Raw genomic sequence first — 72,089 nt, forward strand, 5'->3', positions numbered from 1 at the left:
CTGGGGATCGACTTCTTATTGACTAGCTCTGTCTTCCTATAAATCTGTGTATTTCCACCAGAGAATGCCTGGACCTGTTATTCCTTTGGTGACTACACGGCATCCCCTTGTAGCGCCTCTCTGCCTACCTTTCCCAGAATTTTCCTCATCTCCCAGTCCCACCTATTGTCCTGCTCCTATTGGCCACAGTGTTTTATTTATCAACCAATAAGAGAAAAATGTATACAAAGGGACATCCCTCATTAGGTCCCTTCAGTGAAGTCAGTGGAATGCTACTTTGGTTTGTCATTGGGGCATTATAAGAGGGCTCACCATTGTTTGTCTCCAGGGAGAAGGAAGTTTCACGCCAGAGGGCTTAGGGAAGAGAGCCAAAATGACCTTGAAAGTACTGTTTCTAAGAGTTCATAGGAAAACAAGTCCTTTTATTCCAAGTTACAGATCTTAGTCTAGTGTGATGACGCCTAGAACTTAGCACTTGGAAGACTGAACCAGGATTGCGGAATTTGAGATCAGCCTGGGCTACAAGTGAGAAAACAAATTTCTACTTTAAAATAATCTTTTATTTGCCCATCATATACATTTGAACATCTATTTTCATGAACAATACATTATCTTCGCAGTAACTGAATAATTTATAGTATAAATCACAAAGTTCAATTTCTGACTTCCAAGCATTTTTCCTAGTGTGATATAAACAAGAACAGTCTACCATTTGTGTTGTTGAATTTTGTGAGGAGACAGTCAGTCTTCTATTGATTAGAGTTAGGAAACTATTTTGAGGTCACATTCAAGAGGTAGGTGACAGTCAGAAAGTATACTTGATTGTACTGTCAGTGGGTAAAGGAGTATTAGAAAAACAACATGTAAAGTAGAACCTTTGGGTATCAATTACTGTTTCTTACAAATCAATTAGTACATCTTAAATAATCATAAAGATTGTTTTTTTTTTTATCAAAAATAGACAGAAAATAACCCACAGGCAATTTAGTTGCCTATTTTAAACATTGAAACAATATTTTTAAAAGTTCTAAAAGAAGTCTTTTTTGTGGGTTTATGATGTTTTATTTTGAAGACATAGATTCTTATTTTCTATTAATTTTTAAAGTGCTTTCTTTGTAAGATTATTAATGAATGTTGTACCATCCCTCAATCAAGGATCTGTTTAACTATCAGAACTCCCAGGCTCCATTAACTGACAGATTTCATAACAGAGTTGGTCATTTCAGTTCCAGTGAGATGGGACCTCTCAGGGCAGCTCCCAGGCCTGTGTCTGGTAAATAGATGATGCTGAAAACTCTCTCTGAAAGAAGTCTTCATGATGCTGCCTGGAGGATTAATCTGTCAAAGAACAAAAGAGCCATTTTTCATCCTTTTTAAATTCCAGTAGCCTTTCCTCCTGCCCATGTCCTTCTAGTCTCCCATCCTCTCCTCCATTTTCCCCCTAGCCTACCATCCCTTCTTTTTCTCCCTTCCTTTTTGCTGTTGGAGTCTCATGGCTTTTCTCCTTCCTGTACCTTCTATGTTTGGTCAAACATTTCCTTTTGTTTAGCTTTATTTTCCATTCAGAACTCCTTGTTAGTTTTTCTTGGTTCTTCTTGCACAGGAGTCATGGTGGGATGAGTAAGGGATGTATAGGGTCTCGTGTACTCTAAGCACATGCTGTACTACCAAGCCACATCTCCAACCTCAATAAAATAGCTTTGAGTCAGTCTATACAGTGATCCACAAATGGCAGATATCTGAGCATCTCTCAAATGTAGTGTCCATTGTTGATGTAAATATGCTGTCTTTGGTATAAACTGCTGGGTTCAAGGTGTAAGAGCAAATACTTGAATTTTGGGCATTGCTTGCCATCTCTCAATAAAAGATACTACCAATGAATAACATCAGTTGTGGGTGTGTCTATGAGAGTGCTTTCAGAAAAGTTCAACTGATCAGGAAAGACCTGCCTTAAATGTGAGGAGCATCATCCTATGGGTTGTGGGTGTTTCTATGAGAGTGCTTCCAGAAAGATTCAACTGAGCAAGAAAGACCTGCCTTGAATGTGGGGAGCATCATCCTATGTGCTGGGGTCCTAGATTGAATAAAAGGAGAAAGTGAGCAAAACACAAGCATTCCTCTCCCCTGACCCCTGCTTCCTGGCTGGGAACATAATATGAATATAATAGGACCAGCCAGCCACTGTTCCAACTGCCATGACTTCCCTACCGTTACTGTCTACCCCCCCCCGAAACTTTGAGCTGAAATAAACCCTCCCATCTTTCACTTGCTTTTGTCAATGACTTTCTCACAGCTATGAGAAAAGTAGCAATACATGGTATGTGTCTCATTACAAAAACTTTCTATTTTCCTCCTTGCGTTGGTGTACATGGTTCTTCTTCGGCTCAAGCTATGCTGTTAGTTAGGGTAGATTGTAACCCTGGAATGTGGACTGCAGTGAGGCTGTTTCCAACTCCCTGTGACTTACCCAGTATCTTGGGAGTCACATGGCTCTCCTGAGCAGGGCATGAGGTTGGCATGATTACTATTGATTGTCCACCTGCCATGTGCCTGTCACTCTTCCAGATATGCCTCACACTGTGGCAGCCCTGTGCAGTGCATGCTATTTTTGTGTCACTTCTCAGATGAAACCTGTGTGCTATATATGCCTACAGTCATACAGCACACAACAAGTATGAGGTATTGACAACTATACTTTATTACCGCCTCGATGTACTGGTTGGTTTTTGCCAACTTGACACAAATGTAGACATATCTGGGAAGAAGGGATCTCATCAAATCATCCTGTGGACATGGCTGTAGGGCATTTTCTTGATTAATGATTGGTGTAAGAGGTCTCAGCCCACTTTGGGTGGTGCCACTGCTAGGAAGTGGTCCTGGGGTGTTTAAGAAAGCAGGCAGAACAAGCCATGGAGAGCAAGCAATTAATCAGTGTCCCTCCATGACCTCTGTTTCAGTTTCTGCTTCCAGGTTCCTGCCTTGACTTCCTTTTATGAAGGCAAGGACCATAAGCTGTAAGATGAAACAAACCCTTTCCTCCCAGGTTGCTTTTGGTCATGGAGTTTATCATGGCAGAGAAAAGCAAACTAGCATCCCCGGTAAGTCAACTTTCAGTGCATTCAAAGGTTTGGTCCACACTGCCTGAGCCTTTGCTCTACCTCTTCCAGCCACTTACACATCCACACCTTGAACTTGTCTTTCAGAACTGCTCCATCACTCAGGCCTTCATGCTGTCTACTGGCTCCAAAGCTCCTGCTTTCACTACTGTGGAGCTGAGCCCTCTTGGCTCCCTGCATTGTCCTCGTCCCTTCTTCCACCCTGGGAGGTCACACCATTGCTTACACTCACTTTGCCTTCTTCTGCCTTCTGACTTCACCCATCCTTTCCTACCTGCCATCCTGCCCCCTTTTTTAGAACCTGTTCAAAAGCTAGCTTTAATGTTTTACTTCCCCCACAGTGCTGGAGATCAAACCCAGAGCCCGAGTATGCTAAGCAAGCACTCCACAGTTGAGCCTCACCAGCCCCTGGTTCTTTGACACAGTGTTACTTCTTACAGGTCCTCCTGCATCTGCTCTCCCAGTCTCCCAGCCCTTGGCCCTGTGCTCCCCCTGCTCATCTCAAAGCAGTCTTTCTCAGCTCAGCATTCCCAGCACTCACAGTACAGTGTTTGGATTTTCTGTGCCTCCTCGTATACTCACAACTGAGAAGACCCAGCCCAATGCCGTGTGTAAACTATGACATGAAACATGATGTGACATAAAGGCTGTTCTAATTTGATTCTTACTCTGACTGGAGAAGACAATGGCAATTTTTTTTTAAGATTATTTATTATGTATACAATGTTCAGCCTGCATGTATGCCCGTATGCCAGAAGAGGGCACCATAACTCATATGGTTGCTAAGACTTGAACTCAGGACCTCTGGAAGAGGAGCCAGTGCTCTTCTGAGCCATCTCTCCAGCTCACTGATGCCTGTTTTAAGAGGCAAGCTACACTGATTGTATGAAACAAAATGTGTTCTTTCCTCTTTGAGTGTACATTACCTATAAAACTATGGGGGGTGCTGTGCTGCATAGTACTAGGGCTATTATACAGTGTTGTCTCCTTTTACACATATGTGCTTGATCTTGTATGTGCATGCGCCAGAGGTTTTCCTCAAGAGACGTCGCCTTGTTTTGAGACTGGATGGTTCATTGGTTGCAGCCTGCTGATTTGGTTAGGCTGGGTGGGCAGTTAGTCCTAGAGTTCTGACTGTCTTCATCTCTCTAGCACTGGAATTGCAAGCAGGCTCCACCAAGCCTGCCTTTTTATGTGGGTGCTGGGGATTAACTCAGTTCTCAGACCTATGTGGCATTTTGCTAACTGGGTCATACTTTCAAGAAATAGAATATGTACTGGGAGGAACAACTATTTGTAAGGAGTAAGGTTTTTCCTCCCTCTGCTGGTCTTGTCCCGCTGCCGCACCAGCCCTAAATAATACATCGAGACTCTGTATTTGATATAATGCTGTTGGCCAGGTACTAGTTTCTTATTGGCTAGTTCTATCTTAAGTATTAATCCATTTGTGTTAATCTATGTATTTCCACGTGGTTTCACCTTATAATAACACATATAATAACTATGAAGGGGTAGTTACTGGTGAAATAAATAAGTATAAATGCAGGAGCCAAGAAAATGGCCACTTCCATAGCATGTGGTCCTTTAGGTCAAATGTAGACAGGAAGAAGCTTTAACGCAGCTAAGAGACCTTCTGCCTGGTTGTGGAAAGGGCAAATCTGACTCCTGCCACAAAATCTGATGTCAGGCTCCATCTTGCCCACTGCTTTAGTGATTCTCTTGCCCAGTTTCATTGCTGCTTCTCCTTGGGTGCTCAGAATTTCTTTCTGAAACAGGGTCTGCTTTCCGTAGCAGACTGTCACGTCCCCCCTTCTCAGGAGTCTTTGGACTTTGAGGATGCCTCTCACTAGTTGTCTTACGTACTTATTTTATGTCTCAGTATTTTCATCTAATCTCTTTTGCGTGATCCCCTGTAAGTCAGGTTTCCTGGAATTAGGTGAAAAGGTGAACACCACAGGATACATGGCTAGATGCCCACCAGCCCGACAAGGTGCTTACCTGGACATGGCAGGTCCGCTCTAATCACAGTGCATCAGGAATAACTTCCAGTTGGGTGGTGTTAGAGGGAGTTTTATCTGAAAATGATTCCAAAACCTGCAAGTGACAAAGCAGAGAGAGACAAGCTTCAAATGTCGATGCCTCTTGCTTGGCTATGATTTCTTTGGTGCTGGGTCTCGGTGTCGCTCTGCAGTCTCAGTTGCTGGTGCATCTGAGAGTTCTCAGAGTCCCTTAAAACATGATGGCCATCGGTCTTTCTGCGGTATGCCTCCCTTTAAGGATTTCTCATTAATGAAAGTTACATTCATACAAGATACACAAAAGCACATCAGGGTGGACATTGGTGAAGGTGGCCACATCCCTTTGGATATAGGATGGTGAACCTGCTTCCTGAAGAATGAATGGTCTGGCTGGCTGGCTGGCAAACTGGAGTCACTAACAGCAAACCCAAGAGTTCACCTAAGGAAAGCACAGAGACGATGCCAGAGATGCAGAAATGATTCATCCAAACACTGTTTCAAATGGTGAAAAGTTAGGAAGGGCTCAGTGGCTAAAGACTGTTAAATGAGGTCTGGATCCTGGTGTGGCATCAGCTAGGCAGGCATTAAAATGACCAGTGAGAAACTATAGAGTGATGTGGGAAACAACAAATGGCCATGCAGTTACAAGAATGAGGCCAGCATCATCCACATTGGAAAAAAATCACAGTGTGATTGGAAACACAAAAAGAATGGTTAACTAGATACCAAGGACAAATTGTTCCATCGGAGTGAGGAGTACTTCTTGTATTAATTTTTTTTTGTATTTTAAACTATCTTTTTCAAATTTTCAATAGATAGTATGTATTATTTTCATGATAAAAATAATTACCAGACCCTGTTTTAAGAGCAACAATTTAAATGGCTTCTCAAAACTCATGAGAGCATCCTTTACACTCACGACTTTTGTTCTTAAAACACACTATAGGCCAGACATGGCAAAAGGTCATGCCTGTAATCCTGGCACTTGAGAGGCAAGAGGGCCACCAATTCAAGGTTATTATCAGCTACATAGTGAGTTTGAATCCAGCCTAGGCTGTGATATTCTGTCTCAATTCCTACAAAATAAAACCAAAACAATAAAACCAACTGAACAATAGTGCTGACAAGATAGGGTCAGCCTCCAATATCTGACTCCAAGATGAATTATTTTTCTACAGAAGTGACATTTCCCAGAAGTTGCCACACCCTCTCTTTTTCCCCCCAGAGTAAGAAGCCGGGTGTAGACACAGCAGGCACTTGGCAGCTGGTTTTGCTCAAGAACACTGACCTCCTCTCACTTGGGCCTCAAGGTGACTAAAGCAGCATGTGAGGCTGGCACCACTGCCTTCACTCTGTGTCTGCCTCCTTCACTACAGCTCAGGCTCCAGCTTGGCTCTGCACAGCCATGTTAATGGCTAAGGTCTATCTACCTGACCAGTTCACCCTACTTCAAGGCTGAAGACACAAAGATAACTCACTGCCCTGAACTGTGGTCACTTTGGATTCCAGAAAGAGCAAAGCCCTTCAGAACACACCTCCATACCTCACCGTGAAGGCAACAGTCCTTTTAGGAGGTGAGGCTGTCCCTGGAACAGAAGTGACTGTCCTGAAGGAACTGGTTCATTCTCTGAAGTGATGGCAGTAATAAAGACTTATGCCAACCATGCCACAGAACAGAAGCAGAGCTGAGGTAAGGTCCCAGGCAGACCATTGTGCGGCCTGGGCTGCCTGACCATGCACACGTTCACCCTACTAATCCTCCCCCTATTAAAAGCTAAAACTCCTGACAGTATCCTGAACATGGATTCGAGTCACTGTCCCCTTCAACTGCTTTTCTTTATGCAGTTACTCTAAGTGTTCATTGACCTCCACATGCACACCACACACACACACACACACACACACACACACACACACACACACGCGTGTTCACAAAGGACATTCTGACTCCTTGCCATTAATGAGCATATTGAGACGGCGGTTTGGGGGTACAAGGGTGGAAGGGATGTGGGGCAGCACTGGTTACATGGGTTCTGGTGAAAATGAACAAAACTCAGATATCCCAACTGCAAAAGAAAGAAGATAGGGAAAAAACAAAAAACAAAAAACAAACAAACAAAAACAAAAAAAACACTTCTGGGTTGTAGCTGGAATATTCTAGATGAAGTTGCAGAACATCTATATAGGTGTGACACTGAAATACTGTGGCAACATCCTCCCAACAATGTGTGACATGTTCTTGAAGACAAATGTGTCTACAGAATTGTGGGTACGCACAGAAATAGACCAGGAAGACACAAGCCCTTTTATCAACAGTCACCCAGAGAGAGGGTGGAGGGAAGGGCAGGAAATGGGTTTCTTAGAAGGGACTAGTGAAACATAACGGTTATAACAGACACATGTTTTAAGACATTAACGAGGGAGGGGGGCTCAGCGTGTGGGAAGCTGAGCCAGGAGGATCATGATAAGTTTAGGACAGCTTAGGCTGTGCAGTGAGTAGTGGGTTGATCTGGGCTCTAGAGTGAGGACCTATCTCAACCAACGAAACCAAGAAAACCAAAATTATAAAGAAAATAAGTAAAAAATAAATTTAATGACTATAATTGTGACCCATCAGTTAGAGGGCTTTCCTTACACATTCTAATGTTTAAATTCTGTTCTAATTAGTTTATTGTGGGGGTGTCTTAATGTGTGTGAATGCTTGCATGCGTGCATGTGGTGGTCAGAGAACAACTTTTACTCATCATCTCTCTCCTTTCCATGTTTGGGTCCCCCGGGATAGAACTCAGGTCAGCAGGCTCAACAAAAGGAACCTTTACCACTGAACCATAGCTGCCTCCCAGGTGGTTTAAATAATAGAACTTTAAAAATTAAATGTGTGCATCTTATCAGAGGATCAGTGGTGATGATAAGACTTTCTCTTTACTGATCTTGTACATCTAAAGGCAGAAAATTGTTCTTTCTGAGTTTCCAAATATGACCTTAAATATATACACAGTTTATAAGTATAAGCAAACACAAACATAGGGCCGTTCCTATAAACTACCTACTCCCTGAAACACTGAGCTCAAGTTTCTTGTTACAGTGTAGAGTTAGACATGGCAGCACATTCCTGTAATCGCAGCCTATGGGAGAGGGTGAAGTGGAGAGTTCAGCCTGGGCTACAGAATGACACCTTGTCTTGAAAACACAGGGGGAAAGGATGGAGCCTCTCTTATCTGTGCAAACCAGGAACACAGAGAGCCACTGACTCCACTTCCTCTACTCCTGCCCCTCCCCACCCCTCACCACCAAGCCGCATGCCCTTCCCCCTGCCATGGCCCCCAATGCCCTCATGCTTCCCAACCCCCATGGCTCCAGGGCATCAAAGAACTGGCAGGCTTACAGATGGTGGTATATGTCAGGATCCCGCTGCAACCGGGTCTGGAAGCCAATGTATAGGTCATCCCACAGCAGGCCGTGCTTCACCACGTACCTGATGACGTCCACACGGCTACGGATCTGAAATGGTAACACAGACACTCTCAGGATGGTCCTGGTGTATACCAGCTCATCCTCTCATGCCCTTAGGAGAAGTAGCTACCAGTGCTGGCAGAGGGAAATGAAGGAGAAAAGCCTGGATGCCATCACAGGTTGACGACAGGAGGGAGCAGGGAGCATAGGAATGGAGGGGAGGAAGGCAGGGCACACACAGAAGGTGGAGCACGGGGATGGAGGGGAGAGAGGAAGGGGGCACATAGATCAGAAGATGGGCCAGCTGGAATCCAGAGTCTAGCTATAAGACTGAGTAATAAAATGAAGGTTAAAAGGTGACCTTTCCCGTAGGAATCTGATGAGAAACAAGTGCATCTATGTTTCTTAAAACATAAACTTAAAATGAGATGATTATACAGCAAGAGCTCAATAAATGATACTGTGACCACCATTCCAAAAGCAGCGTGTGTGCCTCCTCCTGAAACTCAGAGGCTGGCCAGTGTGGTGAGATTTGTTTATGATCTAACCAATAAAGCTTGCCTGAAGATCAGAGTGCAAAGCTAGCCATGCTAGTTAGCCATAGAGACCAGGCAGTGGTGGCCACACCTTTAATGTCAGCACTCAGGAGACTGAGGAAGATAGATCTCTTATAGTTCAAGGCCACCTTGAACTACACAAAATTGATCCAGTCTAAAAGAGAAACAGAGCCCGCACAAAAGTGATCTCAGCACTTGGGATCCCATACCTTTAATTCGAGCACTAGAGAGGAATATAAGGCTGGAGGAGACAGAAGTCTGAGGTTTGGTGGAGACAGACGCAGTCTGGAGATGTAGGACAGGATGCCCCTTTGGTCTGAGCATTGGTAGGGAACTCATGCTACAGGCCAGAGACTCAGAGCTCATGACAGCATGTGTGTGTCCAGGCACCAATGAGCAAGACTGCCTTAAATCAGGTGGTTGAAGGTTAAGGAATCCCTACACGGATACTGGAGTTGGTGGACAATAGGACACAGGGCTAGAGGCAAGCAAAAATGGCTTTGGTCTCAGTTTTGTGTTGACTGGCTCTGTGATCTGAAATTTTCTAGGCATCCCCACCCACTCTGTCTGTCTGTCCGTCTGTCAGTCTAATTCTCTCTCTCTCTCTCTCTCTCTCTCTCTCTCTCTCTCCCTCTCCCTCTCTGGGTGTGTGTGTGTCTGTGTGTCTCTGTGTGTTTCCTCTTTTTTGTTGTTTACCTGCCAGGGCCTCACTATGTAGGCCAGGATTGCTTCAAATCCATCACCCCCATGCTTTAGTCTGCAGCTAGATTTATAGGTGTGTGCCACCAGGGTGTTCTCTATTACTCAGGATTGGTGATGAGAGTGGGGGACACAAAAAGGGATTTATATAAACACAAAGTGCATGATGTTGGCATGATTTCAAGCCCAGCTTTTTAAACTGTAAGCTAGGACTCCTTACATAACTGGGTGTAGGTGTTGTGAAAAACTTGACAACACTAAAATGTTTCTGAGTGTGCAATGAACAAAACTTAAGTAAAAATCAAATACAACCAATCTAAGGCATTTCTGCCTGCACTTGCCTGAGCTCCATTATGTGACTTCATTGTAGCCTTGGTTCTGAACACATTGCATGTGAACCTTGCAAAAAGCATGCTACCACCACACAAAGCCCACAAGCACTTCTGTTCAGATTGGAGACTAAGGTGTATTTTGGTTCGATGACATTGCAACATAGAATGGAACAAGCCATGACATCTGTGTAGTGAGATATCCACCGCATCCACACCTGTTGCACTGACCATGCCCACTGGGGCGTCGGCACAAGTGTGGACATGATAGGAGAAGCTAGGTCAGGGGTCCCGGACCCCAGCTTGCTTTTGGTCATAATATTTGCAAAATGTTTGCAACTGTACTTGGTACAGAACAACTTACTGGAATTTGAAGCCGGAGGATAGCTTGAGCTCAAGATTTTGAGATAAGTTTGAATAAGTATGGGAATAAAGAAAGGGGTGATTACAAGGTCACATGTGAAAACTTAGTTTTCTAAAATTCACAAATTGGACAGTGTAAGTTTTGCTGAAGTTGTAACATAACATAAAATTCAACTCAGCTCACTAAAAGGCAGCTTGTTAGCACATGCCTTTAATCCCAATACTGGGTAGGAAGAGGCAGGCGGATCTCTGAGGTCATCCTGGTCTAGATAGAGAATTCCCAGCGACTATGATACAGTGAGACCCTATGACAAAGAGAAACAGAGAGACCTAGACAGACACAGAGAGAGACAGAAAGAGCAGAGAGAGAGAGAGAGAGAGAGAGAGAGATAGGCAGAAAGACAGAGACAGATGGGGGTGGTGGTGGGGAACAGGATAGAACCACAGAGAGGTGTCACAGAGAGGTGCCATCGTGTCTAGGACATGGAGGTCTTGCTTCACTCTCCAATTAGGCACTTACACACTTCAGTGGCACCAGCGGTAATCTCAAAGGCAGGAAGAAGACCCTGGAACTATGGTGTGTGTAATCTGTGGAGTCAAAGTTGCAATGCATGCTCGCATGTATCATCGCCTATGCCCAACCCAGCAGTCTGGTAGGCTGGGATAAATCCTACACAAGGACAGGGATCAAGGTTCAGACAGGTCAAACAACTCAATTGAAGTTTCACAGTAACCATTTGTGTCCAACAGTGATGGAGACCAGTTTTAATCTTGACCTGTCTCCAAAGCCAAGGATCTTCCCTGGACATCGTATGACCATGTCAAGGGATTTGCTGGTAACTCGAGCCTAGTAAAGCATGCCATGTCCATATTGACTCAACTCCCTTCCCAGAGACACCCACTGAGCCCCCTGAGAATCTGACTTGAACCTCTGCTGTTGTAGGCTAAACTTCCTCCTCACTGGGAATCCAATGCCCAGGGAAGGGGAAGGCTGAAGCCCTGGTGTCTTGGAGGGATTTGCCTTGCGCAGACTCCATACAGTTCTGACAGCTGAAGTGAACATGCACACATTCTTGCTTGGTCTCATGGTCTATATAATAAAACGGTGCTACTGCTAAGAAAAGGCGCTCATTGGCTCATTTTCTGTCAATTTGTTTTCTAATTCTTTTTATGGTGCTAAGGGTTAAATGAATCTAGGTCAATGGGCAACAACTTTGGAGAAGCCAACCAGAAGGCAAATGTGTAGTGCATTGACCCCCTGGCAAGAGGGAGGTGGCTTCCCAGCAGAGAGCTTGCCTCATTCTCTGACCTTTGGGTGCCAGTTGCCTGTGAACACATATTGATGAGCTGATAGAGAAAAAGGGGTTTTGGATTCTGACCTTGCTTGTCAAGAATGTTCCATTTGTTGGGTTTTATGGTATATGGTATTCCTGAGGCACTTTCAGTGTTTGGTCCTAGTTTTGTTTTGTATTCTTGTTATTGATTTGAAAAAGAAAAGGGGGAGGGGGACATTTCAAAGAACTTACTTTGAAGGGGCTCTGTTGAGTCATTTGCATTGGTTGTGTGGTTGTGGGGCTCAAACTGTTTGGCAATGCTAGCTGTTTGCTTTTGTGTGCAGCCTGGTTTGACAGTTACCTTTAGACTCTGGCTTACTCCTTAGCTCCGTATTTGAAGTGTATAAACTATTTGGGCTCATCTCGAGTCCCAGGGCTGTGCCATGCGATGGGATGAATTATGTCTGCCGCCTAAGGCTTAAGTAGCTCCCGGAGTGAACCTGGAGTGAACCTTTGCTGTGGAATAAAGATCAAGATTCCTAGAAACACATCTGCTCTCACTGGAACTTAAGTAAACTTTGCAGGCCTGAGAAATGGCCATTCTTCATTATTTTGGAGGCCCCCTAGGGAGAATCCCTGCTGACTAGTCCTTTTGGGCTTCCACAGTACACTCTGGATTAATAGAACCTTTAATGTGTCATTTTGTATATTAGTCTGTGTTTCTGAAAATTGGCTTGGAGGGGTCATTGAAAATGTCCTGCTGTAGCAAAAGTCTCATTACAGATAATCTATTTGAGGTTCTGCTGGACATTGAAGATACCCTGAAGGACTCAGGGAGAAAAAAAGCCCCCTCAGTATAAGAGCTGTAAAAGGCTGATTGACTGAATAAAACTCCATGATGATGACCTTGGGCTGTCTTCAGCTCCTTTAATAGCCACCATTGCCCATCTTTGTGCCTGAGTCAACATTCTTTTGTCTATCAGACAAAACCTTTGGAAGGCATTAACTTAAGACGGTGAGTTTCCATTAACCCAAAATCTAAGAATGTCATCAGATAGTCCCTGAAGTCTATAGCAGAGCAGTCCATGCTTTGCTGTGACTTGCCTGCCTGATGCTCCCTTTGGGAAACCCCTTGAGTTAAGACTTTAATTTATTCTGAAATTAAACACTTCATAAATCATCTCTACATTGTAGTGTGTCATTTGTAACAATCGGTATTCGTGTTCCCAGGCCATGGTGACTCATGTTTGGCTCAAGGATAAATCATGCCTTACAAGTTTTGAGCAATGCTTCTGAGTCAACAGATGGGGAGGAGGGGAGGAGGGAAGAACAAGTGATAATGACAGGAGAAGAGGGGAGGAGAAGGAGAGCGGGAAGATGCCAAGGAAGAGGAAGACAAAGGAAGAGGAAGGGACGCCTCCAGGGGAGCTGCTCACTTCTTCATAGGGATGCTCCCTGCTTGGTCTTTCTTTTGGAAAAGACAAATCTAGAAAGTCCACCAGATAGTCGTACCCTCCAGGAAAAGGGTTGAAGTCTTCATCCGTTTCAATCATCTGTACAAATAACAAGCAGGTAAACAGAAGAGAATTCATCAGTTCTTAAGAAATTCTAAAAATGTGGAAGTCTTAAACACTCCCCCTCTTTCCCTCCCTCCTTCCACTATTTCAGTCTCCCTCTCAAAGTGGTAGCATTACACTCTTCATCTTCTATGTCAGCAAAACCACTTCCTCTCACTATTCTAATTCCAGTGGCATAGACCATTATCAGCACTGCAAGCTTCCAGATGGGGACCATACAATGTGGACACTATACCTCATACCACACAGCAGCTAAACAGAAATGCATTCACTGGGCCAGCGAGGCAACACAGCAGGTAAAGGTGCCTGCCACCAAGGCTGACCACATGAGTCCAATGGCTACAACCCACACGGTGAAGGAGGGGACTTATTCCCACAAATAAGTTACCCTCTGACCTCCACACACTCAATACAACACACACACACACACACACACACACACAATAAATAAATATATAAATGTAATTTTAAAATTTAAAGTAACAAATTTGTTAAAAGTTCTAAAATTTTCATTTCCAAGTTTATTACCCAAGTAAAAGATGATTCAGTTTCCCCAGAGCTTTGGGTTTCAAAGATGATTTCCTCAAAAATAGCTGAGAGCTAATGTAAATACATTTTATAATATTTTTAAAAAATGGTCTTAGACCCGTTATTCTTTTATGTCATTGAAAGAAGAATGTTTTAATGTCCCAAATATAGTTACCTAATCTTGAAATAATTCATCCTGAGAGGGGCTCAGAGCCACTGTCTTTCATCAACATACATGCTTACAATATGTTTAGTTCACAGTTAAACAGGGGAAAAAATTGCCACAGACTGGCACAAAAAAAAAAAATCATGGTTCTGGAGAACCATGATTTTGAGTACAGCAAGTATGACCTGGTATTGATGTTCATGGCTGGACCGTAAGCTGGGGAGTGGTCCTCTCCAGAGAGCAGCCAGAACCTGTTGGTGATTTGAGTGCTGCCCTGCATCCTAGTGTCATCCGAGACTGCTCCTTGTACAAACCCAGGCATTTAATGTAAGGCAGGTGTGGCTAGTGACCCACTACCCTGACCTCTGGCTCACCCCAGGCCTCTTCTTCCTATTGCACCCCCTATCTGCTAGGTTAGATTTTTGTAATTCCAGGAACTGAAGTCAGGGTCTCCAGCATCCAAGGCATGCACTGTACCACAGAGCTGCCTCTCCAGCCAACTCTGCTCTGAGCACACCTCCTGCAGTGGTGAGCAGCTTCTGGATTGTTGTTCTATGTATGCATGCTGGGCCTGTTCCTGTTTAGCACCACACCTGTCCCTGCTTTGTGCCCTTTGGTCCACAGCACCGTTACCAATAACTGGTTCTGTCTCACACTAATGGAGGTGGGTGGATTCCACCTTCTAGCCTCACAGTTAAGCATTCCTGGCGTGCCAGACAAAGTAAAATACAGTCACAGGGGAGTGGGGTGGAGAGGGTAATAAAGCACATGTGAGGGGGACCCCCAAGGGCAGAAAAGTACAGAGGACAGGCTTCCAGGAGATGGAGGGCACCTAAGCAAACCAAAGTGTAGATGAAAAGGTTACAAGGACACTTATTGCTTTTTTATATAATGGTTTAAGCTTTTCGTCCTTCCTTCCTTCCTTCCTTCCTTCCTTCCTTCCTTCTTTTCTTTCATTCATGAGACAAGAGAGAAAAATACTGCAAAAGTCAAACTGAGCCAGACTTAATGGCCCCTTCAGTTTCAAAGGGGAGTTGCTCATCACAAAGTTCCTCCATTCCAAATGCTGACTAGAAACCAAACTGGAAACTAGGGGACTTCAAAGATCTCCTGATTACAAGAGGGCAGAGGAGCAGAGGCAGAGACTATTTAGGCATACCCTGACCACCAGGTTGTAACTCTTAAATCCAGCCCAAGTGAAGTACTCTTTTATCCAGGATGAGTGAAGGAAGATTTCATCTCCTACAGCAGAGTGCAAGGTACTCAGGTATGGGCCGAAGTCCCAGGAATCCTTGTAAATTTTTGTCCCTTCTGGAGGCTCCACAATGCCCTGGCTTAAAGACACAAAGAGAAGGAGGGTCAGAGAAGTGGCTAAGGAAGGTAAGGAAGGCAAAACTGATGCTTTGAGAAAAATTACACCAGAGGAGTAGTTTCAAGATGTGTGACTGACTCATAGGGCCCAACCTAGCCCAAGCCATACCATTTCCCATTCACTACTTAATGGGCAGGGTTCCCATGTCAGATTTCATTGACAAATCTTGTGTATGTCTGTAGATACAAAGCTGCAAGATCCCTGATCTGAACTCTTGCTCCAGATGACTAAGTGATGGATGTGTTGAGTGTGACCTGTTTGTATTGGCTTTGTGGTGTGGTCATAGCTGCCTCTTCATCCCTACCACAATAGGCATCTGGTGACAGCAGCACAGGGAATTGAATTGTTTCCTGATGGAAGTGGAGGCTCCTAAAACTCATGAAGCTAACAAAACTCAAAGGCTAAACAAGACTCCTTCCCCAAGCTATGTAAGGCATCTTAGCAGCTGGGGAGAGGACACACTCCTGTGGAGCTGCCCACAGGTTGGTCTAGGAGTTCCAGGGCTGCAGCTCTCATGAGTGGAACTGTAACAGGTTGGGACTTCCTCCAATGAGCTACTGACATGTCTATAAGTGACCCCCATGAACTCCTAGCTCACCAAGTTACACTTGGGTGGAACAGACTCTTTGGTCTGTTAATGGTGTCATTCTGGGTTGAATAAATCTTTGTTCATATCTCCAGGAAAAGTCTGGCTATGTGGTACCCAGTAAATATTTGAGCATATAAACTTCAGCCTATAGGATTTTGTGCCTCTGATCTACCAAGCTCTATCTGTTAATCAAACTCCGGTTTTCAGACGGATGTGTAATTTTTTCTTTAAAAACCCTGTTAGTAGTATACACACTCCTAAAGCCCTGCTTATCCTGGGGCAGTAGATCACTGCATGGAAAATGGAACTCTTGGATTGAGAAAGTAATAGGATGGGAACTTAACAAGGAAAAGATCCAAGGAGGCAAATATTCCATCTAGCAAATGTTTGGAGGCAATAGTGTCTTCTCAAAGCCTCACTTTGAAGTCCATCAAAAGTATATCACTTCTGAAATACATCCCCAGTCTTGTCTATCTCCTTGCCTGGTATCAGTTTATGTCTCACCGATCTTTTCCTGAGAAGCCATAACTTCCCCTTTCCCAGCCTCCTTGACTCCAGGGTTCTAGCTCTAGCTTCCCTGGGAGAGCATTCCCGTCTACACAGCAGAACTGGGTTTCTGAAAGCACAGTTCAGTAAGATCCTTCTCTTGCTTTGTCCTTTTCTATGGCTCTCCTTATTCAGAGGACAGGTTCCTTGCCCGGTATAGGAGGCCATGCAGACTCGGGCCTCCACATGGCATTCTTGGGTCTTTCTTTCCTTGGGCTTTCACTCAGCAGCTTTCAATTCAGGGCTTGGGGGGGGGGGTGTTCAAAAAGGACCAAGGTTTCTTCCTGGCTGTATCCTCTGGACCTCTGCTTCCCAATATCAGAATGTTTTAATGAATACTTTGTGAATCAATGGCATATGTGTACGCGCTTCTCCTTTAGTCTCCAAACCCAGGGTTCTATGCCCAGTCCTTTTCCAGCTAGGCTGTTGTATCTGACTATAAATTTTTAGTCTCTTTTTTTTTCTCCCCTCCTTTCTCCTATCTTCTATTTGCTTCCCTCCTTTTTCTTTCTTTTCTGTACTTGCTACTATCTCCTCATTCCTAAGACATGGCAAAATGCTGACTATTTGGGCCTGAGCTTCTGTGACCACAGTCCTGGGTTCCCTGTCCCCTCTTCCTTTACAAGGCAGTTAAGAGTAATGTCCTTACTATATGTTACCACAAAAATGCAACCATCCTGACTCGTTTCCCAGAAGGCTTTGGTGTGATCCTGCCTCAGATCTACTGCATCCTGAGTATCTCTGAGGGGAGCCCAGATGTACATTTATCAAGGGTGCTGGTGACTCTGATGTCTGTGACAGCAAAGACACTTGCTCTAGGACACATTGAGAGGGAGTCCTGCACAAGGATGATTCTGGAGACCTTAGGAAGATGTCAAAAGAGGAAGGCAGGCTCTTGAAGGATGGGTAGTAACTGAAATAATCAAGAAACATTTTCATTCTCCAGCTAGGCATATGTCCTTTTCCATACTCATCAAGTGGGAACGCTCAGGGAATTTTAAGTTTCACAATTTAGAGAGATTGGCTTGTTAGCAACAAAGAGAGGGGTTTCCAATATTTTGCCTGTAATTCCTGTAAGAACTATTTTGTGTGGAGGTGGGTTGGGGACGCAAGATCTCACTCTGTAACCCTGAAACAAACCAGGCTGACCTTGAACTCATGACAATCCTCCTGCTTCCTCACATGCTGGGATTACAGGCCATCACTCCCACCCAAGAACTGTCTCCATCAGGTTGCAAAGTTATTCCAGAAACAAAACCTTTACTATGGGCAAATGCAGAGGTTTTATTCCTACTGGTGAACTTCGCTTTTTAATGAAAATATTGGTTACAACCAATGGCCTTGGTTTGATGGGCAGAGAGTAGATTGTGACCTGCATGTTGAAAAGCACTAGCACGGGGGAAGGATTGTAAGGAGGGCCATAAGCACAAACCAGGGGACTACACGCCCCTGAGTGAGTAGTGGAGCTGAGAGCAGGGAAGGGAAGGCTGAGCCGGGGAGCAATTGTGAAAGTCTGTGAAGGAGAGCTGAGCAGGCTCTAGTCACATTTGGGAAGTCAGCAAAGGGCAACACCAGCTTCTCTGCTGCTCACTTCCTACAGTATGTGTTTCTACATTTGGGTGGGAACTCTATGACACGTGGCTCAGGACATGTACTTATGAAACTACAGGCCTCTGGAGCCCATGTTAACTCTTTGGAATTGGATTTCTGATATTTTGAATGTGCTGCTAATTTTATAGGCCATGCTGGCACTGGCATGAAAGCTAACTTTTTGAGTCTGTTGGCAGTTGAGCTGCGGACCTCTGTAGTAGCAGCCTGTGCGTTTAACGGCTGAGCCATCTCTCCAGCCTCTTACCCTTTACTCTCTAGTAAGACCCTGAGGTGATGAAAGTGCTTGAGCCAGGCTGAGATGCTTCAGAACCTTGTCTGATTTGAGTGATAATTGCCAGTCTATTTTATGTACATAGTGAAAGTCATGTTTATTTTTCTCCAGTCAGGGTCTCAAATAGTGCAGTCTGGCCTAATCCTCCAAAGTGCTGGGATTGCAGGTGTGTGGCACTCTACCTGGCTCTAGTATTTCTACTTTTTAAAGTGAGACGCAGATCTTAAGGTAAGCTTGGCACATTAATTGACAAAAGTTAACGTCACTTCAGAATAGGCACCCACTGAGAGTTGGGAGCTTTTTATCACAATATTAAAAACATTATATAAGGTATTTTTTTTTTAATCCCCAAACCTGTCTGTTGGGTCCTTCAGCATCCTGCCTAGGTCAAGGGTTGCTCCAGGTCGTGGGGTCCATGTCACCACATCACAGTTTTTCTTGATGAGATTGTTGAGTTGATTCGGGTCATTTTTGACATTTGTTTCCTTAATGTACCTAAGAAATAAGAACATTCCCGAACAAGAGAGTTGATTCTCCAGGAGTGTGGCATGGACAGTGAACATTTTGGTTTACTCTTTATTCCTACTTCCCAATCCCCTTCCACACACAACTAGGAAAAATAAAGGCCACATTAGGGCTAATATCCCTAGCCAGTCAAGGAAGTTGTTCTTTGTGTGTGTGTGGTGATCAGAATTAAGTTAGCAGAACCATGAGTGACTATTATAGATAGGTAGCAACTGCACACTCATACTGAATGTCAACTGAAATGAAGACTGATCGGCTATTATTTGGCAGGCATTATGCTAAGTGCTGGACACGAGATAGTCCACTTTGTCTTGCGGTGTCTCACAAAATTGCTGCTATCACTGTTTTCATTTCCTAGAGATGGAATCAAAGGCTGCACATCACATGGCCTGCATGGGCTCGGACTGCAGACGGGTTCCAGGGCCTCTCTCTAGCTTTCAGAATAAAATCTGGAAAGACTCTACATTCAAAACCATTAAACTGTACCTGTTATCCTCAGGGCTGGCTGGCCAGTCCAGCAATGACAGATCCTGTCTCAAAAACACACTCACGGTTGACCTCTCACATTCACAGTCATGTGCAGGCACATGCAGCGTCACACATGTGTGCACACACAGAAAGAAGAGGGGGCGGGAGAAAAGGGGAAACAAGAAACTGTTTGAAAATCTACTCTTTACAAAAGAGCACATATCCTCGGTCATACTCCTTCCTCAGGTCTGCTTCCTCTTTCTTTTCTTTTCTCGTGCATGAATGGTAAAGCTCTACCACTGTGCTACGTCCTCAGCTCAAGTTCTAGAATAGAATTTAATTATGTTATTAATTAAAGCTGGGCATCATCCAAATCAAATTCCACACTACCACCTTTCTAAAAAAAAACTGTAGCTTGTCAATTTCCATATCATACTGACATTGGCAGTTGGGACAGAAAATGGGACAGAGAAAATGGATTTGTCATTGTGATTTACCTGACAGTTATTTACACAGACATTACTACTAAAGAGAATTTGACAACTTTGAACTTCAGGTTGGTTCTCTAGACCTGATGTTTACTCAGATAATTAATTAGAACATGAACAAATATCTGTGTTTCTTTCCTGAAAACACTGTCAGTGCCCTTAAAAGGGGTCCATGGCTTTGTCCTTGTTTCCATACCAACATCTTCCTTAAGCTTCCATTCCTGTGGGGGTATGCACATGTGTATGCCTGTGAGCCTGAGCCTGTACTTGTAAGCATGTGTGCACCTCTGATTGTATGCCCATGTGCACCTATGTGTATATGCATGTATGTGCAACTGTGAGTGTATGCATGTGTGCACCTGTGACTCTATGTATGTGTGCACTTGTGAATGTATTCATGTATGTGCTTGTGAGTGTATGCATGTGTGCACCTGTAAGTGTATGCATATGTGTACCTGTGTGTATGCATGTATATGCACCTGTGAGTGTATGCATGTGTGCACCTGTGAATGTATGCATGTATGCACCTGTGAGTATATGCATGTATGTGCACCTGTGAGTGTATGCATGTGTGCACCTGTGAGTGTATGCATGTATGTGCACCTATGATGTATGTCCGTGTGCACCTACGTGTATACGCATGTATGTGCACCTGTGAGTGTATGAATATGTGCACCTATGTGTATATGCATGCATGTGCACCTGTGAGTGTATGAATGTGTGCACCTGTGAATGTATGCATGTGTGCACCTGTGATTGTATGCCCATATGCAACTATGTGTATATGCATGAATATGCACCTGTGAGTGTATGCATGTATGTGCATCTGTGAGTGTATGCATTTGTGCACCTGTGAGTGTATGCATGTGTAAACCTGTGAGCATGTGTGCTTGTGGAGGCCAGATGTTGACATTTGTGTCTTCTTCAATCACTCAACCTTTTTTTTTTTTTTTTTTTTTTTTTTGAGAAAACGTCTTTCACTGATCTGGAGCTCACTGATTTGCTAGGCTGGCTGGCCAGTCAGCCCCAGCAAGCCATCTACATCTGACTCCTAATACAGGAAATACAGGTGTACATGGCCAAGCCCAGACTCTACACAGCTGCCAGATACTGGTTTAGATCCTGGTTCTTTCGTGGCAAGCACATGACTCCTGAGCCACCTCCCCAGATCTTCAGTTCCTAATTTAAAGCAGTATCATCACTGTCTCTCTTCCAAGAGTGGCTCACCCTGTAGCGAGGCCCTGCCTCCTGAGCCAGGATACTGTTCATCACTCTCCCCAAAGCACAACATTCACAAACTCCCATAGCTATATGGTATATCTTTAACTCTTTATCTACAATAATAATGAAATCAATATTTCCACACCATTCTCTCAAGTGCCATGGGCACTGAGGACATTTTCTGACTGCTTACACATAGAATTGTGGCTTTTGATTACTTTTTCAGACAGTGTTGTGTTTAGAGGTCAAATACTCCCCAAGTAAACATACATCTTCTCCAGCTCTTCTCTGAGGCCCTGTGCTTTCAGCTACTTAATATTTCATTTGTCTGAATTCTCTTCTCACTGCTATTTACTAGTCCTTCCTGGGTAATGTAATAAACTGTAATAGTTTCAAATTGGTCTCCAGTGTTTTGTCTTTTTTTTTTTTTTTTTTTTTTTTTTTTTTGCCTTTCCCACCACACAGACACATAACCTGTCATCTAATAATGTCCCTCTTCCTTATTACACTCCTTTCACTGGGTTTCCCAAACCTTCATAAAAGACCCCAAGCTGTGGATTATGGCAGACCTTGTGGTTCCAGTCTGGGTCCCTAACTCTTCCCTGCTTTTGTCATAATGTCCCCTGCCCCAAACATTGGGCTGAGCTGCAGACTCTCTCCCTAAAATCCTTCTTACATAGGGTGTCCTAGTGTAGCTCAGGAGGGCCTGGAACTTTCCATGTAGACCTGGTCTTGAATGCTCAGCCATTTTCCTGTCTCTGCCTACTGAGTGCTGGGGTTACAGGTGTGTGCTACCAGGTCCCATCATAAAGTACCAGTCCCTCAGCTCAGCACCTTTTAACCTTTTCTGGTCAGGCCCCACTTAATCTGTAAATGTAGCTTCAGTAAGCCATAAGTCATCCTTTTATCACCTGCCTTGATCTTCAATCTACGGCACCAGCTACCCTGGATTATAATTGTTTTTTCTTCCTACAAACTAGAACTCTAGGAACAATCGTTTTACTTTTAGCCCCCCCCTCCCCCATCACTGTACTGCTTCATAAATAATACACCACAAAAAAAAAAAAAAAAAAAGCAGAACCGGCACTGGCCACAAGAAGCTATTTTTTAACCTTGGGTCATTCTTACTTAAGGAAGTGTCAGTCATAGGTCACAACGGGCGATTCCAAATGCAAGGCTACATGGTGGAAGATAAAGATGTCAGCAAACTGAGCCACCACACCTTAATCATGAGGCAAAGGAAATCATGTAAGTGTGGGATAGCTGGTGACAGCAAATGGTGGTAGAACCGAAGCTTAAATCCCACACCACTGTCTCTTTTCTTGTGTGGCCATCACCACTCAACAGGAAGTCAAGGGCCATCCTCGAGTGATGATTGCCATGAAAATGTATCTAAAAAGTGCCTTTTTTATTATTCGGTGAAATCAGAAAAAATACAGACACGACCACACCCATCTGAAGCTGATAACTTTGCTGTTTGAGTGAGGCAGTGTCTGTCCTCTACCCCCATGTCCCAAAAAGTTTGCAGCAACTATGTCCTAAAATTGATCTTTACAAGCAGAGGGAACTTGCTCATAAAGTCCCAGCTGGAGTTTAGTCATTGTATTGGACAGCTGTCAAGCACACCGGACATGTAACAAATAAAAAATTTATAAGAGCAAATTTTAAACATCTGTAAATTTTTGTTTAGCATTTAAAATGATAAGAGTTAAGCTTGGCATTGTGATGAATGGCTGTAATCTTGGCACTCAGGAGTTTGAAGCTGGGAGAGCACAAGTTTGAGGCCCATGTGGCCTGCATAGCAAAATTCTACCAAAAAAAAAAAAAAAAAAAAAAAAAAAAAAAAAAAGAAAGAAAGAAAAAGGTGAATGAAAACTAAAATAAAATGTAGTTCCAAATATTATAAAGTGGATATTTATTTTCTCAAGAGATTATGAACTCTATAAAAATGTGCATTATAGCACAATTTGCTTGTGTCATAAATATGACTTACTTAAATGCTCTCTTTTGGTTCTGGGGGCGTCTTCAGAATCATCATGCTCTAAAATTGTATATGTACATATGGCATGGGAGCAAGAAAATTGTCTAGGGTAACTAATGAGAGGGGGAGAAAGGGACGGTGGGAGCACAGGGGTAATTATGCAACTGTGCTATGTACTTGTACAAAAGCTTTAAAAATTAGATAAATCTTCAAAGGGACAGAAAAAGGTTGCTGAGGCAGCTCAGCAGGTGAAAGCACTTGCCACCAAACTGGACAACCTGATTTGATCCCTGAAAGAGAATTGCCTGTTGCAGAAACTTCTCCCAAATATACAAATTAAGTTTCCGTGAAAGGGTAATTATGTTTTTCTAAAGGCAGAAGGATGATTCTCTGAATGGGCAGCAATGAGTGGGCAATATCAGGTGTATATGAGCCAAAACCAACAGTCTACATGAATGAAATGCCATATGCTGTGTCATATATTAATTTAAAAATCAACAAGTTTGCCCTTTCCTGTTTAACTTTCCAAATATACTTAGACTCGATTGGTTGTGTCTCTATGGCATACAGCCCCATGGGCTTTAGCCATGTGCAGATTTATGTAAGCCTCAGTCAGAATATAGGTTCACCACTCCCCAAACTTGCTTGTATTATGCTTTGCTGTCTCCCAACCCCTCACCTCTGACAAAAACTGATCTGAGCTTCATTCCCATTGCTTTTGTTTTGTTTTGTTTTCTGAATTGCCATATAAACAGCATCATAAGGTTTGTAACCTTTTGAAGCTGACGTCTGTCACTCCACAATAACTTTGAGATGCAATCATGTCCTAAGCAGCAATAGTTCTCATTGTGGAACAACAGTTCTCATTGTGCTGTTTAGGGGCTCAGTTACTACTGGGTATGCTTTGGAGCAGCTAAACTGTACAGTTCATTAATAGAGTTCTATAAAGCAAAATTTAAATATCTATAAAATTGTAGTTAACATTTAAAGTGATAAAACTATATCAGGCAAGGTGATAGATACCTGTGGCTCTGGCACTCATGAAGCTGAGCAAAGAGCATCATAAATCTCAAATTATGGTCTCATGGCTTGCTTTTCCTTTTTCATGGCATATGGGTTGACTTGGTAATCATGAACAAGGCTATTATTTATATTTGCATATAGATTTATGTAAATAAAGGTTTGAATTTCAACAGAACAAATGCCCAAGAGGGGAAATGCTAGACCACAAAGTAAGATTAGGTTTAAAGCAGCCACCAAACTGCCTCCAGGGTGCTTGAGCTATTCTAGGTCACTATCAACAATATGAAAGGATGCTGCTCACCCTGAAAGCCATGCTGCTGGGGTGTGACTCTTCCATTGCAGCTCCTGCAACTATTTTATCGTAATTTATTTGCTGTCTACATGCCTTCCTGGTACACCAAGAAAACAAAACCCAATTAAAAAGAGGACTATGGATCCGAACAGAGAGTTCACAGAAGAAATAAAAATGCTAAGAAATATTTCTAAAATGTCTTAGCCACTAGGGAAATGCAAATTAAAACTACTTTGAGATTTCATCTCACCTCAGTCAGAATAGCTAAGAGTAAGATGACAGATGCTGGCAAAGATGTGGGGAGCATGGTACCCTCATCCACTGCTGGTGGAGTGCAAACTGGTACAGTCACTATGGGAATCAATATGGAGGTTTCTAAAAAAAAACCTAGATAGGTCTACCACATGATCCAGCTACCCTGCATTCTCATTAGTTGATGGACATCTGGGCTGTTTCCATGTCCTAGTTATTATGCATAAAGAAGCTACAAACAAGGATGAGGATGTGTCTATAGTAGCAAAGAAAGCCTTTTGGCAATGAACAATGTGAGGAGAAAAAGAGCACCAGGAAAGGTGATGTTGGAGTCAATTCCTAGGCTCAAGAAGATAAAGGAAAGCCGGATACTAAATGGAATAAAGGGAGTGGTAACCTCAGGGCAAGACCCCACCCATAAGCTTCCAACTTGTATAAAGGAGTTAAAGAAAAGCTTAAGCAGTGAGGAAAATATCAACAACAGAAAACTGACCCATAGCTACATGGTTTTAGCTTTAGAGTCAAGGGTAAATGAAAGGGGTTGTGGAACCCTCCCTGTGGCTAAGGGAAGCACCGGAGGCCAAGCTTGTATCAGGGTCTTTGCATGGAGGCCCAGAGAGGCCATTGCATGAAGCTGTAAAGATGAAGCCTAATTTGCCTTGGAGCTCCAAGATGTTGGAGTTGCCAGAGTCTTGGGATACCTGCCAAGGAAAGTGGCAAACCAGTTGTGGAACCAGCCCAAGAGGGAGAGAGAAAGATAAGTATGTTTCAGTCAACAATGCTGAAAGGAATTGGAGATCTGAAAAGTGCTTTGACATCAGACATGGAGATGTGGAGACTGGAGTTTGCCCTGCTGGTCTTAGGTCTTACTTTGGTCTGACATTTTCTCACTATGTTCCCCTTCCTCTCTTTTGAAATGGTAATGAATATCCTGTGTCACTGTATGCTGGAAGTATGTGATTTGCTCTTTGATTTTAATTTTATAGTAGGTTATAGTTACTCTCTCTCTCTGCCTGCCTGCCTGCCTGCCTGCCTGCTTGCCTGCCTGCCTGCCTGCCTGCCTGCCTGCCTGCCTACCCGCCTGCCTGCCCGCCTGCCTAAAGATTGGGATATAGCTTTTGGCTGCCTCTCCAGCATCAGGCATGAAGCCACACTCCCAACCAAGATGATAATGGACTAACTTCTGAAACTGTAAGTAAGCCCCTCACTGCATGCTTTCTTTCAAAAGAGTTGTCTTGGTCTTGGTGTCTCTTCACAACAGTAGAACAGTGACTAAACAGGGACCATTAAGGAAGAGGGACATAAAGATAATAACCAGAGGTTGGAGAGAACCAGAGTACAAGTGTCTTTTCGAAATGACTGGACCACTGCACCCATAAATTTATGGCAGCTATGGTTCCCTGCATAATCCCATCATCATTTCAGCATGGAGTGAGAAGGGGTTTATGAGGAGTGAGAGTTATTAACAGTTGATTGCTTTGTGGGGAGGGAAAATCAGTTTCTTTAAGGGTCTACCATGATCCCAAGCGTGGCCCCACACTCATGAATATGTGGACAGCACAGATTGGTCTTAGCTAGTAAACAAACAAACAAACAAAAAACCATGACATTGGTTGGGGGTGAGAACAGGCGATTCTGGAAGAGTTTAGGGGTAGGAGGAATAGGGATGAATAAGATTACAATACATTGTAGAACACATGAACTTCTCCAAGAATACAATTTTTTAGATTAATTGCTTGCTTTGGCCAATGAGATGGCTCAGCACATAAGTGTGTCATACAAGCCTGATGGCCCGAGAATACCTGTGATGATTCAATGATGCACATTTGTAACCCCAGTACTCCTATAGCAAGTTGGGAAGCAGAAATAAGAGAATCATCTCAATGCTCAAGTATGCAGTATAGGAGAAAAAAAACAAACCCTCAAACAATATGGAAGTAGAGGATAAACTCCCCAAAGTTTTTCTCTGACCTCCACTTCCAGGCCATGGCATGCATGTGCCTACACACACACACACACACTCACACTCACAACTAAGTAATAATAAAGTTTTTCTAATTTGTATTTTGTTAATTTTTGAAATTATTATCTTACATAGTAGAGGATGACCATATGAATGCCTGTTTCTGCCTCTGTCTCTTAAGTGCTGGCATAACAGGGAAGCATCCCCATGCTTGGCTAAAGTGATTATTTGAAAGTTTTGCCTGATTGATGAGTTTTGAGAATTTGTCACGCATTGCAGGCACTGTTTCTCAAGTGTGCTTTCAGTGTATGTCCCTAAACTGCATTTAATCTTTACATTCCATTACAGCTTTCCTTGATAGAACAAAATTTCTTAATTTTGATAAAGTATAATTCATCAATTATTTTCTTTCTGGACCATGCTTTTTATTGTTACTATGTATAATGCACATATTAATACAGTTCATTCATGGCATTTCACTAAGAGTTTCTCACTTTATCAAGAGCTTCTTTTGACTTGATTTTGTATACTTAATCATGAGCAGATACTGAGTTACAGCAAGTATCATTTGATTTTTTTCCCTGATCAGACTTGGTTCCAGCCACTCGCTTTTCATCTTGTTTGTGTGTCATGATCTTTACCTCTTCTCTGACTGCCATTGTCCTCAGGGTCTCCTGAGCTATTCTTTTCTTTCTTCTCCTTAGGTTTGAGGGCTTCTCTTGCTCTATATTCAAGTTTACTTCCTCTTGCCTTTCTCAATCTCATCAGCCACTTGAAGTCCTCCTATGTGTTTGCTGTGGTGGACTGTATAGTTCACCTGTAGATTTCCATTTGGGTTCTCTCTCTCTCTCTCTCTCTCTCTCTCTCTGTGTGTGTGTGTGTGTGTGTGTGTGTGTGTGTGTGTCTGTCTGTCTGTCTGTCTGTCTCTCTGTCTCTCTTTGTGTGTGCCTTTCTGTCTTTACAGTCAAGAACTTTTGCCATTACCTGTTGAAACATGGCTTTTATAGAAAACAAAAATTTTTTTTCTGACAATTCTATCATCTGTATCACTTGGGTTCTGTTATCTGTTGTCTTTCCCCTCATGTCCTGGTAAGGTTTTCCTGTTTTTCCTGATATTAGGTGGTTTTGGATCATATCCTGTTCCTCTGAAAATCATTCTATGAATATCCTGTTTTTTCCTGATATTAAGTAGTTTTGGATCATATCCTGTTCCTTTGAAAATTATTCTGTGGAAATTATTCTGTGGAAATTTGTTTTTATCGGTTTAAACAGGATATTTTCATGTTCACACTATGAATTCAAAAGCTCTGTCTTCAGGCTATGGTTTCAATTTCAGTTCTTTCAAAACTTTCAGCTTTGTTCAATATATGTGCCACCAAGTCACTAGCTTGAGACCACATGTGTGCCACCAAACTACCAATGTGGGGCCTGAGCAGTTCTGTATTTTGCACTGAAGTCACATAGGCTTGGTCTCCTGCTCACACAGCCCAGCCAGGGACTGAGCTCCAGTGTCTAATACATCTTCTGGCTTATTTTATTTAATAAGTATTCTTCCTGCAACACTGATTCCTTCTGCCTCCCAATTGTCCTGTTCTTTGTCATTGTCAAATAACTCTTGAGTAGAAGATAATCTACTGAAAAGCCAGGGAAGTTGTTTCCCTGGCTGGGTGAGTACTTTCCCAGAATTCTATCTACTTTCTGGAGCCAAGTATGTTAGTGAAAGAAAAACAGCAACAGATCAAGACCCAGGGGCTCCTTCTTGTAATCCAAGTCCCTGGGAACCTGAGGCAAGTGATGGGAGATGTCATCCTGTATATGTTTCTCATACTGGTTAATAAATAAAGCACTGTTGGTCAATAGGAAAGGAAGATAGGAGGGACTAGGAGACAAGGAGGAAATAGGAAGTAGTAAGGAGTAGTCAAGATGGAGAGTCTAGAGAGAGCTGTATGCGGCAGCCGGCTCCCAGTAAGAAGACCACATGGAAATACATAGATTAACACAAATGGGTTAATACTTAAGACAGAGCTAGCCGATAAGAAACTAGTACCTGGCCAACAGTATAATATCAAATACAGAGTCTCTGTGTATTATTTGGGGCTGGCGGCATGGTGGCGGGACAAGACCAGCGGCGGCGGGCGGAAAAACCATACACCTTACAGGCAAGTATTACTGAAAGCTCAGGGCCAGACTGGAACTCTGCATCAGACCCAGTCTCCAAAAAATCAGTCAGAGAAGAGAGGTGAGAAAATAAGGGGTGACAGGATTCTCTCTCTGCTCTTGAAATGAAAATCATTATGACCCTAGAGAAGGCTTCGTTCCCCAGGGCCTCAGGCAGAGCTCAGCTTGCCTTCGTGAACACAGGACTTGTGTTTCCCTTTTGAGGCTGAACAGGTGACCCTTGGGAATGTGGCTTAATGCCTTCTGCTTCTCCTTGTCCCTGTCAAAGTAACAACAGGCACAGCTACAATCCCACTACTGAGTCATTTCCCTGGTCTTAGAATTATTTTTCCAGAAAATTTGCTCTCAACACTTTCTCCTAAACCATGGTAAAGAGCCAAGAAAGAAAAGAAAAAGAAATTTCCTGGGAACCTTCCATATTCCTGGTACTATGTAAGGTCCAGTGGTTCAGATTTATAACCTCAGTAATGGGGAGTTTGAGTCAGGGGGATAACAAGTTCAAAGCTAGCTTAAACTAAACTAGAAAATAATAACAGTAATACTTAGATATCATTCATACTGTGTCCTGTATAACATTTGGAGTTCAGGTTGACGTCAGCTATGGGTTCCCCTGTTAGTAAGTAGTAGAGTATATTTCTAAACTTTAAGCAGTCTGAATTCCAAACTGTCAGCTCTGCCTGTTATGCTACACTGCCCACCCCCACAGTGACACACTTCCTCTAACAAGGCCACACCTACTCCAACAAAGCCACACCTCCTAATAGTTGCACTCTCCATGTGGGCCATTTTCTTTTAAACCAGCACAAAGTCTAACTCTGAAACCAAAAGCTCAATAAAATGTTTCCTTTTATAAATTGCCTTGGTCATGGTGTTTTGTCAAAGTAACTAAAACAGAAGTGAGTACAATTCTACTAAAATCAAAATTTTCATGTTTATAGAAATAAAAATTACAGGTATCTAAAACACTTTAACACCTATCAAGGTTTTATTATCAAGAATGACCAAGTACTTGGAAATACTACATAGCTAGGATTTGACTTTACCACAGTCTCTACTAAAATATTAAGTGTCCTTGCCATAAATGATAAGTTTTGCTATTCCACTATATAGAAACATCTCTAACACCGGTATATGATAAATGCATATGTCACTATTTTTGTGTGTAATGTTTATGTATGCATGTATGCATGTAGGAGGGAGGGATGAGACAAATATGCGAGGTGTATAGAGGCCAGAAGTCAATATTGGATGTCTTCTGCAATAGTTCTCTACCTTACCTTTCAAGACATTGTCTTTTGATGATTCTGCTACACTGACTGGCCAGTGAGCTTGGGGAGGGGAGGGGGTATAACCACCTGTCTCCACCTCTCTAGTAGTGGAATTGCAAGCATGTGCTGCTGTACCTCATTTTTTAAATGGGGTGCTAGAAAGCCAAACTCAGGTTCTAAGAATGTATACCAAGTGCTTTACCAACCGAGCCAGCTTCCCACTCACTCAATTTTTAAATTAAAATAAAAAAAGTGGATTTGTATAGCCTACTTTGTGTGTTTCACGTGTTTTGTATATTTAGGTTATATCAATTCAGATAGTAATTTTCATGAGGATCCATCTCTAGGTTTTATAAAACTTATGATTTAAAATTAGATTCATATGCTTGTTGATGAAGCCATACTTAAAGGTTTTCCAATAATGAAGTCAAGTATGAAAAAGTTATCTTTGTGAAATATCCAAATAAACATTGGCAAAATTGATTCTTCAGCATTCATTTGAGTTTGAAACAAAAGCACACTGGTTTCTAAAGCTGTCTGCCTACAAGTTGCTCATTCTGTATCAACTCATCGGCATGAACATTGATATCAAAGGAATATCACACAGGTCCCTCTCAGAAAAGATATATCAGACTGTGGCCTTTGCTGGAGTGGATATAGAGGTAATCAGGCTAAAATGAGACCATAAAAGTGAGCCCCTATCTGCTGAGACTCACATCATTATAAAACAGAGAAGTATGGACACAGTTGAGCACAGAGTGAGTGGCGTGTGGAGAGGCCACTAGAGAAGCAGAAGCAGGAAGACCTAGAACAGACCCTTGGGCAGCCACTGGCTTCTGGAGCTGAGAGAAACAGATTTCTGTTATTATGATTGCTAGCTAATTTGTGGCACCCTTTGTTTTATTTTGCTTTGGTTATAGACCCAGGGAAGTAATATGTAATGTAGATTCTTTTCATCAGGGCTTCCTATTGAGCTTTTTCATGTGTTGTGATGCAGAGAGCAAAATGTAAAGCATGTTGCTGTAGTTTGTCACTGGAAACTTGGACTGAACTGTCTCGTCTGGTCTAGTCTCCTGTGACCTAGCCAGGCAGTGTTGGCAAGAGATGCTTTTTTTCCCTCTTTCTTTTCTCTCCACTGAGACACAGTGGAGAAAGAGTTTAAAGCCAGACAAACCACGGTTGGCATCTCAGTTCCTCCTCCAAGAGTGGCTCTTTGTCTTTCTTGGGTTCACATCTGCCTTCTCTAGCAAATTTACAGAGCCTTCCTCACAGTCTCACTGGGGGAATTACTTCAATGAGTTAGTTTAAAAAGTCCCAATTCACTTCCTGCCATGTGCTTATTGACTGTTGGCTGCCTCTTGCCTTCCTGAGAGGTCTTTCAGTGCCTATTTGCACTAACTTTGGTGGCTCTGAGTCATCTGTCAACAACTGGTTAGAAAATCATGGACTATTGGGATGGAGAAACAGTGAGTAAAAAGCTTGCCTTGCAAGTGTGAGGCCTCAAGTCTGATCCTCAGAGCACATAATTAAACACACTGTAATCCCAGGACTGGGAGGGCAGAGGCAGGCAGGTCCCTGATGCTCACTGGCTCAAGTTATAGGCTAGTGAGAGGCCTCATCTCAGAAAAATATGAACCTCACCAAAGGACACACTCACACACATGTGTATACACACACACACACACACACACACACACACACACACACACACAGATGTATGTTTTGGATACTCAAAAATCTTTTCTCATTACATAATATACTCTTAACCATCACTCATCCTGATAGGGACTTAAGTGGAAAATATTGAATGAAGTACAGAGCCCTACTTGTCAGATGGGTGAGACTCCACAAAATACCCAGCAAAGGGACAGTAGATTCGAGGCTGCAGGTCCTTCACCAGCTGAGCTTTGTAATTCAGAAGCTTTCTTCTTTCCGCTTTAATGAACTGGGCCTTCCATTCCTCTGAAACAACATGTTTGGGGTTAGTGTCTCCATTCAAAAGTCTTTGAAAGTGAATACCCTAGTTCCCAGCTTTTTAAACTGGGTTGTAACCTAATGTGGAGATGGGTAACTTAACTGTGGAGGTCACAAGAAAATCATCAGCTGTAAATTTTTCTGAGATGTCAACAAAACTTAATTAAAACAAAACAAAACAAAACAAAAAACCCAAAAAACTCAAAATGCATAATGGTATGGCTCACTTGTGTTGTATTGTGACATAACTGATCACTGCTCATCGTGTAATGTCACCGAAGCCTTGGTTCTGAGCACACAACAGGTATGCTTTGCATTGGGCATGTCATCACACGACACAACACAATCAATTATGCCTGTGCTTGGCTCACATTCAAACACCACTGTATGCTATGAACTATGTATTTTTACTGCACACACCGTCTTTCTGCTCTTTCAGAGACAGAATGGTTTAATTGTGGAGAACAAAGACTTTTCATATTTTCTTAGCATCCTCTGTAAGAATGTATGAAATTGTGTAGTGTATCTTTGGATTGTATTGTGCTAGGGTGTTTGATTTTTAAAATTACTGTTTGAGTTGTTGACTTGAGTTTCACAAAATTTAATAGTTCAATGAATTTTGACTTGGGATCAGGACGGAATTTCCAAAAACTTATTAAATGGCCCTAAACTTTATGGCCATGCTTTATGGTAATAGGTATTTATGTGAATGTAATTCTCAGACTTGATCATAAAATCAAACTATCAATCAACTTTGAAAACTGCTAGAGAAATCCCACATCACATCTTACTGTATCAAATACTCAACTAAGATTAATTCTTTATCTAAATGAGTACATCCATTTTTGAAACAAGGGTTCTCTGTGTAGCTTTGGAGCCTGTCCTGGCACTCTGTAGACCAGGCTGGCCTTGAACTCACAAAGATTTGCCTGCCTCTGCTTCCCAAGTATTGGGATTAAAGGTATGCACCACCATTGTCAGGCTTGTTTATAATTTATTAACAGCAAATATTTGATTTGTATACTGATTTTTATATGCTTATACACTCAGGGTTGCATAAAAATTTCTCTGGTGCCAAGGGATTACAAATGGAAAAGTTTAATAAATCTAAACTGGACAGGGACTTGCTCAGGAGAAAAAGATGGAGGGACAACTAAGACAGAAATAGAATTAATCCCTATGACAGTGATGGAGACTTAGCAAACTTTGATTATTTACAGAAGACCAGTCACTTGTCCCAGACTTGCTTCTTGTTTGTTATAAAGGAGACTCTAGTTTAATACGGGGGCCAGTGTGAATTCGGGGGCCTATTTTGTAAGCAAGCCCATCCTATGTACACTGCAGCTCCTACAGTCACTAACTTACTAGTGCTATTGCCGTGGTACATTGTAAAACTGAAATCTATTTTTGTAACCTGAGAACTCCAATGACTAAGACCACTGATATGGTTTTTAGTCATACTTACGATCAAAGCCTAGCCCACCACTTACAGAATTGAGTAATCGACCTAACTTCTCTCCCCTCCTCTGTCAACAGACTCATTAGACACCTCACAAAGTTTCCTCTCTCTTTTCCTCGCTCCCAGTGTTTATTGCATACCTTCTATGCTGCAGAGGTGCTCTGGGTACTAAGCATAGTAGTGAAGACTGCAAGTCTAATGACAAGAAATGGGAAGTGCTCCCAAGGAATCTTTTTCCTAACGAGAGAAGCCCATGTTTTGTTGTTGTTTGTTGTTGTTGTTTTGAGATAGGGTTTCTCTGTGTAATATCCCTGGCTGTCCTAGAACTTGATTTTTAGGCCAGGCTGGCCTTGAACTCACAAAGAACCTCCTGCCTCTGCCTCCTGAGTGCTGGGATTAAAGGCGTGCACACCACCACTCAGTGAGAAGCCAGTTTTAAGAAGGAAATAGTTATTATATGAAGTGTTGTGAATAGCACAGCAGGGCAGTAGGGTGGGGAGTGTCTGTGCTGAGGTGGGGTGGCATGATCACCCTTAGACAGGGCAATCAGGAAGTATCTGTGCTGAGGCGGGGTGGCATGGTCACCCTTAGGGCAATCAGGAAGTGTCTGTGCTGAGGTGGGGTGGCGTGATCACCCTTAGACAGGGTAGTTGGGGAAGAGACAGTAGTTGAGTTGAGACACATGGGAAATTGCTGGTCATGTCCAGTTTAGCAGCAAGAAGATCCCAGAAAATGAAAATAGTTGACAGAACAAGCTGGGCCAGGGTAGATCAGGAGTCCTAGCCTGAGGACATCAGCAGGCAGCAAAGGGGGCCAGCAGAGCCCATTGGGAGGCAATCATCATGTAAGTTTAGGGTTAAACAAGACCTAGTAGTTGCAGCACACAGGGTCAGAGAGATGGTTCTATAGCCCTTGAAATTGAAATTTGATACAGATAAGGGCATAGAAAAAATAAAAATTTTACACACCTTGACATAATCACTATCAACATACCTTTTTACCTTTATAGCCCTTTATAGCCCTTTATACCTTTAAAAATACATATGCATGTACCTTCCGTAACTATATTTTTGCCTCTCCTATATTTGCCTTTAACTACATTTTAACTCTTTGGTGGCTATCCATCTTGGAAGGCAATGGATACAAATGCATAGAAGGAAGCAATAAGCCAGCTGAGAGTGCTAGCTTCATTCTCTGGGTGGGCATTTGGGTCACATTGCACCACAAGGCTCACTTGCCAAACATCTTAAGCACTGTATCAAGGCTACAAATAAGCTATCTCATACATACACTTTCCTCATAGAAATCCCAGCACTACCCTTGGATCCAGAGTTGAAGGGCTCCAGGGTGGGGACCCACACTGTGGAATCTCCTGCTCTGGCTGTACCACCCATGAGCACTCCACAGGACCAGTAGGAAGCATCCACACCAAGTCATTCTTGATCTCCTTCTAGGAACACTGAGGCCAGAACTACCCACTCCATTCTATCCTTGTCCCTTCCTGTCTCTACACGGTGGTTTTCCGTAACAGTCTTTCTTGGATCCTCCTACATTCTCCCTTCCCCAGGAGCTCCTTCATCTCAGTGTTCCCGGCACACTCTACCACCACATTCCAAGCTGGAAACCTCAGAGTGTAGTGTCTGCAGTTCCTGTCTGGCTTTCTAATGGAGTGCATACTCCTCTGAGCAAGAACCACATGTCAATTATATCTGTCCTTATTCTCACAGTATCCATCCAAGCACCATGTGATGCTCAGTATCACTAGGGTATAAATTATTACCAGTAAATTTTCCACCACTGAAAGTCATTGGAAAGCCTGATGCTCCTCCAGCAAAATCACTCATCATTAGAGCAACTTTCTCAGGCAGTCTTCCCCCATTGGGTCTGGTACAATCCACTGTGTTGAGTATTTTATGACCTGTGGGGAAACAACATGAAATCTCACACTCTTCAGCTTAAATGACCAAGCCAAAAAGGTTGTTCAATTCAGTCATCTAATTAGGTTGATTAGAGAAGAATTGTTATGTTCCCCAAACCCAAACAAACTAAGCAGAAAAAACAAAAACCCACAAAGAGGAAACTGTCAGAATCTAAAGTTTTACAATATTCTGACTTCCAAGTGAAGTAATTCATCTCTCTGGCTGGATGGGTTCTGGGAACCTTATGGATCATCAGCCTAGTTTCACTGCAGGTCACAAAATACTCCATCTCCAGATGCTAAAGCTACAGAGCCAGGTCAACACAGATGCCCCTATCTCTGGCAAATTCTATGTACAATTATGTTCCAAGTGATTACTGGCTAACTAAGGCCATGCCTCATTCGTGATGATCGATGACATTTTCTAGTGATAGTGGCCTTTCATTTTGTTTTGTTTTGCTCTGTTCTGATTGCTTTGATCTTTGAGACATGGTCTCATAGAGCCCAGGCTGGCCCAAACTGCTTAGCATAGGATGGCCCTGAATTCCTGTTCTTTCTGCTTCTACTGCCATACCTAACAGTATGATGAAAGGGACTCATGACATTTATTCAACAATAAATAAAGATAGCATAGAAACAACATAAATATTGATTCCCTTGTACTAAAAGTTATGTAGCAGTAATGACAGACTCCTAAATACTGACAAGTTTTCATTTGGAAAAAACAAAAAAAAGATCTAAAGGTTCATTTTCCTAAGGTAAGAGCATAGTATACTGTATTCTCTTAAGTGGTAACAGCAGAAGATGAGCCCAGGATCAGACAGCAGCCATCCATGGCATGCCTCACTGTTCATTGCTTCTGAGGAAGGAAAGTACCTTTGTACTCCACGATAATGCATGTGTCCATCTCAGGATGAACACCATCCATCAAGATCATGAACCGCAGATTTTTGTCTACCTGAAACCCAGCAATAAACCAATTATGTAAGTCATTTGGCTTTGATTTAATATTTGAGAAGATGGCAAATCAGACCAAAGTTTAAAGGAAAAAAAACAAAACACTGTCTGAAACTAGACTTAATAGCCTGTTTTATATTTGCTGGATGGAAAGAAAATCTTTTAGTAAAGGCAGTTATGTCCAAAATTGAAGCTTAAATACATGTTTTCATTACTAGGTCCCATGTACAGACAGATAGGCCACTTTCTATACATTTAAACATCACCTCAGAAAGCATAATAAATCGTATCTCTAACCTGTTGCCACTGTCCAAATGGTACCACATTGATGTTAGTTAACCGGACACCACTCTGGTCCAGATTCCAAAACACAGGCCTTTCCGTGTCACCAACATAAATGGGAATGTCTGGTCGTCTCTGGGACAGCTGCTTCAGAGTCGGGTAACTAGATCAAAAGGATGGAAACAGTGAAAGGGAAAAGAAGAAGAAGAAGAAGAAAAGGGATTCACTAATAAGAGGACAACATGGTGACTGAAAAGGAAGGAGTTGGAAATTAGCTGTTCTTGAGAGTGTCGCAACTTCTCAGGAGACATCACTTCAGGGCTGGAACATTCCACAAAACCTGGAATGGAACTCAGCCAAGTGTATGAGTCCAATGTTCCACACCAGCATTACTCTGAGTGGTGAGGCTGGATGGGGTGGGGGATGTTGGTCATCCTTTGGTGGACTCAGTACCAGAGGTGCCATGCAGTAAAATTTAATGGAGATGATAAACATTCTAGTAATCTCAACTCTTTGTAACTAGTCATCCAGGTCTTTTCAACCTCTTATATACATGAAGGCAATTTTCATTTCTATTGAGCATTCATGACAAAGATTTTTATGTAGCACTGTAGAGTATGGTTGAGAGGTGAACAAACAGCTATGTACCCATTCTATCACAGGTGTTTCCAGAGATTTTGATTCTGTTTCTGTTGTGTTTTTGTTGTTGCTGTTTTTTTGTATTGTTTGGGGGGTATTATATTTTGGTTGAGATAGGGTCTCATTGTGTATCCCAAGCTGACCTGAAGTTCCTAAAGATCTTCCTGACTTAGCCTCTTGAGTACTAGGATTGCAGGCATGAGCCACAATGTCCAATGGTCATTTGATTCTTTTTATGTGCTCTAAGGATTTTATTTTTATAGATGAGAAAAACATATTCATAAATGTACAAGTAATAAAAACAATAAACTAGTGTTGAAACTTTGGTTTTTCTGACCAAACCTAGTTCTACTTCCATCAGAAGGTAGTTTCTAACTGTTTTAGAATCAGACTATTATCTGGGCATGATACCAAATGCCTATAATCTACAGACAAATACATAAAAGAATCAGCCTATTATATGAAATGATACCATAAGCATGAAAAAATTATGTGTGTCAGCATACATAGCCTGTACTAATATAACATTCCCACACTGTGAAGAACCTCCCAAATAAGCAGAGCCTATGAATTGGGGAGGAAGAAGGTTTTCTTCTTAAGCAAAAGATTTTAAAATTCCAGGATTCTTTTGACTTCCCTTTAATCTCTGAGTTCAGAAATCAAATCTCGTATTTTAAAGAATAATAGGAAAAAAAATACCCCCAAAGGGTTAATTTACTGCTTATAGCTGTGGTGGTATGAAAGAGCATGTCCCCATAGTCTTGACCATTTGAATATTGGTCCCTAGTTGGCAGCAGTTTGGGTAGGCTCAGGGGGTGTGGCCTTGGAGCAAGTATGTCACTAGGACATTCTCTCTGCTTCATGCTCTTGGTTTAATGTGTTGTTGTTGTTCTAGCCACCACAACAGCCATCCCCTCATCCCACCCAGGATGAACTCTAATGCTCTAAAACTGTTAGCTCAAATAAATTGTTTCTTCTATAGGCTGCATTGGTCACAGTGTTTTATCAAAACAACAGAAAAGTAACTAATAATACAGTGGTTTTCTAACTGATGGTAGTTCTTACCCTCATCTGCTAATGCCATGCAACAATACTGCATTGGCGTTATGAAATCACATTTCTTTGAACGCTATTTGCTGTACCATGCTGTTTTCTCCCTCATTTTTTATAATTCGGGGAAGTTTTATTTTGAAAGTAGAGTTCAGACAGTGGGATTGGGGTAAGTGACCTCAGTGGTTATTAATTGACCAGGAAAGAATCAAAATGAGAAGGGTTTTGCCACAGAAAATGGAGTGAAAGAGGAAACCTCACCAGTGTCAGTAGTTTTCCAATGGCAAATACTCAGCACTCAGCTAATTGTTTACACAGTGGGTGGTTAGGATGCTGTACTCAACATGTAACAGTTTTGCCTCAGGAAACCCCCGACACTGGCCCCCAACTGGCCCATCATGCCAATGGCTAAAGAGCACCTTGACCAAATGACATTTAAAGTTCTTATGCCTGTCCTACCCTGAATTCAGTGTTGTCCAATAGAATGCTTCTCTTTAAGACTTGGCCAGTTGCAATGGATATGTAATGCAATCACATCCTTTACACACCACTGTCATTCTTACTTAATATAACAATGTATACAAACTCATCATAATAACACACCGTGGTTATTACAGCACATGCACCTGGGGCTTCCACAAGCCTTGGATTAGACAAGTGTAGTTCTAGGAACTGGTTAAGGGCAAAAGTATTGAGACAAACAAGCAAAGCTTTGTAATACTGCAGTCTCTAGGAGTTAGTTAAGTGAGTTAAAAGCAATATGTTGATCACTAATTCAGTTCATTCAAGATCTAAACCATTTCCCTTTAAACTAGTTCCACATCCTGTAGGGGTCATCCAACCAATAACCAACATTTTATCCTTAACAGTGGCATTTTGGCAAAGTACATCCAGCACAAACTTTATCATACAGGATCGCAGATAAAGAAGTTAAGGTGCTTGAGAAACATTGTGGGCATAACAATGTTTAATATTAGTGACTAAGAAAAAGGGGTTAAACATACAAAACTGACACAACCTCTAATTAAACCTGCCTTCTTCTGATAATTCATTCATTAAAAAAGAATTTGTTGTTTTTAAGCATGACTTCTGAATTGGAGGCTCTGCTTTCATCCTCCTTTCTGGTTGCCTGGATTTGGTAGGTGTCCTTTGGGTTACTAGCAGCATTCCTGACTCACAGGCGTGATTGGCCAAACAGTGTTTTATTCATCAGCCAATAAGAGAAACACATATACACAAGGATTTCCCCCATCACTCCTGCCTCAGCTTTTCAAATGCTGAGGACACTGATCCTTTACAAAAAATGTATGTTGGTTTGTGTCATAAATTTTGAACTAATAGAAGGTCACACTGATGGGCTTTATGCCTATTCATGTTTCAACTAGGACAAAGCAGAAGTCTGCACATGATTATCAACCACCCTGCTTTCCATAATGCCTCCTTCATTATTCCTGTCAGTATAAACTGTGGATCTCTTTTAAAATTAAAATTATGGTACATGTACAAAAATGTACTTTTATTTTCCTCTTTTTCATAGTCCTAATGGGGCAAGTCAGAGTGGACAGTGAATGTAGATGAATCTAAAAAGCCTTTTATAAGCAAGACATAGTGGAACATGTCTATAAAATCCCAGCACTTGGAAGCAGAAGTATAAGGATCAGGAATTTAAGGGCATCCTCAGCTACATAGTGGGTTCAAGGCCAGCCTGAACTTTTTAAAAGCCTGTCTAAGAAACAAAGCAACAACCTGCAAGACCCCACTGGTGCCTATAGTTCAGCCACTGGGTTATTTTAGGAGTTGAGTGCTTGGCTTCATTACCTCAGGTGGTCAGAGTGCATGTGACTGATGTAAATGAGATCTGCTTTGCACAACCTCTCCAGCCAGTCAGATGGAGGCTCATGTAGCAACCACCATCCTCGGGCAAAAGCAGGTCCAATTAACCAAGGGTCAAACACCATCTGCTTGTCTCCCAACTTGAGATCCATGCAGGCATGAGTGAGATATGTTATCTGTTAGAAGAGAGTGAGATTCCTGTTATGATTGGGTTACTACTGGTCAGCCACAATTGCTCAGGATGTTTCTCTGACAAGGTCAGGCCAACTATGGCTCAGCTACAACTGCAAGCACGCACTGACAGAATACAGGCCTTTCCACAGACTGTCAGAACAGTGCTCGGTGTCAAACCAATGGATGCACCTGATTTTATTCTCTTTAAACCAGATCCTCCATGTTTAGGTATTATCTGGCCAATCCAAGCCTCACAGTTTCCAAGGTAAAGCAATTAAAGATGTCAGGACTAGCATCAAGGGATGTAATGTGCCAATGTGGCTTCACAGCATGTTGATTACATGCTTCCTGGTTAGTTTGGGGGGTTGAGACATCTGCAGACTGGAATGATACCAGCCTAACTGAACTGTATGGTTTTTCTACACTATGTTTGTTACCTTCTTACCACCGTGCAGGTACCCAGGGCCTTTGAGACTGGGTATCAACAATGACTTCCAGATATGAGTTTAAAGGAATTCTAAACTCATTCCTCACCCTCTTGCTTCCCCCTGCCTGGCACACCCACAGACAGAGAACACAAGGAGGAACAGAGATAATAGAAATTCCAGTGTGAAGTCAACTATGAAACAAGGAACAGTCAGGAACCAAATTCCTTTTTTATTACTCCTGAGTGCAGTCTCATTTGTATCAAACAAAGCAAAACAAAACCAACTAAACAAAAAAGTTGTTCAAATGCACACAGCTTCCTAAATATATAGAATATGTGTGTGTGTGTACACACACACACACACACACACACACACACACACACACACACACAGTTTTGAGTGTTTGTCTTCCTCAAACTTCTGAAGTATTTTCTTTAGAGCAACATGCCCTGAAGATAGAAAATGCATACAAGACTTGCAAAATATCTCAGGATAAGGTGCAAAAATATACAGCTTGTTATCTGCCACATTGGGAATGCAGATTATTCCTCAAAGGTTCTCTGCTTGAAACTTGGTAGCCAGGGTGGAGATGCTGAGAGTGCATGGGATCTTTAAGAGGTGGAGCCTGGTGTGAGGTAATTAATTCATCAGGGGCAGCAATTTTAGAAGAAATTCATGTAGTTCTTGCAGGATCACAGGATCTCAGTATCAACCAGTTCCCTCAAGAATGGGTTTTCATGGGAGGACTGGCACATTCCTCCAGTCATTGTTCTGCATGTATGGAATGCCACTTTCATGTATACTGCTGCCATTGTTAGTCCATCCATCACCAGATCTGGGCACATGCAAACAACATGCTTTTGAAGCTCTCAAACTATATGTTAAATTAGCCTCTTTCCTCTATAAAGTTCTTAACCTCAAGTATTTTATCCTCAACACACTGATGATATACCATCTTATCCAAAAATGTTCAGACACTAAGAGTAGTACCTGAACTTCTTCCAGTTGGTTTACATGTTCTTCATTGAAACCTTCCCTAAAACATCATTTTTGTAAGGTGTGTGTGTGTATATATATAATTTCTTTCTATATATAAATATAGGTGTGAAGATATGCAAATAAATGTATAAAGGAGATCTTAGTTTTATTTTGTTGTTAGGCATATTATAACTTTAATATTTCCTTACCTGTACTTCCCCAAAAGCCAACTCTTCAGGAGACCTGGGATTAGAGTCCCAAGGGTTAGGAGGATTCAGTTCTACAAGGAAAAGCCCATTGTTTCCATCCATTTCGACAACTAGAACCAAAGGGAGATAAACCTGAGCAAGTGATAAAATGACATTTTCGAAAGTACCACTGAAAGAGAAACGTATAGTCTAAGCACAGAGGGTCAAAAGCACACTCACAACAGAAGGGAATATTCACTGATTGCACAGCACCTGCCAACAAAACAGCTACTAATGATGTTCATGTCCTTATTCATGCTTCACTTAAGTAACTCAAGGGATCTCAGGCGTGTTTGACACATCCCATCCACACAACTGCAGTGTAATGAAACCAGCGAAAGAGAGAAGGTCGAGGTGCTGAGAGAATGTACAGGAAAGAACTCCTGATGGCAAATGCAAAAAGAAGTATAACTAGGAAGTAATTTCAAGTCACTCAAGTTAGACTTGAGAGATAAGATAACTGACAGATACAAGACATATGCCACAGGCAGGCAGCAGGATGGCTGATGTCATGCAGAGGGATACTGCGCAGGCAGCATGATGAGTGATGTCATGCAGAGGGATGCCAGCATAGGAAAGCTTAGAATACACAAAGATGTGTCACATGTCCATACCAAGAATGAGCCAAAAGAAGCCTCTCTTAAATTGCTCTTTGTCAGGAATTTAATCACAACAATAAGAAAAGTAATTAAATAATTCCCAGCAACAGCTTTAGTTTTCTTTTCTTACATTGTGTTTGTTTGGTTTTGGTATTAAGGTATTACTACGGACCTCATTAGTCTGGAACAGAACCACACATGACCAAGTGAGCTCTATGCCAGACTGGTTCAATATTTGAAAAATAGAATGATAATTCAATATTCAAAAAAATCAATGGGCTGCATCATATTGGCAGAAGGAAAGGAGGAAATACATGGGCATCTCAATGGCTACAGAAAAGATATTTGACAAAATATACCATCCTTTTAGGAGTTAGAAGATACTGTTAGGAGACAGAATAGCAAAGCAGGTCGTCAACCTGAAAAGCGACACAGCTGCATTCACTGGAGCTTTTACATAAAGCAACTATGCAACAAAATGAAATAAAAGGCATGGAAATTAGAAAGGAGTTAAGCTATCCATAACCACAGAGGACATTATCCTAAATATAAAACATTTAACATATCTAATAAGGGAATATAGGATTAATAAGTGTGTTCAGGAAGATTATAGACACATGATCAATAAGAAAGGCAATATTTCTATTCATAGCAATGAGCAATGTTAAAATTAGGTTTATGGGATGGTCAAAAAGAATAAAATAGTTATGATAAGAAAAAAAACCAGGATGGTACAAAAACAAACACATAAACCAATGGGGTCAGAGTGAAGAACTCATATAAACCCACTTAGCTACACACATTTCACTTTTTGACTAAGATGGCAAAAATATACATTAGTGAAAAGAAAATACCTTCAACAAAGGGTGCTGGTAAAAGCAGATACCCACTTGTCAAGAATGAAAGCAGATGGCCATCTTGTACTCTAATGAAAATTAACCTGAAAGGATCAAATACCTTAATACAGGATCTAAAACAGCGAAACTGCCAGGGGAAAGATTAGGTGAAAGAGTCCAAAATGTAGATGGCCATGGGTATGAAGTTTCTGAATAGGACTCCAGTCTATCAGGAGATGGCACCAATAACTGACAAGTAGGACTTCATGGCATTAACAAGCTTCTGCCCAGCAAATGGAGCAATTTCGTGAAGAATGGCCACAGACTAGGGGAATATACATATATTTGTTCACAATACATATGGCAGAACAGCCATATCTAGAATATACAAAGAACAAAAAAAAAAAAAAAAAAAAAAAAAAAGCTGCTAAACAATGAGAAATCAAGTACCCAATCAATAAATAAGCTAGTGAAAGGAGCGGGCAGTCCTCCAAAGATGAAAAACAAATGATCAATAAACATGAGAAAGCAAGGCCTTGTCTCAAACAAACTATCAACAAATCAGGTAGGCCCAACAGTTTAAAATCAGAACAGATCCAAAACTTGGAGATTGGAAGCCGCCAAAGTCTGCCCTCCCTGACCCACCCTGGTAGGAAGTATGGATGAGTGTTTACCCAGCTCGTCCTGACAGAAGCTCCCTGGAGGGTTGATGTACTTCATGGTGCTCACATCTAACTTCCAGTTGTGCTTTGTACATTTAACGGACCTGGGGGTGGGGGTGGGGGGATGACAGTCAGCTGTATGACATGGTGAAAAGAGAGTTAGTGCTGGTAAGGCAGGCAGGGTGGCAACTCATGACAGGGAAGTCAAAGCAATTGATGGAACACAAAATACATGAAAGAAAACTCTATGGACAATTGATACTGGGAGAGTCAAGGAAATGCTGGCTAATCATCAAGCAATGTTTTTAAATGTGAAGACCTAGTCTGTCTCGTACAGTGATGTGTGTTAGAGACAACAGGATGATGTTCAGGCTAAGTAACTCCTCCTAAGCCAGCGCTCAGAGGGTCAGTCAATCTGCAATGAGGGTTATCAGGGTCAGGTCCTAGGGGAAGAAGTGGAGGCTGGCCAGGGGTAAAGCAATGGCTGTACACAGATGAGCAAGATGATGATAGAGCTCGTGCTTCTGCAGACAGCCCTTGTTCACAAACTGCTCCAAAGTCCGGTCTCATAACAGCGAAGTGAGGTTCAGCGAGAAGGTGCTCATGCGACTTATCCATCTGCAACCCTTCACCTCTAGTGTTCAACTAGTTTCAAATCCCCAAAACATTTCCCTACAGTTTAAGGTTTGAAAGTATGATTACTGGATCAGATACATTACATTCAGATGAATATGAACTTCTGAAAAAGCAAGTATATTTACTTTTCTTCTTTCTTTGATTTTGCAAGACAGGGTCTCTTTGTGTAGCTCTGGCTGTCCTAGAACTCTCTTTGTAGACCAGGCTGGCTTTGAATTCAGAGATCCACTTGCCAGTCTCCCAAGTGTTGGGATTAAAGGTGTGTGCCACCACATCTGGCTAAACGTGAATACATTTTTGAATGTATGTCTACCATGATATATACTAAACTACAACATATACTAAAATTTGTTTTTATCAATCATTATTTAGGTGAGTGTGCTACATTTCTATTTACTAATTTAATTCCATTTCAGAATAAGACTCAGACTAGAGCAAGCAAGAGACTTCTTAGAGGAGGTACCATGAAATTTTTGCTCTTTGCTTGAACCAACACCCTTATTTCTTACCTTTTTCTTGCTTTCTCCCTCCAACTTTTTTGGGATAGGAGCTTGTGTAGACCAGGCTAGCCTTGACCTTACTATGTAGCCCAGGATGACCATGAACTCCTGACCGCTCTGCTTCCTCCTAAGTGCTTTGATTATGCATGTGCTCCACCATCATGGCTCACTATGCCTGGCTCAGTCTTAGTTTGGTTTTTTGTTTTTCAGTCAAAATTTTATTCTATAGCCCAAACTGGCCCCAAATAAACAGAAACCCCTGCTCAGTCTTCCAAGTACTGGAATCCCAAGCATAAGCTACCATATCCAGTTCCCTTTCATCTCCCCAGAAAATAAAGCTTGGCAGACCTAGGGGCACTCAGTCAGAAGTAGGGTACAAACCATTTCTTTCTTTATCTTCATAATTTCCTGATGACATACAAGAAGCAAAGAATTTTTTAACCAAAGAATGTGTCCTTCCAGAAACATCGTTTTGGGAAGAAGAAATCAAAAGCGTCTATTTAAACTTGTAAGCATATCATGGTGACATTTCCAAGCTTCATTATTTCCAGAATTTTAAAATGTTCATTATTGGTCAGTTAGAAAGTACAGTTCATAGTTTGATTTATGAAGGATTACTTTGTGGCCCTTTCTTTCTGAGCAATAAGTGGACAACAGCTTCTAAAACTTAGGATGAGACATTCATTCAAAGTGGAACTATAGAGCATATTAGGACCCCAGACGGAAAGCTGGCAGAACTATTTGTAATTGGGTGGCAGCTTGATGGGGGGGCAAGAGTGAGGCAAAAGAAGATGGGGGGCAGGAGAGAGGAGGGGGGAAAGTGCTAGAATGGGGCAAGAGAGAGGTAGGAGGGGACAGGTGGGCAGGAGGAGGACTCCACGCCTCACACAGAAGCTATGAGAGCATGTTCGATTTAAGGACATGAGATCTGTTGCTCCTGGTTCTGTGTCAGGAAGAAAGCTGACTGAATGGCAGGTAGGAATGGACTATGCTTGAGTGTACCCTGGAAAAGATGTTTCTCTGGGATTGGTTACTGAACAGAGGACTCAAGTAGAAGAATAGAAGGTGGAGGCAAATGGGAGCCATCACAGGCATACAGCTTAACTACAGGGCAATGAGCTCCACAAAGAATAAAGTGAAGTGTGCCCAGCATCCCTGTAAAGGTAGCAAAGAGAACAGGATATGGGCTAGGGGGATGGCTCAGTGGGTGAAGGGCTTGTCACACAAGCACGAGAACTTGAGTCTAAACCCTTGGACTGCTGTAAAAAGCTGGGGGTGACAGTGTATACCTATAACCAGCACTGGGAAGGCGTAGACAGGAAGATCCCCAGGGTTTCCTAGCCTGATATAGCCTACGTGAGGCCTAAGTTCAGTGAGAGAGTCAAAAACATTACATGTAGTGTGACTAAGGAAGAAATCTTCCATCAACATCTGCCCCCCCTACATACACACGCACACATACACACAAAGAAACACACACACATGCATGTGCATATATATTCATATAAAACAGGCCTAAGCTACTGGCAAAGTGAAAGTAATATCAACCACCTTAAGGCTTTGCGTTCGGCAAGACTGGCTGATCTGTGGTGAGGAACTCATCATATTTGGGTGTGCAAACTGAATGCAAAAACAATCAGTTCTTCCCAATAATCTGAACATACAGACCACACAGGAAGTTCATTGCCCCACAGGAATAGAACCAACAGTGAACATTTATTGGCTGTTCATCATATGCTATAGGTCTTTTAAACACTGAGTGAGTGGTTGATTTCCTTCTGTGTGTTAACGTGTTCATGCAAGTGTGCAAGCCAAAAGTCACTATCAAAAGTCTCCCTCAATTTTTTCCATTTACTTTTCTCCTTTTTAAATTTTGTTTTCAATAAGTCTAATTATTTTTAAAAAAATCTTGCAAATATATTTTTTAAAAAAAATATCACACACCAAAATTATCCAAAGTCTGTGCAACTTAATGAAATGACATACAGTTAGAATTGACATCCAGAATAGAATACATTTTACACATTTATCCACTACTCAAACAAGAACATCCATAGCAGGATTAGAACTAGAATAATAACTAGCTTTATACCCTTTCCATAACTTGTCTATCGCTTGCAGTCATTCCTTCCTCATTATTTCCACGTACTCTTTTTGTGATAGGGTCTCTCACTGAACTTGGAACTCCTTAATTAAGTTAGACTAGCTTGCTAGAAGGAAGCCCCAGGGATCCTCCTATCTTTGCCTCCCCAGAAGTTGGGCTTGCAGGCATACACCAGAGTGCCTGGTTTTTTATATAAGCACTATGGATTTGAACATAGGCCCTCATGCTTCAACAGGAAACATTTTAGCTTCTCGGAAATCTGACAAAGTAGACGATATTTTCATTTTACAGATGAGCAGACTGAGGCTGAGAAAGGCTATGAACTTGTTCTAGGTTATTCCTGAGCTGATGAGTGGTGAGGCAGGCTCCTAATGTAGGCAGGCAGGGAGGAGAGATCACACTATAGCACTTAGCTTTAACACCCCCCCCCCAAGTGGTTAGCTACATGTTAGAAGACAGGAAATTCAAAATCTCCCAACAACAATCAGCAAGAGGAAAAAAACCTCTATCCGCCCTGAGTTCTGCACAAGTCTACTAGAGATGGAGGAGATGAAATTCCCTCAGAAGAAAGCCAACAGACAGCCCACTTAGAATATTACCTGCACTTTTTGACTACAGGTGCGACAGATTAGCACTGAAAAGTCTAATAGCATGCACATGTAATAACATGAACTGTGAAACTGTATGTAATCACACAAATCTATGGGATTTGTGCAAATGTTCCACTTTTGGGAATCATCCTCTGTGCAATGATAGGGTGACATTCTTGGATAATTCCTTAGCTCCCTCTAGCACCAAACTATACATACATGACCAGAGGAATAAAACACGAAGGGAGGAAAAAGGCCAACACCCAGGGGCTCAAGCCACCTAGACCAGGACAGGCTGCAGAGGACTCTGGGACAGTACTTCTGAACCTTCCTAATGCCACAACACTTTGATACAGTCCCTCGTGCTGTGCTGACCCCCAAGCATTAAATCATTTCCTTGCTGCTTCATAACTGTAATTCCGCTACTGTTGTGAATTGTAATGTAAATATCTATGTTTTCTGATAGTCTCAGGAGACCCCTGTGAAAGAGTTGTTCAATCCCAAGGGATTGCGACCCACAGGTTGAGAACCACAGGTTGAGAACCACTGCTCTAAAAAGTTCAGCATCCATAAAGCAACTGGTGCTGAAAAAGCAGATGCCCAGGGATTCTCTTTAGCTGTGCCAGATAGTTTCCCAAAGCCAAACAACTCTGTCTGAACATTGTTGCTGCCTGAGAAGAGATGTTCTATATGGGGATGGATGTTGGCAAAAGCATAGGCTCTGAGGAGGAATAACCAGTTTCAGCAGGTGTCAGAGACAGCAGGGTCTCAGCTGTCTGTTTCCTGTGAGGGAGGGACAGCATTATTAGGAGCATTAGTGGTGCTGGCTTTGAAAGAATAAATATTCTGAACCAGACAGCTGCTGTAAGGATGGGGACAGCTTGAACACTGTATTTCGGCTGACAGAAAAATTCCATCTGCTTTCCAGTAAGATTTGAAAAGGGCTTTTTGTCTGAACTTCTTTCTGTCTCTGTCTCTTTCTCTGTCTCTCTGTGTTGCTCTCTCTCTCTCTCTCTCTCTCTCTCTCTCTCTCTCTCTCTCTCTCTCTCTGTGTGTGTGTGTGTGTGTGTGTGTGTGTGTGTGTGTGTCCTGGAAAGAAGAAACTTCTAGAAGACTTGAATCTTTGATGAATGCAATACTGCATATATGTGTGCCCACCCCTGCAACCTGAACATTCCCATACATGTACACATACTCTAGAAGCTAAGTTACAATAGCTAGGATTGTCAAGCTAAATTGGAGTTCTTAGAAAGAGAGAAGAGAAAGGAAATCTAAGCAAAACATATAATTTTGAAGTCAGAAAACTGTCCCAATTAAACAAGAGGAAAGCTTTCTAGAGACAATTCGATGATTGGGTCATTTAAATGAGCTTGTTTCCTGTCAAATCTAACTGCAAATAGGGGCCCTGGCAAGAGAGCAAAGGACCCATGGTACCTTCCATCTAAATCCTCGATGTCTTTTATGAACAGGCCTCCTTGGTGCTTGCAGAGGTTCTTGCATGCCTTTAGGTGGTCCTTCTCCTTGTATAAGATGTACTCTTTGCCAGTAGTCTTATTTCGAAAAAAGTTGATTCCTTCCTTGAGGTTGGCAGTTTCAGCAGGTGTCAGAGACAGCAGGGTCTCAGCTGTCTGTTTCCTGCTAGTGAGGGACAGCATTATTAGGAGCATTAGTGGTGCTGGCTTTGAAAGAATAAATATTCTGAACAGACAGCTCAAAATTTCGCCTCCCACAACCCATTATCTGTGGTCCCCTGATAATACCGTTTCTACACCCTTTAAGTGCCTGTAAATACGCACACATTCTGCTTTCTGCAGAACCCGGTCCTCTCTCACTTGCCTGTCCATTGCTGCCAGCTCCTGGGAATTCCAAAGCAATTTCCGGGGTTCCTTCTACTTCTGTGGCTCTTTTGCTCACACCAGGAAGGTGAAGAAGGTGTTAACTGCCTGGAGAGAGAATGTTTACCCAAATTCACAATTTCCGTTGATAGTGTTTCCTCTCTCCACCCCCACCTCTTTTAAAAGCCTGGATGTTCAGTTCAGTTTCCCCTGGCTTCCTTTTTTACATCAGCCTCACAGGGAGTTCAGGTCCTCCAGAATCACCATCAGTATGTAGGTTGTCCCTCCTTGGCATCCCTGTAACTCCACCCCCAGGCCACTGAAACAGCACCTGGTAAGCTGCCTGCTCCTTTTATATGTGTCCACTTTGAAAGCCATCTTTAGTTTTCTCTTCCGTCATCAAGCTTGCTGCCTTTCCCAAGCTGTCTTCATCGGTTAGCTATTTAACAAATTAACTCTCTCAGGCACCAAGTTTGAAGGCTTTGCAGAAAACATCAGCAACAAAAGAGGTATACAAACACCAGGCTTTACTTCAACCCAGTTTCTTTGAATTATAACAAAATCCGAGTTCTATGGAGAAGTTTTCTAAAATGCAATTTTTTGCTTATCTGGGTGCAAAAATCTGGGTTTATGTGGCTACTTGCACCTTTTATCCAAACTTAAACTGGCCCACATTATCTCCTCTCCTCATGTTGCCTTTAAACATGTTCCCAAGTGTATGTGGGGATGATTTCACTTTCACTCTGTTAAAAATAATTGGTGGTGGTGGTGGGGGAGTGGCAGGGTGAGGAACTCAAGCTATTTCCAGTTCTAAACAGAGAAGGCGCAGCTCTGGGACAGCAGAGCTCCTTACAGCAGAGCCACTGCCACTTCTGTCCTACTCCTAGATCTCTCCGCAGCAGATATGTTTTAAGTGAATACGGTTAGGAAGGAGTCCATTCCAAACCCTGTGAATCACTTTACTGACTTTTTACAGTGTAAAGAGCTAACACCCACTTAAAAGCAAGCATAGGCACCACGCCTGTAGTGGGTAAAGATGCACAGAGGAACCATCTTCCGATGCTGTGATCTTCAGATTACTTGACTGAATGGAACACAAGACCCACATTCTTTGTTAGAGTCCAGATTGTGTCACCCACTGAAGAAAGCAGGTGCAATGAACTGCATCTATTTCTAGCATCACATGCAGCCACATTGGAGATAATGCAAAGGAGAAAAAAAGATTGGTGCTCTAATGTATAAGCTTGTTTTTGAGACAGGGTGTCATGGAACCCATTTTGGTCTCAAACTCATTATGTAGTCAATGGCTGAATCTCTTGTTTCTACCTCCCAAATGCTGGCTTTACAGGTGTTTTCACCGCGTGCACTGACACCTACAGCTAGCTACATGTTGTTATGTGTGTTTTTCAGCACTCCGTTACTTCCTAAAATCAGGAAAATGAGATTATTATAAACCATAGCTTGGGTACAAATACTTATACCAAGTTTTAAAAATATGTCTTTAATGCTTTGAAATTTTCAAATAGTTTGCTATCCTTTAAAAATGGCCATTAGGGGCTGAAGAGATGGCTCAGTAACTAAGAGCTCTGGAGGATTTTTAGAGCACCCAGGTTCAATTCCCAGTACTCACATGATAGCTGATAACTATCTGTATCTCCAGTCTTAAGCCTTGATGTTCAGGGACTGGGGCATGTGCACATATACACAAAATAAATAAATATAATTTTTCAGTGATTATTTAAATGAGTCAGGGATGAGGCTCGGTTGATACAGTGTTTGCCCTGCATAAAAAAAACAACAACAACAAAAAAAAAACAACAACAACCCTGGGTTTGATTCCCAGCACCCAATAAACTGAACATGGTAGGATCAAAGTTCAAGGGCATCTTCACCTAAATAGCAGATCAAGGCCAGTGTGAGTTACAGGAATCCCTCCCTTAATTAAAAATAACCATAACATATATACATAAAAGACTATTATATAGAGAAACATATGTGGCTTAAAACATCCTGAGTTCTTATTTTTCTGTCATAGAGTTTTTGATGGGATGCATTTCACTTTCCTCTCACTTATTGTTCAACTGTGTGTGTGTGAGTGTGTGTGTGTGTGTGTGTGTATGTGTGTGTGTGTGTGTGTGTGTGTGTGTGTGTATGTGTATACTTTAGACAGAGTCTCTATGTAGCTATGACTGGCCTTCAACTTGCCATGTAGACTAGGCTTACCTCACACTCACAGAGATCTGCCTGCCTCTGCCTCCTAAGTGTTGGGATTAAAGGTGTTAGCCAATATGTTAGGCTACTCTAAGTTTTTAAGGATATGCTTTCACTATGTATCCCTCTGAGTCAGTTTCCTAAGTCCTGGCCTCACAGGTGTGCGTTCCAACACCACAGAGGCCAGCTTTGTTTGTATTGTGGTTCTGTGGCTCAAATCTTTGTAGTTAGAAATGTTATGCAAGCATTCTACCTGCGAGCCATGTCTTTATATTCTTTTATGATTAATTATGACCTAAACTATGAATTAGCTAGAATTCATCTTTAAAAGCAGTCAGTGTATCTCATCTGAACTGTATGCTAAAAGTTCCCCATTGTAAGATGACAGTAAATCAACTTAAAAAGCCTTTAGGAGCAGTAGCTGCCTAGGACTGTGGATGGAGTGGTATAGGATTCCAGCCCTGGGCTCTGCTGCAAGCCTGGATGAGAGCCATGGCTCCATGCATACACTGCATCTGATGGGTAGAGATTGCTCTGTGAGGGCGCCACCATGCCTGGCCCAGTCAGAAGCCTCCCAACTGCTGCTTTGCTCCCTGCAGGGACAGCTCAGACAAGGTGGAGCAGATGTCCAAGAAGTCAAGGATGCACTACACACCCTGGCACCTGATAAGCAAGGCCCTTGGGTGCAGTGGCAGCCACAGTTCTACCCATCTAGTCACACCCTAACTGAGAGTAATTGAGTGTCAGCAGCACTGTTTGTAGGTCTCAGCTGAAGCCTTCTGGCCACCTTAGAACAGGACCTGGGCACCAGCAGAAGGGTCACCTCCATTCCTGTGTATTAGGATAATGACAAGGGAAAGCTGAGCAAGGAGACATCAGCACTGACACTTTGGGATCCATCCATGTGAGAGGCCCTTAGACTACACATCCAAGGGTAGACTGAAAGTGCCAGAGAGCAGATGGCTCAAGTTTAAAAGAGGCCTTTGCTTGTATGATAAGGACAGATGACTTCCCTGCCTCTGTGCCTGATGGGAGACTCACCATGCAATGTTGACAGTTATTTGAAACATAAATCCCTTTGAACTCTTGTTATCTCCCCCAAAGAATCACATGAGCTCTATGTGCCCCATTTCCCTACAGGTGGAGTAAGGATAAAGATGGAAACATTCCTAATAAACGGCAAGAGGCACAGTGTGTCAGGGTGTTGGTGAATGAGGTTAGGAGACAGGGGCAGGAGGACTGCTGTACATTCAAGATCAGCCTGGGCTACAAGCAAGACCCTGTCCCAGGAACAAACAAAAACACTGGATGCACTGGCTGTGTTAATTAGTGATTAATACACATTCCCCCCTCCCTTTTTTAACCATTACCAGTATTTTGTGTATAAATGAATAAGGTAAGCTAAGCAAATGTTTTGAAAAAATACTATATTAGTTTTCCTTGTAAAGTGCTTACTTTAACATAGACAATGTTATTGATTTACTACTTCCAAGATCTGTAGCAAGTTAGATATGGTGGTTTGCTTCTGTTATCTCACTACTGATTGAGAAGGCTGAGGCAGGACAATCATGAGTTCAAGCCCCACCTCAGCTACATAGTGAAACTCTGTCTCCCTAGAGGAGGTGAGAAATAGCACCACGAGTGATGCTTTGGGAATTTATTTTAGAACCCCAAATCTAGAGCCCTGCTGGCTATGGGACACACATCTATAGTCCCAACACTTAGGAGGACAAAGCAGGGTAGGTAATTAGAAGTTCAAAGCTAGCAGCATACATGTTGTGTTCCAAATCAGCCTGGACTACAGGGTGAGACACTGCCTCAGAAAATGACAATTAGGCCAGTTGGTGGTGGCCCACACCTTTAGTCCCAGCACTTAGCAGGCAGAGGTGGGCAAATAGATCTCTGTAAGTTCAAGGCCAACTGGTCCACAGATCGAGTCCCAGGACAGGCTCCAAAGCTACAGAGAAACACTGTCTTGAAAAACAAAAACAAACAAACAAACAAAGAATAGTCCCAAAACAAACAATGTAGAGTTCACAATAATATTAAAAGGTGGAAAGTTCTCTAGGGTAAAACTTCACTCATGTTTTGAGGCTGTCACAATCATGAGAGTCACTCTAAAACAGTGGTTCTCAACCTGCGGGTTACAATCCCTTTGGGGTCCAATGACCGTTTCATCCAGGTTGCCTAAGACCACCAGAAAAAAAGCAGTGTTTACATTAGAATTCGTAGTAGTAGCAGTTATGAAGTAGCAATGGAAATAATGTTACGGTTGAGGGTCACCACAACATGAGGAACTGTATTAAAGGGTCACCGCATTGGGAAGGTTGAGAACCACTGCTCTAGAGGGCAATGGACACAGCTTCTAGCTCAGGGTTGAAGGAAAAACAGTGATAAGAATGTCAGTGAAGCTGTGCCCAGTAGATCGGGAGGCTGTAATTAAGGCAGCTGTCATAAACCAGGTCATCCTCCAGGGCTGTACTCAGAAGACGGAATAGATGGGAATTTATAGATCCATGTTGCTATACATGGTTTCTTTTAAAATTTACTCTTTTATAATTTTATAATGTCAGTGATCACAGTCCCCATTTCTATTATCCTTTCTTATCCATTACCCCACCCACCCACAAAACCTTTCTCCCATAGCCCCTCTCCTTCACTGGCATTTGTTTTGTTTTTGTAGCCCACTATATTGTGAGCTGGAACTTGAGCAAAGGCTATGTCGCTGAGGAATATGACTTCCCACCCCCTGGAAAGCATTAACAGTCTATCGTCAGGTCCAAAGGACCCCTCCCCCCCGAAATTTGGCACCCATTCCCTTCTACAAATGGAGCCATTTCTGTATGAATGTCAGAAGAGGCAAATGGCTATCTGTGGTGCCTGTTTGCACACCAAAGCCCATGCTGGCCTCACTCAGTGTCCTAAATACCAGTGGTTCTCCTTCGGCTCTTCTCATCCAGTCCCCACCCTAAACTTCTCCCGCTTGTGGGCTTCCCTCCCCCAGCTTCTCATTTCCTTATAACCCTGCTATTATGGCTATACACTTTCTTGGACCCTTCTCTCTTGCCCTCTCTCTTGGTCTCCTTCGCCCGCACTCTCTGTCTTCCTCTATTTGTCTTTGCTCTCCGCCTTCTTCTCTTCTCATGGCCCAGTCCAGTCTGCTGAGCCATGTTGAGTATATGGCTTTCTTTCTCTGCTCTGACCTCTTCCAGATGCCTCTGGTCATACTGTGCCTCACATCTACAACAGAAACTTTCCCCTCAACCACCATGTCTTCATCTGATGATGAAACCTCTGGGCGGGCCCCTTTCCAAGGGCCCAGCATCTTCTAACTGAACCAAGTTGCTGATTTGGCTCTCCTAAGGTATGTGTGGGTCGTCTGTTCCTGCTGGTTTCTGCACCCACCATACTTGAGTCAACATTCTAGAGTCCGCCTCTTCAGCTGCTTCTTCCCTCCACTTGGTGTGCTTCTCTGCTATGAATCCTGGCATCTCTCAGTCTCTGCCTCCTGGAGCCTGCAATGCTCTCCTGGGCACCTGTCACATGCAGGTGGCTCGTCATCTACTTGGTAACCACCTATTGTGTCCCTGTTGGCTCGCTGGTACCTACTATTATGATAAGAGCCATACTAGTATGCCGGGAAGTTCTTCTTGCCCTACTAGGCTCCCATCACATGGAAGGTGCATATCTCCCTTATGATTTGGGACATTTCTCTCTGACAAGTCTCTCAGTATGCTTAGGGATACCACATTCCAACTAAAATTCTTGTCACCAGGACACTTAGCCTTCTCTCCCCCATCCTTTTCTCCCTTCCTACATGTTCTCAGCTTCCTCCTGGAGCTTTCTTATCTCTACCTAGGAGCTGCCCATGTCTGTGTCCTTGCTGTTTGTCTGTTGTCACTAGGGCCTTCTGTTTAATTTCTACAGCTTCCTTGTGCCCTCTTGGAACTCTGCACTACTGGAAACCTCCCTTGTGTAAAGTTCCCATTTTGTGACCTTTTCCCTCCTCATGTAATTTTTTTTCTAATCTTTTCTCCTCTTCTGACTCAGAGATTTCATCAAAGCTGTCTTTCTGCAAATGACTTGACCTCAGTACAGCTCAACGGCTGAAACATGACACACATGTGTAGACAGTTTCTGTTCTACCCGGTCCCCAAGCTGTTTAGACCCAAATAGTTATAAACTGTTAGGCTGATGGCTTAGACTTCTTACTGGCTAGCTGTCTCTCAATTATTAAGCCATGGCTAGCTGTCTCTCAATTATTAAGCCATAACTTTTAATCTATGTATTTCCCCATGGTCTTATCTCACCAGAGAACACCCAGCTCATCCTATCTTTCTAGTAGCTATATGGCATCTCCCTGGCCATTTCTCTCTGCTTCCTCTCCCCAGAATTCTCCACATCTGGTAGACCTGCCTATACTTTCTACATGACTACTAGCCAATCAGTGTTTTATTCATCAACCAATAAGAGAAACACATATTGACAGCATACAGAAGGGCATTCCCCCATAACATTCGATTTTCAAATTCTTGCAGATTGTACCAACTTTTGCCACTGCACAAACAAATGATCCTCAAATGTCTTCTATATAAACTTGCTCTGCTTGACACTCTCAAAAGTCAATTATTTCTAAGCCATTTCTTCTTTACACTCTTGAAACTCTTTTATCTTTATGATTTCTTTGCTCTCAAAAAAAAATCTCTTAGGACTATGCTGTAAATTCTATTTCAGGATTTCTAAGTTCATTGGGTATGCTTAAAAAATCTGTAAAATCTGGAGTTAAGAGCACTAGCTGCTTTTCCAGAGGCCCTGAATTCAATTCCCAGCAATCACATAGTGGCTCACAACCATCTATAATGAGATCTGGGGGTCTCTTTTGGCATACAGGAAGAACACTGTATACATAATAAATAAATAAGTCAAAAATTTATTAGTTTTAAAAAAGAATAAAAAGATAAAAAAGTAAATATGACCCATTTGCATGTACAGATGACAAAAGAATTCTCTGCAGAGCTTATAAGAGTTTTCACAACCCATAATTACAGGGAAAATAGATCGAAAAGGTTTATATGTGAACTTCATACAAAAGAATAGTCCAGTTGTACATAAATGTCTAAAGGGCACCCACTAGAAGAACTAAAATTAAAACAACTGAAAATATCATGTCTTGTTTCGGGGGCAGGCGGCAATGGAAAGTCTGGTAAGTTACTATGAACAAGCAATATGATTCAGTCACACTGAAAAACACTGTGATGTTGTCTGGACAATCATAAAGTACACATAGGCCCCCTTTCCCAGTACTATTCTAGTCTCAAAACTAGACAAGGATATGCCTTTGTTCTTCAAGACACATGTACAAGAATGCACAACAGCATTATTTACTTTAGCACTGAACTAGAAAGCTCAGTGTTCAACAGTGAAATAATAAATTATAACTGTATAGGTTTTAGGTAAACTACATAGTATCATATGTATCATAGTATCACAACACAGAATTCAGTGGTGGAAAAAAAACAATTTAAACAACTTGCAAAGGCATATAACAATAATTCACACAGGACACTGGAGAGAAGAAACCACATATAGAAATGCAGGCCATAATTTCACTCAGATGAAGTTCCTCAGTGGAAAAATTCAACATTCATTGTTTAATAATGTGAGCAAAATATTACATCTTCAGTGGGACAGTTATAACTAGAAAAGAACAAGCTTCAGATGGATGGATCAATAAATATGTGATATGGAAGCAAGTTTGTAGTTAAATTTAAATGGCCACACCAGAAAAGAGGAAAACTATAAGCAATCTTCTCTGTCCCCATGGTCCAGATGGAGAAAGCAGAGTGAACCAAATACAGGATGGGCAGAAGGAAGAACGCCACAGAGTGGGTGTTAATAAAGTAGAATAGAATGCAGGAGGAAATTCAACCAAATCAGTCATTCCAAAAACATTTGACAGATCATTTTGGAAGATTACAAGTATGAGAAATAAAAGAGGGTATACATTACCATCATTTCTATGTTGGCAAAATGGGTAAATTCCTAGAGTAACACAAATTGTCAAACTTGTATCACTGTAGCTGGAGTTTCTTCCCAGACTGGTCCCACAGCTGCTTTGCCCAAGTAAACACACAAAGACTTATATTAATTTATAAACAGTTGGTCCATGGCTAGAGCTTCTTACTGGCTAGCTCTCTCTTAATTATTAACCCATAACTACTAATCTATGTATTTCTACATAGCCTTATCTTACCAGAGGATACCTGGGCACATCCTATCTCCCTAGTCTCTACATGGCATCTCTTGCCCTGGCCTCTCTCTGACTCCCTCTCCCCAGTACTCTCCTCGTCTAGTACCCCTCTTAGACTTCCTGTCTGGCTACTGGATAATCAGTATTTTATTCATCAACCAATAAAAGAAACATATATACACAATGTCATTCCCCATCATATCATAAAGAAATAAATAATCAAAAATAAATCCATTATAGGTAAGCAGATTGAATTAATAGCAATGAACCCCTTTCCTCAGCTGCTGTCAGAGTTCCTGACCCTTCCTAGGGCACTAAGGCCACACTGCTGTGAGGACTTCACATCATCTGGGGACTAGCATGGTGCCTGAAGTACACACCAAATCCTACTCTGAGTTAGGCACCTCTACTCAGCTCTCACCCTCTACAACAAGGTGCCCAGTGACAAGAGCATAAGATCAACGCCTTCACAAAAGCAGCCAGTGCCAATGTTGAACTTTCCTGACCTGGCGTATTTGCAAAGGACTTGGCGAATGTCAACATTGGGAGCCTCATCGGCAATGCAGGGCCTGGCTGTCCTGCTCCAGCACTGAAGCGGCACCAGCAGGCCATCCTGCACCCTCCACTGCTGCTGCCCCAGCTGAGGAGAAGAAAGTAGAAGCAAAAAAGGGAGAATCTGAGGAGCCTGCTGATGCCATGGCCTTAGTCTTTTTGAATAAACCTCTTTGATTGATGTGTTCAATAAAAAGTGGAACATATAAAAACAAAAGAACCTAAATAGTTCTATTGTTGAGGGTACAGCTCATCTGTAGCACATGTGTTTACAACATGCAAGACCCAGAACCAAACAAAATAAACTGCATTCCAGACATGAAGCCCAAACCCAAACAGCTTCACTGATGAGTCCTGGCAAACACTTATAGAAGTATTAATAACAATCCTTCACTCACCCTTTCAGACCGAATGAGCATTATCCCCCTCAAAACAAGCTTTATTTAACATCTGAAAATCAATTCATGAACCAGCAAAATTGCTCAGTGGGTAAAGTCTCAGTTTGATCGATGGGACTCACATAGTGGAAGGAAAGAACCTATTTGCACAAGTTGTCGTCTGACCTCCATGTGTGCTGCACTCACACATCACAAAAATAAATCAGTTACATTCATGTAACATTAATATTATAAAAGATAACTACATGATGGCACAAAAGCTGAAGGAAGACTGAAGAAAACCCCTCTCAGCCTTAAAAAACAACAACAAACAAACAAAAACTCTTACAAACTTATAGGTGGAAGAAATTCCTACAACCTAACTTTAGTAATCCATGAGAGCCCCACTTGTAACACTAATATCAAAAGAGGGAATGTTTCAACCTTCAACATAGGAGAAAAATCAGGGATGTCTGTTCTTCCCACATCAGTTTATCATTTCAGTAGAGGTTAGCCAGAAACGTTGGGTTAAAAAAATATCAGAAAGGAACTGTGAAACTCTTTGCAGACAACATGACAATATGCAGAAAATCCTGAGTTTGTCACAAAACAAACAAACAAACAAACCAAAAATCAAAAAACAAAACCAAACTCCTAGAGCTAACAGACAATGCCATTCAGAATGTCATCTTAAAAAAAATAAGGGGTTGGGAAAATGTCTTAGCAGTTAAAAGCATGTCTTCCTCTTGTAAAAGAAGGGAATTTGATTCTCAGCACTCATGTTGGGTAGCTTAAAACCCACCTGTGACTCCAGCTCTAGGGGACACAACACCCTCTTCTGGCCTCTGTGGGCACCTACACACACGTGGCATATACATACAGATACATAAATAAAAATAAATCTAAAAAATTTAAACAGGTATAATTTGCTATAATGTGTTAAACTTTGGTTGTAAACCCAGTCTTTAATGGCTGAGCCAGAAGACTCGAATCAATGGGGGATATGAAGCCTGAACTAGCCATCTCCTGTAACCAAGCAAGATTTCTGGTGGAGGGATTGGGACACCAATTGCAAAGCACTGTTTAAAGGAAGTAAAGAGAGAAAGATATCCTATATTCATGGAACGAGAGACTCAAAGTCAGTTGACTTCTCTACATTCATCTACAGATTTAGTGCAGTTCTTATTCAAATCCCGGAAACTGGCAAACTAGACCAAAAAAAAGTCTAAATAACAGTGTGTAGGAAAAACAACAGGGCTGCAAGAATCATGTCTAAATTTCAAAACCCACAAAACTACAAAGTCAGCGATGAAGGTAAACATAGACATGGATGGGATAGACATGAGCACCCAGAAGTAGAACAGTGAGTATTTAGTCCCTTAATTTCCAACAAAGGTGTTAAGACTTTTCAGTGCAGGATGAGTGGTCTTTTCAACCTACTGGAGCTGGGATAACCAAAAAGATAAAAGCAAAAGATAAATTGCACTCCTGCTGCAAGTGTCACACAAAAATTAACTCAATACTAATCACAAGGAAAAATATAATAGCTTAAACTATAGAACTGCTCAAAGCAAGTGGTGGGGAGTTCCTTTTGAGGATTTCTGGACTGAGAAAATGTCAAGACCATCCAATGTCCATAACATGGCTGAGTTCATTAGGTTTCTACTTTTACAGGCCTACAGAGGAGCAAGCCCTTCTATCCAACACTATCCAAAGGCTCTGTGGCGCCACCTTTTGGTTGGTGATGTGGAATCAACCCAAGTGTTCATTGATGGATGAGCGGATTAAGAAAATGTGTTAAACTTTGGTTGTAAACCCAGTCTTTAATGGCTGAGCCAGAAGACTCGAATCAATGGGGGATATGAAGCCTGAACTAGCCATCTCCTATAACCAAGCAAGACTTCTGGTGGAGGGATTGGGACACCAACTCAGCCACAAAACTTTGACCTCTAATTTTTCCTGCCTACAAGACTTGCTGGGGTAAAAGTGGTACAGAAATTGTGGGAGTGGCCAACCAATGACTGGACTAGCTTGAGACTCATGCTACTGCCTGGAGGTCAGGACCTAGAGACTAGATATCACAGAGACTAGGATAGAATCAAACACAACTGGCAAAAAATAAAAAGAAAAGTCAATGAAATGATTTCTAATTATATTCTGCTATACTCATTGGGTGAAGCTTGAGGAATCCTACAGAAGAGGAGGAGGAAAGATTGTAAGAGCCAAAGGGGTCAAGGACACCACAAGAAAACCCACAGATCAGCTTACCTGGGCTCATAGGGGCTCATAGAGACTGAACCGACAACAAAGGAACCTGCATGGGACTGACGTAGGTCTTTTGCATATATGTTACAGTTGTGTAGCTTGTGGACTCCTAATAGTGGGAGCAGGGGCTGATTCTAACTCTTTTGCCTGCTTTTGGGACCCTTTTCCTCCTACTGGGTTGCCTTCTCCAGCCTTAATATGAGGGGATGTGCCTAGTCTTACTGCAACTTGATATGCCATATACTGCCTACTGCAGTGAGAAAGATTTCTGCTCACCGTTGGACACTATGGTTTGTGTCATGTGTCCTTCAGTCAGAAGGAGTTACATTTAACAATGTCTCCTGTTCTGGCTTTCCTTTCACAGTCTGAGGATCTGTGTCCCCCCCTACAGGAGCACATCTCTGTTCTAAGTTGGTATTTATTCTGAACAAGATGCCTGAGTAGCTCCCATGGCTATACAGCTCCAATCTCATCGACCAGCTATGTTTGGAGCCTTCCCATCCCCAGCCTTCAGCGGTCTCTGTGTCTCTTGCCAGCAAAAGGAATAGTCCTAATCAGTATGATATACCCAAAGACGAGCAAAAGGAACTGGTTTCAATTCAGATAATCATTACACTGTAGCAGCTTCTCAGAGTGCACTAACTCATGTCTTAACTGAGCACCCATGAATATATGTCTATCAATTATAGTCATCTCCCAAATCCAGAAAGGATTTCTGGTGGCCACAAACATGCTTGACTTTTATGTATCCTTGGAGCTTCCATAGGACCACATATTATATGGTCATCCCTTAGTATCCAAGTTTCTATTTCCTTTTAATCTGATCTATATGCCTAGGCCACTGATAGCTGCCTATGGGACAGTAAAATCACAAGCTACAAGCTCTCTTGGCTATTTAGGTACTGTTGATGTGTCCAGACTTTGAATCACCTAGGAGCATACTTTTGGACATGTCTATGAGAAGGTTTCTAAAGCAGTTTATCTGAAGAGGGAAGACACCCTGAATATTGGCTATGATTTAGATCCCAGGTTGATTAAAAAGGAAACAAGGAGAAAGTGAGCTGTGCACTCTCATTCACAAGCCTCTGCTTCTTGACTGTGGGCGTAATTTGACCAGCATGACATGCTGCTGAGGCTTTGAAGAGGAGTATAATTTAATGATGAGAGTGGGGTGATATTTGGCTATACAGGGGTTTTAGGTGTCCTATACCCAGGGATCTACCCGAGAGGCTAGTAAGGGAAAATGTGTGTCATATTGTATGGTTTGGAGGAAAAGGAGGAGGGAAACAGCTGGGGTCAAGCAGAGGGGGGAGGAACACAAGAAATAGAGGCTCTCATTTTAGCTAGGAGATTCCTTCCCAGGAAGGGGACAGGGCAGGCTAGAACCACTAGGAAGAAGTGGGTAAAGGGAATGCCCCTAAAGATACAGCTGAGTGGTAGGGTTTGGTAAGACTGGTAAGGCTGTCCCCTTACTCCAACAACATAGGAACAGAAAAGAGAAGTGGGTCCCCAGAACTTCATCCAGACTGAAAAAGTGACCCCAATGTGCAGAAAGATGGAAAGGAGATGGATGGTCCTGATACTGTGATGACTACCTGAGGCTCCCAACTGGAGATGGTGATGGTCAGGCCATGGGAGCTAAAACCCTCTCAGTTATTCATGTCCAGGCCAATGACCTTGGTTGAAGGGCAATCTGGGCTTGCTATCCTCAAACAGTGACAGACATAGGGGCAGTCAACACCCCAATGCCCTTCTTGATGGCACCTTGGCCATAGTCCAGGTGCTTTGTTTACAATGATTTAGATAGGCCTGAGCCCAGTGATCCTCCCCACACTTGAAACAGGGGTGTGCAAGTTCTCAGGCTTTAGGAGGACAAGGAGCCTGAGCTTTTGCTTTGGCCAGCTGAGAAGCCTTAGCCATCATTGGGTACTTTTGCTTTGGGGTTTTTCATCTCTTCCATGGTACACCTTGAAGGCCACAGTTAAGACTTTTGCCTGTGCATTCAGGGGTCCCCTCTCTAGACATTTAAGTTTGGCCCTAGTATCAGGGAACTTAGGGAGAGGAAGTGGGTCATAAGGAGTTGTTTTCCATCCGGGGCCTTGTGATCCAGATAGGTATATTGTAAGAAGGCCTTTGTGAGGCGATCTAGGAATTGAGAAGGATTTTCATGCCTTTCCTGGATGAACCCTTGGATATTTTCATAATTTACAGCCTTAAGGGCAGTCTTTCTGATACTAGCCAGGAAGCTTGTTAAAGATTGATTCCTAGCTAGGATGCCCCACGGGGGTGTTGTAATTCCATTTAGAGTCCTGGTTGAGCACTTATTCAACCCTGACTGGTTGGGCAGTCTATTGCTGAGGAGGAAGAAAGGGAAAACAGAGAAGCTAGAGAAGAAAAGAAGGGACTATGGGTTGAGGCCAATAAGGAGGAGGCTTGTTAGTGTGATTGAAAATAATGGAGGGATCATGCTGCTTGGGCTTCACAGCTAGTAATTGTTTCCTGCTTAGTTGGTTTATCCCAAAATGGTATCACACCACATGGTTCCTTTAAGATTACCTATGTATAGATTTTTGACTCTGAACCCCAGTGTTACAGATTTTTCAGATTTTTTAACCGTATGCATTGTGTTTAGAAATCGTGAGGTAAAATTTATACCTCAGCAAAAGTTTTAGAGAGTTAGAAAAAAATCAAAAGAGTATGAGATGAGAAGCAATGGGAATAGTTTGTCCCTTTATTTTGTTTTTCTCTCCCTTCTCTGTCACATAGCAGGTGGCTCACCTGGTATGGGACAAAGATTTTGAAGGAAGCATGCTTGGGTCTAGAGAAGGGATAGCCATACTCCAACTCCAAAGGCAGTTTTCAAATGAAGTGGGGCAGAGTAATAACAGTCTAATAGCACTCACTCATGCCTAAAGTACACTCAAATCCTTGTAAAACTGAATATAATACACTGAACAACAAAGAAGGCTTAGAGATAGGCAATTTTTGAGCCCTAGTCATAGATAGAAGATGCTGCAGAGATGCACCAGCCAGGGAGGGGCGTGTTCCTGGTATGTGCATGCTGTAGTTGGTCTTACTCCTTTGCTTTCTGCCCCTCTGCTAGGTTTTGTTTCCTCCAGCTCCGACCTTTCAACGAAATTGCAGATTTATCCACAGTAACTTAAAAAAGAAATGACAGGATGTTTACCCAGTGTGTGTGTGTGTGTGTGTGTGTGTAGACCAGACAAAAAAATAAACAGGGCTCAGAGTGGAGAAAAGAGAAAGTTGAATACAGGGAATAGGAATCTCTTTACTTTCCCCAATTGTTCACAGTAGCTGTAAGGGCCCTCGATAATATTGGGACCTAGGGTGCCATTACACAGGCATTTGAATTGATTATCTAAGGGGTATTGGGGCCAAATTTGACTGCAAAGGCAAACAAGTTTAGGGCTCTTCAGGTTGGCTGGAGGTTTTCTGAAAGGCATCTCAAGGAGGAATGAGAGGGTATGGAAGATACCATTCCCATGAATAACATGAGGAAATGTCACTGCATCCTATAGCTGTGGACATCCCCAGGACTTAGGGAGGACCAAACAAGGACCAAGCTATACAGAGGGTCATCACCACATTCGACAGGGATCAGAAGCTTAGTCTGGCTAAGCCAGAAGAGACACTCAGGGCCTGGGAACAGGGCTTTCTTAGAAGCCAGAAAGCAAGGACAAAATATGAGCTCTAAGAAGGGGGTATCATTCATTAGAAAGGGTCAGGAATGCAGTTACAGAAGCCATGAGGGCCTAGAAAATCTGTGGAATTATGTGTGGTTCCAGAGGTAAGATGAAAGAAGACAGGAAGGGGCACCATAGCCCAGTTGGGCCGAAGGGAACTTCAGATTGCATCTGCAAGGAAGATCTAATGGGTTCAGGTGAGAAGAGCCAGCTGTAGCATTGAAGACTATGTCTGGAGGTACCTCTGCATCCAGAGGGTTGCTGGACACTCAACAGTTACTTCCTCAAACTCAGGGAAATGTATACAACAATCAAAGGGGAAATTTATCCAATTGCCCCTGGTAGATGGAGTGTTGAGCAGTCACTGACCCCCAAATGGTGAGTCTGTTGTGGGTGAACTGCAGATGAAGGATAGGGTCCCAGTGCAGCTCAGGTCATGAGAGGGAGCATAGATACCAGGAGAGCTTATCTGAGTCACAGTAACAAATGTCAGCATTGTAGTTTGGATGGAAAGGCATCCTGGCAGTCAGGAACCAAAGAATACCACAATAGAATAGCAGCTTACAGGTCTGCTCTAGGGAAATGTTTCCCCAAAGCAAGAGTAACAACTCTGCTCCAGCAGGGAAGTTGTTACAGCTCTGCTCTACTTTCCTCCAGAGCAGTGTTACAGCTCTGTTCTTCTAGGGAAATTTTATCCCAGTAAAAGTGTTACAGCTCTGCTCTGGTCCCTGAAGTATAACAACTCTGCTCAGCTGGGGGAAAGATTCCCCAGTGAAAGTGTTACAGTTCTGCTCCAATCCAGCTCTGGTGAAAGTTGTTGTAGGTGGTCCCGACTCCCCAAAAAGTGTCACAGTACACATAAATCCATATGAGGAGGGGAAATACCATAATACAGGATGTTTGGACTCTATATAGTGCTTAATTAACTTTAAGTTACTACTTAAAGTGCTACTGAGCAAAAACTAACATCTGCTGAGAGACATTTGTGGGGGAAACTACCAAATTAAAGTATTTTAAGGATATCTTAACTTCAGAATGGAAGTCAGAAAATGTGTTACATTGGGGGAGAGGTTATGCCTTTGTTGCCATGAGAAACAAAAGGTATGGATTCCTTTAAAATCAATAAAGATCAGATTTCACTGGGGGAGACTTCCTGAAATCTTGACTATGAACATGAAGGAAAAACAACAACAACAACAACAAAAAAACAAATAAGCAAGAAAAATCAAGATGATGTATATGCTGATCCATCTACAGGGCAACAGCTCATCTATCTACATGGCAACAGCTCTGAGACTAGAAGAGACATGATGAATTTTGTTGGTTACAGAGTCCTCATGACAGTTTGGTTATGGAGTCCAAATGGACTTAAAAAGTTGACAGATGCCTTTTTCCTTTTCAAAATAGAGCAGAAATTCATTTTTAACTGACTTATGCACACTATACATTTTATGCTTGTGTCAATGCAAATATCTATGTTGCCTTTCAAAGTTTGTATGTTTTTAGAACAGAAGGACCAGACACCAATAAAGACATGACAACTAGTCCAGGTGATCCAGCTCACAGAATGTCTCTGTTGCTGTTTCTTCAAAAATATGCATTCAGCACAACTTCAAAGTGACTAACTAAGATGGTCCATCCTCAAAGACTACTTCACATAAGCCCTGCACGTTTCCATCACACACAGAATGGAACAAATGACACAGACTTGACCATTATTCCAATTTTCTCAGAGTCCCCTAAAGTGTCATTGACTCCAGACAACAGAAAGTAATTTTAGGAACAAAACATGCATATTCCCAAGAGATGGGATGGGTGGTTTGTGGTTGTCTGGTGGGGGGGGTGGTTATGGATGCTTGTCATTGTTTAGGGAGTTAGTTGCAAGTTTTTATTGGTCATGGTCAGGGGAAAACAATCTAAGCAAAGATACATGGATCTCTTTCTGAAAACAAAAGGGAGGTGGGATATAGGAATGATAGGATAAAAGGTAGATTATTGAATTTACTTTTAACCTAAAAAGCAACTACTCCTCTCACATACTTAAATTGGTATGGAGTTTTGTATATTGATACAAATTTAAGGTTGTTTTTGTTACACCATATGTAAGGTATTATACCTATGCAACTCATTTAAAATAGTAATGTAAAGTTGTAATCTTTGAAAACTACTACTACAAATTGTTAAGGATAAGATAACAATCAAAGTTGTAGTCAGGGCTTAGATGTAGACAAAAATAAACTTTATTTAGTCTCATATATTTTAGATAGGTAGGTTGTCTTCAAACACTTCAGAGATCTACAGAATATGGCATTTAAGATGTTTTAATAAGATACAGCCTTTTTTTTTTATGACAGTGAGAAACATTTGCTCCTGGCAGAACCAACCTGCTTCAAATAAGATGATGGGTATTTAAGAACCTCCATATGGAGTTTTCTTTTAATGTGGCCAAGAAACTGCCCTTGCCTTGACAGCTGACAGTAAACTGTACAAATTGGACAAGCAGGACACAAAGGAAGTCAACTGTCGAACTTTGCTAAGACAAGGTAGGTAAGTCCTTCAAAATTCTTGCTTCACATAAAAGTCTGTCAGATATTCTAGACCTGTAGGCCAAAGACGGATGCCCCAACATTGCAGGGATCTTGGGTGACTGTCCAGGCAGCCAGCTGTCTCTATCATTTCTATAGTTTGGATGTTGCTTGCTCTGTACTTCCTATTTACTCAGGGAATATTATGTCCTTCTCAGGTCTCTGATAGAATTGAAGACTAGATATCTATAGTTTTATAGTTTTCCTTGTTACCAAATTCAGAAAAGAAACTTACAAAAGAGATGTAAAATTTAAAAAGACTGAGAGACATAAAAGTTTAAGTTGCTTATTTAAGAAAATGCTTCAAAGTCTAAAAAGATGTTTTAGGATGGTAATACAGGTTAGGATAAAAAGTGATTTAGACACAAAACTTTGGACTCACCAAGATAGGATAGGTAAAAGAGTACTTTCTCCAAAGTTGCCAAATACAAATAGTCTGGACATCGTGAATGTAATTCTTACCTGACAATTGTTCATAATGCTTATAGTTTATTGATATTAGAGAAAGAGCCTTTATTGGGCTAAATAGTTAGATGTTATGATAACCATTTTTACACTATGTGAAAATGTCTCTGTTTTGCTTTACCTGCCTAAAGCACTTTCTGATTGGTTTAATAAAGAGCTAAATAGCCAATAGCTAGGCAAGGGACTTCTGGCAGAGATGGGAACTTTGAAAAAAAAAATCTGAAGTGGAAGATTTGCCAGCCAGATGCAGAGGAAGTCTAATATACAGTACTGAGGAGAGGTAATGAGCCACATGGCAGAATATAGATTAATATGAATGGGCTAATTTTGAAGAGCTAGTTGGGAAAAAAGCCTAAGCTAAGGCCAAACTTTCATAATTAATAAAATGTCTCTGTGTCATTAATTGGGACCTGGTAGTCCAAAGAGAGTCCAGTTATATTCTTCCCTATCCCTTTTCATCACTGCTTTAGGACAAACTCTTGCTCTGTCACATGGAAGTTTGCTTTCTGTTGCTGTGATACACACTTTTATCGAGAGTAACCTATGGGTAAAGGAGTTTATTTCAGCTTATAGTGTAGTCCTTCATTCAGGGAAGTCAGCTAAACTCAAAGGAGGAATCTGGAGGTAAGAACAAATGCAAAGGCCATGGAGGGGTGTTGCTTAGTGGCTTTCTCCTCATGGCTTGCTTGCTTGGCTTGCTTTCTTATAAAACCTAGGACCGCCTGCCCAGGAGCGGCACTGCCCACATTGGGATGGGTACACCTACATCCATCATTAATTAAGAAAATGCCCCAAAGCCTTGTCCATAGGTCAGTCTGATGAAGACATTTTCTCAATTCATATTTCCTCTTCCCAAATAATCTTGATTTGTTTCAAGTTGCAAAAAACAAAACAAAACAAAAACAAAAGTAACACACATTTATTTTCTAAAAGGCCTGGCAGCACACATCTATTATCCCAGTATTCAGAAGTCAGAGATAGGAAATTTGTTAGTTCAAGGCCAGCCTGAGATACTATACACAATTTTTATAATAATAATAATAATAATAATAATAATAATAATAATAAATTCCAGTTAGTGGTAGAGAATGCATTTTTGCTAAGAAAAATTAAAAAAGAGGAAATACAATTTTTTTGTGGTACTGGATGATGAACTAAGGACTTCATTCATGCTAGGCAAGTACTCTGCCAACCCTTCTTTTTTATTTTTAATACTGAAACAGGAACTCAGGAAGTTGCCTTCCCTGTTCCAGGGCTGGTGATTGCCTTTGAGCAGCTGAGCATCTGGGATTAAAGAATTACAACACCACACCCAACCAGAGAAAGAAAACTTTTTCATGAATTCCATATGATAGAACAAGATTTTTCCTCATGTAAAATTACTAAAATGGATAAGACAGTATTATGATTGAACAAATTAAAGGAGGACCATAAAGGATGCTAATTAAATGGCCCCGAGAAGTTGTTTTGTGTCTCAGAATGTTCTAGTATCTACAGAAGCCTACCAGATGCTGCTGTGGATTGTGATACCAAACTTTCTTGGCTGATAGAAATGTTCTTTACTGTTTCCAGCAACAAAAGAGCAGCTGAAAATGCTTTTTGAAAATGGGACAACAAACAATGTTGCTGAAAGTCACCCTGTAGTCCCCTTCAGGGAATTGAGTAGGAAGAAGTCACTTCAAGTATGACTTCTTGGGTTCATCATATAAAGAGGGCACAAAATAAAAAAAAAAAAAATCTCCATTCTCTCTCTCTCCCCCACATCCCCCTCCCTTTCTCCCTCCCTCTCTCCCTCTCCCTCCTCTCTCTCCCTCTCTCTCTCTCTCTCTCTCTCTCTGTGTGTGTGTGTGTGTGTGTGTGTGTGTGTGTGTTAAAGTAGAAATGAGATCATGAGAGGGAAGGAAAGATCTCAAGGGGAAAGAGAGGGAGACATAAGTTCAACTTTGCTCTTAGCTTCTTAGACTCTATTAAAAGGGCAACATATATTTGGATTTGTTAATAAACACATGATTTGAAAGCAGAAGAGGGACTCTAGGGAGTAGGAAGGTAACCATCTGGAGGAAGAAGTGGGCCCCAGGGTGGGGACAGTGTGTCAAGAAAGCAAATAAGAACAAATTATGTGTATGAAAATTCGAGAAGGAAACCCATTACTTTGCATGCCAAATTAAAAAAAAAAAAAAAGACTCAACTGAATCCAATAATATTGAGCCCTATAAACAGGAACCAAAACTCATACAAAAACAAGAGTAAAAGCAGTCTATTGGTCTGTTTAGTCTTCTGATCAATTCTGTCCTTTGTAGTTAGAGCCTAAAATCATATTTGTATCAGAAGACAGTAATAAATTCCCCTTTTGCTTTATTCTCTCTATTGATCTGTTTGCCACTGTTGGAACATAATCAAAAGAATTAGAACAATGGATAACTTGGAGAACTAGGATACATGTTTCAGGACAACAGTCACAAGGCCTTTTTCCTCAGATAGATATATTTTGTTCCATGCATTGTTCTTAGATGTGATTTTTGCACTTCCCTTTGACAAATATTTACATTAAACTTGTAAGAAATGGTCATTCTTGTTGGTTGTCAGAACATAGCCATAAAACCCAATCTGGTCATTGTACCCTGCATCTGAATAGGGCCTTTGGCCTTGCTTTTGTGCTTCCCCAGATATAATTTCTAGTATGTGCCAGGCAATTGCTCTGTCTTGAGAAAGTTGTGGGAAAGGGCTGCTCTGTTAATATGTAATAGATGCTTACTGGTATTCATTAGCATGTTTTTTTTTTTTCTGATCATGGTTTTCTGAACTCAAACAGCCTTCCTTTGATTACTGCTTTCTTTGATATGTTCATGTATAAAAGTCCACTGAAAATGAAGTTAGGTTGTCTACAGCACTAGACTATAGTCTGCCACACTCTTTCAGGTCATCAGATCCCAGGTCCTGCAGACATGATCTGCATAGGTTGATAAAAGGCGACAGAGACATTAAGTATATCTTTCCTAGGTTGTTTAAAATAGGAAACTGATGTGCTTTAAACTACTGTGTTATAAAACAATTATAAAGGGGACTCAGGCTTTAAGTTGCGGCATTAAGATTTATCTCACATTAGCAGCAGTGTTCTACTCAGAAGTAATTTAGAAAGATTGATCTCTATGCTCTTAATCTCTCAAGAATGAGCAGGTCCTGGAAAGGTTGGTAAGTAGATAAGAGAGTTTACTATACAATCATAGGGACTGGAGTTCAGATCCCAGCACCCATATAACAAACTGAGCATACCACATATGTCAGTTCATCTCAGTTCTTAGTGTAGGAGAGATAGGAAGTTTGTTGGAACTTACTGATTTCCAGCCATGCCAGGAAGACAAGAGCTCTAGATTCAAGGAAAGACTCTGACTCAAAAGAATAGTCTGAGAACATAGAGGAAGATATCTCGTGCCCTCTTCTGGCCTTTGAGAGTGTATATATCTGCACTCTTTACATACAGATACACATAGAATACAATAAAATAGAGTAGGAACGGTGATACATACATACATATATACATACATGGATGGATACATATATACATACATACATGGATGGATGGATAGATAGATATGATAGGTAGATAGATAGATAGATAGATAGATAGATAGATAGAAACCTTACAACCTCTGTGTTTCCTTCTGATCTTTCCCAGTTATCCTGTTTGTCTACCTCCTTCTCCTCTGACTTCCCAGAGAAGGTGAAATCCACTACAGGTATGCCACTCTCACAACACCATGGCCTTTTCCTTAGTGTGATATATCAAAAGTCATCATTTCAGGGTTTTTTGTTTTTGTTTTTGAGACAGGGTTTCTCTGTGTAGCTTTGA

At 41.9% G+C, this 72,089-nt stretch overlaps 1 protein-coding gene across 3 annotated transcripts; it reads right to left on the bottom strand.

The window, feature by feature from the left end:
• Positions 1-545: 545 nt before the first annotated feature.
• On the bottom strand, positions 546-50,048 carry LOC127229393 (cytidine monophosphate-N-acetylneuraminic acid hydroxylase). 3 transcript variants are annotated; one of them, XM_051194523.1, is made up of 15 exons: positions 49,832-50,048; positions 49,430-49,630; positions 44,178-44,269; positions 42,030-42,139; positions 40,226-40,416; positions 36,734-36,881; positions 36,356-36,437; positions 35,342-35,479; positions 31,955-32,090; positions 18,824-18,964; positions 15,240-15,414; positions 13,246-13,362; positions 8,520-8,635; positions 5,115-5,210; positions 546-1,338 (listed from the first exon to the last, which is right to left on the bottom strand). In XM_051194523.1, the coding sequence occupies exons 1-14, from the start codon at positions 49,837-49,839 to the stop codon at positions 5,135-5,137; spliced, it is 1,731 nt and encodes a 576-aa protein (XP_051050480.1). In that variant the 5' UTR covers positions 49,840-50,048; the 3' UTR covers positions 546-1,338; positions 5,115-5,134. The 3 variants fall into 3 exon arrangements, with proteins under 3 accessions (XP_051050480.1, XP_051050481.1, XP_051050482.1); XM_051194524.1 differs by lacking the exons at positions 44,178-44,269; positions 49,832-50,048 and having other exon boundaries at positions 49,430-49,572; XM_051194525.1 differs by lacking the exons at positions 44,178-44,269; positions 49,430-49,630; positions 49,832-50,048 and adding an exon at positions 43,625-43,683.
• Between the last annotated feature and the right edge of the window lie 22,041 nt (positions 50,049-72,089).

Source organism: Phodopus roborovskii, unplaced genomic scaffold, assembly GCF_943737965.1.
Source record: "Phodopus roborovskii unplaced genomic scaffold, PHOROB, whole genome shotgun sequence".
Lineage (NCBI taxonomy): Eukaryota > Metazoa > Chordata > Mammalia > Rodentia > Cricetidae > Phodopus > Phodopus roborovskii.

Excerpts from the sequence above, each read along its gene's own strand:
- LOC127229393 (XM_051194523.1), bottom strand. Across the intron at positions 36,438-36,733 it reads CATTTGGACAGTGGCAACAG|GTAGACAAAAATCTGCGGTT; the intron begins GTTAGAGATACG and ends GCTGGGTTTCAG. Across the intron at positions 35,480-36,355 it reads CATTATCGTGGAGTACAAAG|GTCATAAAATACTCAACACA; the intron begins GTACTTTCCTTC and ends GTTTCCCCACAG.